The sequence below is a fragment of the Hyperolius riggenbachi genome, chromosome 10, assembly GCF_040937935.1.
Source record: "Hyperolius riggenbachi isolate aHypRig1 chromosome 10, aHypRig1.pri, whole genome shotgun sequence".
Lineage (NCBI taxonomy): Eukaryota > Metazoa > Chordata > Amphibia > Anura > Hyperoliidae > Hyperolius > Hyperolius riggenbachi.
This window is the reverse complement of record NC_090655.1, coordinates 249,607,858-249,679,946: the sequence shown is the minus strand read 5'-3', so window position 1 is coordinate 249,679,946 and position 72,089 is coordinate 249,607,858. Positions and strand designations below refer to the sequence as shown.

General features: G+C 45.9%; 3 protein-coding genes across 5 annotated transcripts in view; all 3 read right to left on the bottom strand.

Annotated features, from left to right (window-relative positions):
- The window catches only part of LOC137537086 (zinc finger protein 585A-like), a 25,538-nt gene extending 24,231 nt beyond the window's left edge, over positions 1-1,307 (bottom strand). Inside the window, exon 1 of the mRNA XM_068259228.1 lies at positions 1,266-1,307. Coding sequence (XP_068115329.1) covers positions 1,266-1,307 — 42 coding nt within the window. The remainder of the gene's footprint in view (positions 1-1,265) is intronic.
- An 11,609-nt stretch (positions 1,308-12,916) lies between these two features.
- On the bottom strand, positions 12,917-29,172 carry LOC137536525 (zinc finger protein 605-like). 3 transcript variants are annotated; one of them, XM_068258739.1, is made up of 5 exons: positions 29,114-29,172; positions 26,209-26,401; positions 25,082-25,424; positions 23,757-24,620; positions 12,917-14,617 (listed from the first exon to the last, which is right to left on the bottom strand). In XM_068258739.1, exons 2-5 carry the CDS (start codon positions 26,230-26,232, stop codon positions 13,683-13,685), a joined length of 2,166 nt encoding a protein of 721 aa, XP_068114840.1. In that variant the 5' UTR covers positions 26,233-26,401; positions 29,114-29,172; the 3' UTR covers positions 12,917-13,682. The 3 variants fall into 3 exon arrangements, with proteins under 3 accessions (XP_068114840.1, XP_068114841.1, XP_068114842.1); XM_068258740.1 differs by having other exon boundaries at positions 12,917-14,614; XM_068258741.1 differs by having other exon boundaries at positions 23,757-24,617.
- Positions 29,173-41,099: 11,927 nt separating this feature from the next.
- On the bottom strand, positions 41,100-71,829 carry LOC137535256 (zinc finger protein 605-like). Its single transcript, XM_068257073.1, has 7 exons — positions 71,572-71,829; positions 66,448-66,641; positions 66,226-66,323; positions 65,907-66,125; positions 65,492-65,759; positions 43,792-44,562; positions 41,100-42,098 (listed from the first exon to the last, which is right to left on the bottom strand). The coding sequence occupies exons 2-7, from the start codon at positions 66,548-66,550 to the stop codon at positions 41,155-41,157; spliced, it is 2,403 nt and encodes an 800-aa protein (XP_068113174.1). The 5' UTR covers positions 66,551-66,641; positions 71,572-71,829; the 3' UTR covers positions 41,100-41,154.
- Positions 71,830-72,089: the final 260 nt, after the last annotated feature.

The window sequence follows — 72,089 nt, the reverse complement described above, 5'->3', positions numbered from 1 at the left end:
ACAACGCAATTGTGATTGCAAGTGTAAAAGGGCCCTAAAACATATCAGACTCATAGGATAAATAAGGCCTGGTAATAACAACTGAGACAAATGGCGTCAATTCACCAGAGGTTACCAACCTATTTATCTCTTGGGAGGTAATTTACCTCCTGTGATATCTCCAAATAGCAATTCTCCAGAAGTATAGGGGAAAATATCGACAGAGAGAAATGCAAGAGATAAATGTGAGATAAGTATGAGATAAATAAGTGATAGTTAGTAGTTAGTTTTTCTCCAAATCACAATTCACCAGGGAAGAAAGGGGGTGTGGCCATTCGTTATTTTTTCATCTCTTTATCCCCTGAATGAACCTGGAGATATCATAGTTTTCACACAGCAGCTGCTGCTGTGGAAGATGGAGCCTTTTGAGCTTACTCTGTTAGGCCTGGTGCACACCAAAAACCGCTAGCAGATCCACAAAATGCTAGCAGATTTTGAAACGCTTTTTCTTGATTTTCTGTAGCGTTTCAGCTAGCATTTTGCGGTTTTGTGAAGCGTTTTTGGTGTAGTAGATTTCATGTATTGTTACAGTAAAGCTGTTACTGAACAGCTACTGTAACAAAAACCACCTGGCAAACCGCTCTGAAGTGCCGTTTTTCAGAGCGGTTTGCGTTTTTTCTATACTTAACATTGAGGCAGAAACGCCTCCGCAATCCAAAATCTGCAGCAGCCCGGGAGTATGCGTTTCTGCAAAACGCCTCCCGCTCTGGTGTGCACCATCCCATTGAAATACATTACCCAAGCGTATCCGCAGCCGCAAGCGGATCGCAAAACGCAGCCGAACCGCTCTGGTGTGCACTAGGCCTTAAAGCTTGCTTCTATTATGAGGAGACGAAGGCGCAGGAGGAGGGTCTGTTTAATCGCCCCTCGTATTTTTCGTGAGAGAACAGTTCTTGATAATTTTACTGAGACAGAGGTGGTGAAGAAGTTCAGACTCACTCGTGATATGATTTATGATATGATCCGGCAGTAAAAGGCAGGAATACTCTGGTCACGTAGTGGTAAAACTCCGCCTCCTACCCACAATGCTTCACTTTCAAGCTTACAGAGAGGAAAAGTATCCCATGTAAATCATTTATACCGATTACCTAACTCTCTGCTTTCTCACACTTTCCTCATGCATATCTCTCCATTATCCCCTGCTATCGAAGATTTTTCTCTCTGTCCTCTCACACTGGTGAATTGACTCCAGAGTGTTAAAATACCTCATGAGATAAACTACCTACCTTTTTTCTCTTAGTAAATCCTCTCTGGTGAATTGACGCCATTGTTTCAATAAAGTGTATGTATTTGTACTGGCTTTGCAGTGCCCACCCATGGGCCTTCGCTTTGTAGGGCCCCAGAGGCAGGCTCTCGGCTCTACACAGCTCACCAGTACTAAATATGCATTACTACAGCCCAACCTAGAGTCTGATTCAGGGGCACAGCTAGAAATCATGGAGGTCCATAGCAAAAAATCTTTATGTTTCCTCCTACCTCCACCCTTGCACAAAACAGGTTTAGGTAGTCAGAAGTGCTTCCCATAAGTATTAAATAGCCAGAGGAGGCCTCCAGTAATAGGTACCTGGGCAGTCTGTTGTAAAATATCAGTAATGTAATCAGTACCAATAGTGTGCCCAACTCACTGAGTATGACAATATGTGCGCAGCCAGAGTGGCCCCCAGCATTAGGTAGCCCTTAGTTATCCAGAAGCAAGGGTGCTCGGATACCCCTTTTCAAAATCCGGATTAGAATCGGATCCGGATACCCAGATATCCGATCCGGGTCGGATATTCGAGTTCAAAATTTTCTGATCCGAATCGGATATCCGACCACAGTATCCGGGGTATCTGGGTGGATTCGGATATCTGGATAGAAAAACCGGAAGTGGCCTTTAAATTGCTTTAACCACTTTTTCCTCCTGGACGTAGAGCTAAGTCCAGGAGGCCATGTGCGCTCCTGCGGCTGATCGCGCGTGTGCACGCGCGCACCCGGCAGCGGATCGTTAGCCCAGGAGTCAATGAATCTGGCCATGGTGCCCGATCACTGATTCCTCTTCCCCGCAGAAAAAGTGACAGCTTCTCTCGGAAGCCGTCGCTTTTTCTACCTCCTACGCCCCCCTATGTCACTCTAAGCGTACATGTTACGCTTAGAGTGACGTCATGTAAACAAACCTAAGGGTGCCATCTTGTGGCCAAAAAGTAAAACTACATCTACATTAAAAGTAAAATAAACATATATTTACATTAAAAAATTACATCCCACCCTCCCAAAAATACCTAAATAAAATGTTTAATAATAATAAAAAAAAATTACAATAAAAAACAACACATAAATATTTACCTAAGGGTCTAAACTTCTTAAATATCTATTGTAAAGATGAAATATTTCTATTTTTTTTTTTTATTATAAGCTTGTAAATAGTGATGGATGCAAAACGGAAAAAGTGCACTTTTGTTCCTAAATAAAATATTGTCGCCATACATTGTGATAGGGACATAATTTAAACGATGTAATAACCGGGACACATGGGCAAATACAATACGTGGGTTTTAATTATGGAGGCATGTATTATTTTAAAACTATAATGGCCGAAAACTGAGAAATAATGATTTTTTTCCGTTTTCTACTTATGCTTAGTTAAAATGCATTGACAGTAAGGTAGCTCTTAGCAAAATCTACCACCCAAAGAAAGCCTAATTGGTGGCGGGAAAAACAAGATGTAGATCAGTTCATTATGATAAGTAGTGATAAAGTTATAGGCGAATGAATGGGAGGTGAACATTGCTCGGATGCATAAAGTGAAAATGACTGAGGGCTGAAGTGGTTAAAAACGTTTTTTAGGGTAAATGCGGCATGTAGCATCATTATTTTTTTTAAAGGAAACACTAATTGATGATGTGGGGACTTAAAATCCCCCCCCCCCCCCCCCCAAGAAAATGGCTGTCAATTAACATCAGGACTAGGTTCCAGATCCAGACAGTGGTCGTGCAGCCGACATTGTGTCCAAAGTCCAACCGCACACCTGGGACATGGCAGTTTTCAGCCCAGACACCAAAAAATTACGCAATTGTGTTTTGGGTTAAATATAGGTGGTATCAGCACAGCAGCAGTGGCCTGTGGCACCCTGGCGGTGGGAGCAGCAAAGACAGCAGGAGCAGGGCAATGCAGCAGCAGGTGTAACGTCTGCCAGAAGCATGCCGGACGTGGCACGTGGTAGTGGCACGTGGCATGTGACACTTTGCACTTGGAACGTGGCACTTTGCAAGTGCCAAGTGCCACCTGCCACATGCAAAGGTGCCACATGCAAAGTGCCACCTGCCACGTGCAAAGTGCCACGTGCAAAGTGCCACCTGCCATGTGCAAAGTGCCACGTGCAAAGTGCCACGTGCCACGTTACACATGCCGAGTGACAGTCAGACAGCAGAGGAGAAGACACTAACTGTCACACTGGCACTGCTCAGCAGCACAGCAGTTCTGTAGTAAGCTAACACAGTAGTACAACTACTCTAACAACTACTAGCACTGACTGCAGTACTACAGTACTAACTACACAATAACACAGTAATCCTATTCCCTAATCCCTAACCTAACCTATATTGTAGCTAGCTAAGGCTAATAGCTGGCCAGCAGGCAGCAGCTGGCCTGGTCTGTGCACAGCACACACACAGACACATAACAGCTGCAGCAGGCCTGCAGCACACACTGACTGTCACACAATGAAATCAAGCTTACAATACAACAATAGTGTAGTGATAGTAGTGAAGGGGTTAATCACTGAACAGGTTTAGGTTTATCACTGTGTACAGCACTTGCTAGGCCAGCAGCACTGGAGCATGTCTCTCAGTGAGCATTCACAAGCAAGGACGATATTTCTCATCATGGCAGCCCTCCTTATTATACAGGGGGGGGGGGGGAGGGCTGGCCAGGGTTCCCTTCTGTAATTGGGTGCCAGGGCTTAGGCTGGGAGCCCTCTGATTGGCTCAATGAGGTCAGGTGGGGCTGGCCAGGGTTCCCCTCTGTGATTGGTTGCTAGGGCTTCTGCTGGGAGCCCTCTGATTGGCTCAATGATGTCCTGGACGTCATCTACTTAGTTACAGTATCTCAATAGTCGGATATCTGAGGATATCCGCATTTGCCAGCCAACTATCCGCAGATAGCTATCTGGATTTCCACAGAAATCCGGAATCTGAATCTGAATTGGATAGCTGAAAAAAGGTTGGATATCAAGGTTACCCGGAATCTGGATAAGCAGCACTGTCCAGAAGTAACACCCCTCCCAAGTATAGGTGTTCCTGGTATTAGCAGCCAGAGGTCTTCTCATAATTAGATAGACTCCTCCAGTGTGGGTAGCCAGATACTTTCCTAGGATTAGGTAGCCCCCCCCCAGTATAAGTAGCCAGAGGGTTTCCCAGGATTAGGTAACATTCTCTAGTATAGGTAGGCTAATATAAACCCCTCCTTCCCAAGTCGACTAACTCTCCTCTCCAGACACCATGGTCAATCTACCTTACTCCACAGTCAACCTTCTCTATCACTCAAGCCATCTTAATGTAACCCACTGGCGGGTCATGTGATGAGAGATGGCACTGTAGTCATGGAAATGGGTGGGGGCACCTACAAGAAAGTAGAGCGCTGATAAGTTACTTCACTCTTATGCCTGCCCTCTGCTTTGTGCCTCAGGGCCCACTGTGGGTCTCCATGAGACACGCTGCGGCCAGCCACTGACACTGGGCCCCCCTTGGCCACATAGTGGCTGCTATGGTGGTTGCTAAGCCACTTAGTAGTGGCTGGATAGTGTATTGGTTAAAAGCTGTGCCTCTGACATAGGAGACCTGGGTTATCATCCCAGCTCTTCCTGTTAAGAGTGAGTAAGTAAGCCAGCACCTATTCACTAGGAGGCCTTGGGCAGGACTCCCTAACACTGCCTATAGAGTGCCCACTAGTGGCTGCAGCACTGGTGCTTTGAGTCCGGCAGGAGAAAAGAGCAATATAAGTGTTCTGTGTATTGGTCTGATAAGTGCAAAGAGGCCTGGCCATCCACAACTTTTCCCCAGTTTATTGTAGATCATCATGGCAGTGCCCACAATAAGCTCCTGTCCCTGCCAATGCTTATGAGAGGTAACTTGTATTTACTTACATTAGATTTTAGCTGCCAAAGCATCATTACAGACCATCCTTGTGAACTAGTGTCAAGCATGGACACGCTGCAAGCTGTAGAGATTGTTCTGCTCTATAGAAAGGGGAGGGAGAATGATAACCAGCGGATAAGTGAGCATCTCCCCTGGCAGGAAAAACAGCTCTTGTTCATGTTGGGATCTGTCACGACTGATAGACAGTCCATGTGTCAGAACTTGCTGCTATCCCTACAATGTCACCAACTCTACCATACCTCCAGAATGGCTAGTTATACCTTGATGACATTTCCAGGCTATGCAGAGAACCCTTGCTTCTACAAGGACAAATGAAACAGCTTAAATGAAAGCAAGGGCTGAAAAGGCTACTGCACCATATAACTAAATAATGTATCCACTTATTACAGTACTATCAGCATGCACCATGCCAATGAATTACATAGAAAAAGGGTCCACAAACGTTGTGGGTCGGGGGCCGGGTCAACATACTTCAGACTGCTGGGGGGCCGGAGTATACATACTGTAGAAGTTTTTGCGGGCCAGTAATGCATACTAAGGTGACAACCTTCAGTCCAATTGGACAACAGTGTCACCTGATGTGGAATTTGATTGGAAACCAGTGAATTACTGCTTTCTGGCTTCATTGTATATGCAGACCACCAATATTTAAAGATGTAGCTGACCACGTCTATAATACATTTTGTGTGTGGGGGGCCGGTAAAAAAGCCTCAGGGGGCCACATTCGACCCGTGGGCCTTAGTTTGAGGACCACTGACATAGAGGAACCACAAACAAAATGATTGGTTCATGGATGCATGCTGATATACAAAAATCTGCTTAATGAAATAAATCAATAAAATCAAGTTATCAAAAATAGCAAGTCACCTTTTGTGTCCTACCTGATCATGCACCTCCATTACTGTGCACCCATGCTATGCATCTGAGTGAACTTAAATTGCCTAATCTCCATGCTCCATCCAGTGACTGACTAAGCATTACCCTATACTCATACTGTGCTGCGTGATCTGGTTTGCATGTACTCCTGTATTGTCTTATTGCTGTATGTCAACCCCAAATATTGTCTGTATCCTAAATGTCCAGCGCTGCGTAATATGTTGGTGCTTTATAAAGACAATAAATAAATATTCACAAGTATACCCCAAAACAACAACCCATAAACAAGCCCTGAGACTCTGTATACAGAGCACTGAAGATTGTCAATGATCTCTCTCAACCAGGTCACTGGTTTTTCAGTCAGCTGGAGGTATCAGTCCATATCTACCAGGACCTTGAGACACAGGAACAGCCTCAGATGTCAACTAACTGCACTTTGCTCATGCCCCCCTCCCTCAGGTCATGTCTTCTCCATCTATGTTGTAACCGACAATCATTTGCGCTGCTCACTGCACATAGTTAAGGACAATTTGTGTTTTACCGCTAAGTTTTGGTGAAGTTATGCAACCCTGCTATCTCTGTATGTGGAATGCTGTCTCTGATGTCTTACAAATGACAAATCATATCTGCACTGCTTCTCATTGTACATAAGTTACAGCAAACAGAGGCATCAAAAGGATAAAAATTAACTAAAAGGTTTAAAATGCTAAGGAGGCAGTGGTGGACTTACCACCTTGAAGCAGACACATACTGTAGATTGTCAAATGCAAGAAAGAGGAGGTGCATGATCAGGTAGGACAAAAAAGGAGAAGTACCCTCCCCGAAGGCTTACAATCTAGAGGGATACAAATACAAGCAACATTGTATTTTTGGAGTATGTCAATACATTTCCAAAATCCTGCAAGATATCTCAATGCTGCAACCCAATATTATCCAGCACCAGGGAATCGACCAGCCACCACCCTTATCCACCTGGGGGGAAATGTCAAAGCCACAACAGAGCACAATGTTTCGACTAATGCGGTCTTTATCAATTGCTTCAAGCACTTGATAAAGACCACATTGGTCGAAGCGTTGTGCTTTGCCCTGTCACTTGCAATAAATTGGCCAATCGACCCGCAATCCAGGTGGAGACCCAGTCGTTTCTGTTATGTCAATAAATTTGCCTTTCTTGAATTTGACAGTCTATGTGTCTGCTTCTAGGAGGTAAGTCCACCACTGCCTCTTTAGCATTTTAAAACTTTTAGTGAATGTTATCCTTTTGGCGCCTGTATACTATACCAGTGTCCACCTTGGGTGGAGGGGTGTTTCCTGTGTTTATGTAAAGTTATGCAACCCTGCTTTCTCTGTAAGTGAAATGCTGATGTTTTGTGTGTCCTATCCTATGCTCAAGTCCTGTATGTGCCAAGCCCATTCCCGGGTTGAGTATCTATGTGTAGTTGGGAGGAAGTTTGTTTATGGATTTTTGTTTTGGGGTATTTGTGATTATTGAGGTCTTGATATTTTTGATAACTCGGTTTTAGTGATTTAATAAAGCAGATTTTCGTATATCAGTATGCACCCAAGAGGCAATCCTTTTTTTTGTGGTTTCTCTCTCTTGGCTCTACAAGTACCCACAATCTCACACCCTCTATCCCTAAAGAGTCTGGGTGTAATGAGGGTGCCTTCAAAGAACTAGTTGATGCACCCTGATATTTATATTTTAGTGAAGGGGACTGTGTGTTACTTATACAATACATAAACTAGGGCAGCCATGTTCATCTTGCTTGATGCCACCCGAAGGCAGGAATAGCCAGAGTTTATAGCCTGGACAGGAGGGAGGGGGGGGGAGGGGAGTTATACTAGCCAGCATGGTGCTTGACAGCATGGGGCTCCACACCCTGAGTTATACCAGCATGGTCCATGACAGCATGGGGCTCCACACCCTGAGTTATACCAGCCAGTATGATCCATGACAGCACGGGGCTCCACACCCTGAGTTATATCAGCTAGAATGGTCCATGGCAGCATGGGGCTACACACCCAAAGTTATACCAGTCAGCAGGGCCAACGACAGCATGGGTCTCACCGCCATAAGTTATACCAGCTAGCATGGCCCATAACAGCATGGTGCTCCACACACCGAGTTATACCAGTCAACATGGGGCCACACACCCCGTGCATGGTCCATGGCAGCATAGGGCTCCACACCCTGAGTTATACCAGCCAGTATAGTCCATGACAGCATAGGGCTACACACCGTGACTTATACCAGTCAGCATGGTCCATGACATCATGGGGATCCACACCCTGAGTTATCCCAACCAGCATGGCCCATGACAGCATGGGGCTCGGCACCCAGAGTTATACCAGCCAGCATGGCCCACAAAAGCATGGGGTTATTCTAGGCTGCATGGTGTGGAGGTAGGCATGCATACCCAAAAAATACTTTCCAATGACAACCTTGTTCTACATATAGAGTAATGGGTGGAGCTTGTTATTGGGGCAGAGCATGTGACCATCAATCAGGGCCACCAGTGAATCTTCCTTAAAGGAATTGGTGGGATTATTCCCCAGAGGACATCGGAGCAGGGACAGAATTCAGACAACACAAAGAGAGCACGGATCACACAAAGAGAGCAGAGATCTTTTATTATTTTATCTTTTCCTACAACTGAACAAGTAAAATAAAGAACAGACAACACAAAAAAACTGTACAGCCAATAACTAAAATGCTGCATTGTTATTGAATGAATACACAACATTCAAGGGAAATTCAGTTCAATCTGCTGCCTGCAGCTGCCCTGATAATTCCTGCAGATGACCTGCTACTCCCTGCAGCTGCCCTGCTAATCCGCCAGCTGACCTGCTATTCTCCCCAGCTGACCTGCTATTCCCCGCAGGTGCCCTGTTAATCCCCCCAGCTGACCTGCTATTCCCCGTAGCTGCCCTGCTATTCCCCGTAGCTGCCCTGCTAATCCGCCAGCTGACCTGCTATTCCCCGCAAGTGCCCTGTTAATCCCCGCAGCTGCCCTGCTATTCCCCGCAGCTGCCCTGCTAATCCGCCAGTTGACCTGCTATTCCCCGCAAGTGCCCTGTTAATCCCCGCAGCTGCCCTGCTACTCCCCCCAGCTGACCTGCTATTCCCCGCAGCTGCCCTGCTATTCTCCCCAGCTGACCTGCTATTCCCCGCAGCTGCCCTGCTATTCGGCGCAGCTGCCCTGCTAATCCCCGCAGCTGCCCTTCTAATCCCCGAAGCTTCCCTGCTGATCCCCACCGCTGCCCTGCTATTTCCTGGTTTTGCTAAACACTCCAAACCAAACCTTGTACTCTATTTGCACTATGGAAACACTTTCCATTCGTGCTTGTAAAATGCATTGCCATAGTGCAAATAAACTCTTTTAATTATTGTTATCTCTGAGGTAAACCACCTCTTAATTTTCAATTTTAATTTTTCTTAAAGTGTTTTATTCTCTATGGGCACCTCAGGTTCATCTCAGATGTACTATGGGTCATGATATCCCTTGGTGCTCCAACGAGCAATCTGCCTAGTGGATCGTCACGATCGAGCGGAAACCGACTGCCTTGTTCTCCTGCTCACCCCACCCACTCAATGGTGCTCTATCCTGTACCATGTGATCAGCCCTCCTCCACCCTTCATAGCAACAGACCATATTGCTAGCCTAGTGGCTAACAACACATCTGTACAAAGTTGACCTCCAAGCTATTGCCCAAGAGATGGAGTCTTCCTACTTGTGTACGTGGCTCAGGCATAGGTGCTTAGATTACTCACTGGATTAAGCTTCCCGGCATCAATCTGCTCTACACTCTCCTAGTTCATTCCACCCTCCCAGCCTAGGAAAAAAAGCCCCTTTTAGTCCCATTCCACTTCCCCCAGACAAAATGCAAGGTAGACTACTAGGAGAGCGCTGAGCAAACCAATTCTAGAGATTGTTTGGAATGTTTAGCAGGAGCAGAGTGGAGCAGGGAAGCAGGAAGTGGCTGGAGTAGCAGAGCAGGAAATGGCTGGGAAAACATCTGAAGGTGGAGTTGGGGTGATAAGCAGGAGCAAAGTGGAGCAGGGAAGCAGTAGCAGAGCAGGCAGTGACTGGGAAAACATATGAAGGTGAAGTGTTTAGCAGGAGCAGGGAAGAAGGGGCAGAGCAGGAAGTGGTGGGGGAGACATATGAAGGTGGAGTTGGAGTGTTAGTTAGGGTGACCATATTTTGATTTCCAAAAAAAGAGGACAATCACAACAGCATGTGGGCGTGGTCATGGGAGGGGCCAAATATACAAGACCTTAGCAGTGTGCTGTCCAACTTCACGGGCATGGAGGGCCGTTTTCTTTTTCCAGACCACATGGTGGAGGGCCGGCTGACTACACAATGCAATCAGATCCGCATAAGATTTCCCCACAAAATGCAATGAGATTGGCAACAGATTTCCCCACAAATGGAATCAGATTGGCAGAATATTTCCCCACAAATGCAATCTTATTGGCAGCACATTTCCCCACAAATGCAATCTTATTGGCAGCACATTTCCCCACAAATGCAATGAGATTGGCAGCACATTTCCCCACAAATGCAATCTTATTGGCAGATTTCCCCACAAATGTATTCTTATTGGCAGATTTCCCCACAAATGCAATCTTATTGGCAGCACATTTCCCCACAAATGCAATGAGATTGGCAGCACATTTCCCCACAAATGCAATCTTATTGGCAGATTTCCCCACAAATGCAATCTTATTGGCAGATTTCCCCACAAATGTATTCTTATTGGCAGATTTCCCCACAAATGCAATCTTATTGGCAGCACATTTCCCCACAAATGCAATGAGATTGGCAGCACATTTCCCCACAAATGCAATCTTATTGGCAGATTTCCCCACAAATGTATTCTTATTGGCAGCACATTTCCCCACAAATGCAATCTTATTGGCAGCACATTTCCCCACAAATGCAATGAGATTGGCAGCACATTTCCCCACAAAATGCTCTTCCTGCCGCCCTCAGCACAGTTGCTCCCACTCATGTCTGTTCGGGGTGTGTCACTCACCGCATGGCAGCTCCAGCTACACACATACATCCTCTCCTCTCCCATCAGCCCCGGCGGCACGCACTGACTTGAGGCCCCCCTCCCCGAAATTAGTGGCACACAAAGCACACTTCGTCAAAAAATCAACACCAAAGAAAGAGCAAAGCGTGTCGCACTGAAAAATTGAGTGTGGCCAAGATGTGCTGTGGGCGCAGCCAAATACTAGCAAAATGCAGGTAGTCCCCGGTAACCATACGAGATAGCGTACACGAGGTGCCCTCAGTTTAGGTAGCGAGCTATAGGTGCTGGAGTATAGGTAGCCAAAAAAATCAAACTGATCACATGCTTCTCCGTGAGTTCCCCTAGACAGGGCCTTTTACTGACATTTAGTGACATGACTATGTACCCTGTAAAGCACCAGAGAAGACATCTGTGCTATATAAATTAATAACATTAAGGTAGTTAAAGAGAGTCTGAAGCGTACAAAATTACCTCTTTTTTTTTAGGCAGTCCTCTTCAGCATTGATGGCATAACTGGAACGCTGCTATCCTGGAGGCCGAGCTACAGCGCTAAGCTCTGCCTCCCCGGGCAGCAAAATCCACGACCTGGAAATTTGTGGAATTTTGCCCTGGTATTTGGGGTGATTAAGGCCTCGTTTTGCCGCAGGATAGCGGCGTTTCAGTTATGCCATTAGTGCTGAAGAGGACTGCCTAAAAGAAGATGTCATTTTGTAGGCTTCAGACTCTTAAGGTCAGACATTGCTGATTATACACCCTGAGGAAGGTGTATAAAACAGAGTAATAAACAGAATAGGAAGGAGATGGTAGGAAAGAGAAAGAAAAAAGAGCCAGGGAAGAGAATACAGAGTAGGGAGTGCGGGGGAAAGAGGACACATGCATAAAAGGAAGAGAAATGTGGGAAAGAGAAAAGGGGGGGGGGGGAATATAAGAAGTGGAGGCATTGCAGAGGGGATAAAGACAGTCACACACAGTATGGGACAAAAGAGGAACAGCAGGGAGATCTCACCAGGTCTGCAGCCTTCACTTGTCCCGTTTGACAGGAGCATGCTGATAAATGCAGAGGGGGAGGGGGGCTGGGAAGGGACAATGGAAGAGGAGAGATTGGAGGCAGTCGAGCTAATCTAAACTGCCCCAGTTTACACAGTGGGGCTCCCAGTACTACAGAAGTCTGCTGTCAGCATTACCTGTATCACTGGCCACTGCAACACCAGACTGCCCTGCACCATTGATCCATTGTTCTGATCAGAATAATAAATCAATAGTGCAGGGCACTCTGTGTCACAGCAGCCAGTGATACAGGCAATAATGACAGCTAACTTCTGTAAACTGCAGAGTGAAGCACTGTGCACTGCTGCTACCTCTCCGCTAGCCTGCCAGTCAGAAAGCTTACCAGAAGTCCTTTCCCTTCACTCACCGTGCTGCTGCTGCTGCGCTAATCTCCTCTGGCCCGGGGGAAATCACAACATCCATAGTGTAACCAGATTGTGTCTCAGAGACACATTGAAAGTGCCGCTGTGTGGCCGATGTAATGCCAGATATTGCAGCCCGGAAGCAGCCTTCCTCACTGAGTATCGCGCATGCTCAGTGGGAAGTTAGACATTATTTACCTGAAATATCTCCGCTTCCGCACCACGTCCACTCCCGAAATTTTCAGGGGAGGGTGGGGACCCCCAGATCTAGCTCTGTGTCAAATTGCATCCCCCGAGCCCCGCTAGTTCTCGAGATAGGTTTGCTGCAATCAGTCTCGGGAACCAGCGGGGCTCGGGAGCTGCAATTCGGCACAGAGCTAGATCTGGGGGTCCCCTCCCTCCCCTGAAAATTTTGGGAGTGTACGTGGTGCGGAAGCGGAGATATTTAGGACGTTTTACGTGGCTGCACTAGATGACATTACACCGGGACAGGAAGGGGGCGGGGCCCCACATCCAATACAGGAATAAGCAGGAGGCTGTGGACTGTTGGAGAGATCTGTGATGCTGCCTGCTCGGCTGCTGCTATCATTTCAGAGCAGGCAGCGCTCTTACAACAGCACCGAGCCTCTGGATCAGTCAGTGACATGAGTGTATGCCAGCTTGCCGCCCCTGTACCCGGACATTTAAAAAAACCGGCCGGACGCCCCGGACAGGTTGGAAAAAGTGGACCTGTCCGGGGAAAAGAGGCCGCCTGGTCACCCTAGAGTTAGTGGGAGCAGAGTGGAGCAGGGAAGCAGGAAAAGAGCAGGAAGTGGCTGGGAGGACATAAGAAGGTAGAGTTGGGGTGATTAGCAGAGTGGAGCAGGGAAGCAGTAGCGGAGCAGGAAGACATATAACCAACCCATATTTGTGGCGATTCTATAAGACAACTGTATGCAGGAGCTGGTGTGCAGGAATTTCTGAGAAGCTTAATGTATGTAAACATTGGAAGTGTCCCATCTAGTTTCAGATGCAAAGCCAATAATGTCATGTAACTGTATTATTGCTGAGGAGGGAAATGAACAATTAGGAATTATGGCAGGAAGGTAATAACACTGGTGCCTCAACACATAGAAGAGATCAGCAGGTGAGTCCATCCATCAGACCATCCAATCATAGATTTTACAAACTCTTCATCTCCTGCGTCCTATAAAATGCCACCATTAGCTACGGCATTATTGGTGTGATTTTCCTGGTGGACAATCAGATGTTCTTCCTTGGTGAAGCTCATCCCACACTCAGAACATGAAAGCAACCCATCGCCTGTGTGGATCTTCTTATGTCGAAGAAGTTCTGCTGTCCAAGTAAAGCTTTTCCCACACTCTGAACATGAAAATGGACGTTCACCTGTGTGCTTTCTCTGGTGCGCAATGAGCTTAGTTTTAGTGATAAAGCCTTTCCCACACTCTGAACATGAGAAAGGTCGCTCCCCTGTGTGGATCCTCTGATGAATCCGCAGGCCTCCTTTCTGAGTGAAACTTTTCCCACACTCTAAACACGGAAATGGACGCTCACCTGTGTGGATCCTCTGATGATCAAGGAGGCCTCCTCTCTGAGTAAACCTTTTCCCACACTCTGAACATGAAAATGGACGCTCACCTGTGTGTATTCTCTGGTGTATAACAAGCTCGCCCTTAGTAATAAAAGCTTTTTCACAATCTGAACATGAGAAAGGGAGCTCTCCTGTGTGGATCTTCTGATGTCGATGAAGGTCTCCTTTCTGGGTGAACCGTTTCCCACATACTGAACATGGTAGCTCTCCTGTGTGGCGTCTCTGGTGCCTTTGGAGTTGAGCTTTCAGAGCAAAACAGTCTCCACACTCTGTACAGAAAAATGGCTTCTCACCAGAGTGAACTTTCAAGTGGTCATCAAGGAATCTTTTCCATGCAAATGATTTCCCACACTCTGGACATGGAAAGGGCTTTTCTCCGGTGTGAACTTGCTGGTGAATTCTCTGTCCTGTGTCATGTAAATCATTGGTAATGGAGTTGCTGATAGGTGTCCGCTGTGTGGCATCATTATCTTCTGCTGGAGAGGAGATGAGATGTCCGTTTGAGGGGTTCTCAATGTTCTGCCCATCTGCTGGAAGCAAAACAAAAAAAAAATGCAAGAAAGTCATTAAATTTTTCACATGTGTGTTCTGTGCAATTAGGGACAGTTGTAACACTGACATAGGAATAGTAATTGGATCAAATTAAAGTGCCATCAACATAACAAAACTTACTATGTCATATAGGGTTAAATTAAAATGTACAGATGTGGATGACTATGGTCTAGAGAATAGATATAATGGAGGATTAAAAAGGGTCAGTCATCCGGTGTACAGTATCTCCCCCCTATTTGTTGGTGCCATGATGTTATACTGAGTAATGGAGATGGGCCTTTCATATGGTGTACAGTATCTCCTCCTCATTTGTTGGTACTATGATGTTATACTGAGGAATGGAGATGGGCCTCTCATATGGTGTACAGTATCTCCTCCTCATTTGTTGGTGCTATGATGTTATACTGAGGAATAGAGATGGCATCTCATATGGTGTACAGTATCCCCTCCTCATTTGTTGGTGCTATGATGTTATACTGAGGAATGGAGATGGGCCTTTCATATGGTGCACAGTCTCTCCTAATTTGTTGGTACTATGATGTTATACTGAGGAATGGAGATGGACCTTTCATATGGTGTACAGTATCTCCTCCTCATTTGTTGGTACTATGATGTTATACTGAGGAATGGAGATGGACCTTTCATATGGAGTACAGCATCTCCTCCTCATTTGTTAGTACTGTGATGTTATACTGAGGAATGGAGATGGGCCTTTCATATGGTGTACAGTATTTCCTCCTAATTTGTTGCCACTATGATGTTATACTGAGGAATGGAGAGAGTGAAGCAGGGCAGCAGCAGGGAGCAGAGATGCAGAAGCAGAGTGAAGCAGGGCAGCAACAGGGAGCAGAGGTGCAGAAGCAGAGTGAATCAGGGAGCAGAGATGCAGAAGCAGAGTGAAGCAGGGCAGCTGCAGGGAGCAGAGATGCAGAAGCAGAGTGGAGCAGGGCAGCAGCAGGGAGCAGAGATGCAGAAGCAGAGTGGAGCAGAGCAGCTGCAGGGAGCAGAGATGCAGAACCAGAGTGGAGCAGGGCAGCAGCAGAGAGCAGAGATGCAGAACCAGAATGGAGCAGGGCAGCAGCAGAGAGCAGAGATGCAGAACCAGAATGGAGCAGGGCAGCAGCAGGGAGCAGAGATGCAGAAGCAGAGTGAAACAGGGCCGCTGCAGGGAGCAGAGATGCAGAAGCAGAGTGGAGCAGGGCAGCAGCAGGGAGTAGATATGAAGAAGCAGAGTGGAACAGGGCCGCTGCAGGGAGCAGAGATGCAGTAGCAGAGTGGAGCAGGGCCACTACTGGGAGTAGAGATGCAGAAGGAGAATGGAGCAGGGCAGCAGTAGGGAGCAGAGATGCAGAACCAGAGTGGAGCAGGGCAGCAGCAGGGAGCAGAGATGAAGAAGCAGAGTGTAGCAGGGCAGCAGCAGGGAGCAGAGATGCAGAAGCAGAGTGGAGAAGGGCAGCTACAGGGAGCAGAGATGCAGAAGCAGAGTGGAGCAGGCAGCCACAGGGAGCAGAGATGCAGAAGCAGAGTGGAGCAGGGCAGCAGCAGGGAGCAGAGATGCAGAAGCAGAGTGGAGAAGGGCAGCTACAGGGAGCAGAGATGCAGAAGCAGAGTGGAGCAGGGCAGCCACAGGGAGCAGAGATGCAGAAGCAGAGTGGAGCAGGGCAGCCACAGGGAGCAGAGATGCAGAAGCAGAGTGGAGCAGGGCAGCAGCAGAGAGCAGAGATGTAGAACCAGAATGGAGCAGGGCAGCAGCAGAGAGCAGAGATGCAGAACCAGAATGGAGCAGGGCAGCAGCAGGGAGCAGAGATGCAGAAGCAGAGTGAAACAGGGCCGCTGCAGGGAGCAGAGATGCAGAAGCAAAGTGGAGCAGGGCCGCTGCAGGGAGCAGAGATGCAGAAGCAGAGTGGAGCAGAGCAGCAGCAGGGAGTAGATATGAAGAAGCAGAGTGGAACAGGGCCCCTGCAGGGAGCAGAGATGCAGAAGCAGAGTGGAGCAGGGCCACTACAGGGAGCAGAGATGCAGAAGCAGAATGTGGCAGGGCAGCAGCAGGGAGCAGAGATGCAGAACCAGAGTGGAGCAGGGCAGCAGCAGGGAGCAGAGATGCAGAAGCAGGGTGGAGCAGGGCAGCAGAAGGGAGCAGAGATGCAGAAGCAGAGTGGAGAAGGGCAGCTACAGGGAGCAGAGATGCAGAAGCAGAGTGGAGCAGGGCAGCAGCAGGGAGCAGAGATGCAGAAGCAGAGTGGAGCAGGGCAGCAGCAGGGAGCAGAGATGCAGAAGCAGAGTGGAGCAGGGCGGCAGCAGCAGGGAGCAGAGATGCAGAAGCAGAGTGGAGCAGGGCAGCAGCAGGGAGCAGAGATGCAGAAGCAGAGTGGAGCAGGGAAGCAGCATGGAGCAGATATGCAGAAGCAGAGTGGAGCAGGGCTCTTGCAGGGAGCAGAGATGCAGAGCCAGAGTGGAGCAGGGCCGCTACAGGGAGCAGAGATGCAGAAGCAGAGTGGAGCAGGGCCGCTGCAGGGAGCAGAGATGCAGAAGCAGAGTGGAGCAGGGCAGCAGCAGGGAGCAGAGATGCAGAAGCAGAGTGGAGCAGGGCAGCTGCAGGGAGCAGAGATGCAGAAGCAGAGTGGAGCAGGGTAGCAGCAGGGAGCAGAGATGCAGAAGCAGGGTGGAGCAGGGCAGCAGCAGGGAGCAGAGATGCAGAAGCAGAGTGGAAAAGGGCAGCTACAGGGAGCAGAGATGCAGAAGTGGAGTGGAGCAGGGCAGCCACAGGGAGCAGAGATGCAGAAGCAGAGTGGAGCAGGGCAGCCACAGGGAGCAGAGATGCAGAAGCAGAGTGGAGCAGGGCAGCAGCAGAGAGCAGAGATGTAGAACCAGAATGGAGCAGGGCAGCAGCAGGGAGCAGAGATGCAGAAGCAGAGTGGAGCAGGGCAGCAGCAGGGAGCAGAGATGCAGAAGCAGAGTGGAGCAGGGCAGCAGCAGGGAGCAGAGATGCAGAACCAGAGTGGAGCAGGGCAGCAGCAGGGAGCAGAGATGCAGAAGCAGAGTGGAGAAGGGCAGCTACAGGGAGCAGAGATGCAGAAGCAGAGTGGAGCAGGGCAGCCACAGGGAGCAGAGATGAAGAAGCAGAGTGGAGCAGGGCAGCAGCAGAGAGCAGAGATGTAGAACCAGAATGGAGCAGGGCAGCTGCAGGGAGCAGAGATGCAGAAGCAGAGTGGAGCAGGGCAGCAGCAGGGAGCAGAGATGCAGAAGCAGAGTGGAGCAGGGCAGCAGCAGGGAGCAGAGATGCAGAACCAGAGTGGAGCAGGGCAGCAGCAGGGAACAGAGATGCAGAAGCAGAGTGGAGAAGGGCAGCTACAGGGAGCAGAGATGCAGAAGCAGAGTGGAGCAGGGCCGCTGCAGGGAGCAGAGATGCAGAAGCAGAGTGGAGCAGGGCAGCTGCAGGGAGCAGAGATGCAGAAGCAGAGTGGAGCAGGGCAGCAGCAGGGAGCAGAGATGCAGAAGCAGAGTGGAGAAGGGCAGCCACAGGGAGCAGAGATGCAGAAGCAGAGTGGAGCAGGGCAGCAGCAGGGAGCAGAGATGCAGAAGCAGAGTGGAGCAGGGCAGCAGCAGGGAGCAGAGATGCAGAAGCAGAGTGGAGCAGGGCGGCAGCAGCAGGGAGCAGAGATGCAGAAGCAGAGTGGAGCAGGGCAGCAGCAGGGAGCAGAGATGCAGAAGCAGAGTGGAGCAGGGAAGCAGCATGGAGCAGATATGCAGAAGCAGAGTGGAGCAGGGCTCTTGCAGGGAGCAGAGATGCAGAGCCAGAGTGGAGCAGGGCCGCTACAGGGAGCAGAGATGCAGAAGCAGAGTGGAGCAGGGCCGCTGCAGGGAGCAGAGATGCAGAAGCAGAGTGGAGCAGGGCAGCAGCAGGGAGCAGAGATGCAGAAGCAGAGTGGAGCAGGGCAGCTGCAGGGAGCAGAGATGCAGAAGCAGAGTGGAGCAGGGTAGCAGCAGGGAGCAGAGATGCAGAAGCAGGGTGGAGCAGGGCAGCAGCAGGGAGCAGAGATGCAGAAGCAGAGTGGAAAAGGGCAGCTACAGGGAGCAGAGATGCAGAAGTGGAGTGGAGCAGGGCAGCCACAGGGAGCAGAGATGCAGAAGCAGAGTGGAGCAGGGCAGCCACAGGGAGCAGAGATGCAGAAGCAGAGTGGAGCAGGGCAGCAGCAGAGAGCAGAGATGTAGAACCAGAATGGAGCAGGGCAGCAGCAGGGAGCAGAGATGCAGAAGCAGAGTGGAGCAGGGCAGCAGCAGGGAGCAGAGATGCAGAAGCAGAGTGGAGCAGGGCAGCAGCAGGGAGCAGAGATGCAGAACCAGAGTGGAGCAGGGCAGCAGCAGGGAGCAGAGATGCAGAAGCAGAGTGGAGAAGGGCAGCTACAGGGAGCAGAGATGCAGAAGCAGAGTGGAGCAGGGCAGCCACAGGGAGCAGAGATGCAGAAGCAGAGTGGAGCAGGGCAGCAGCAGAGAGCAGAGATGTAGAACCAGAATGGAGCAGGGCAGCTGCAGGGAGCAGAGATGCAGAAGCAGAGTGGAGCAGGGCAGCAGCAGGGAGCAGAGATGCAGAAGCAGAGTGGAGCAGGGCAGCAGCAGGGAGCAGAGATGCAGAACCAGAGTGGAGCAGGGCAGCAGCAGGGAACAGAGATGCAGAAGCAGAGTGGAGAAGGGCAGCTACAGGGAGCAGAGATGCAGAAGCAGAGTGGAGCAGGGCCGCTGCAGGGAGCAGAGATGCAGAAGCAGAGTGGAGCAGGGCAGCTGCAGGGAGCAGAGATGCAGAAGCAGAGTGGAGCAGGGCAGCAGCAGGGAGCAGAGATGCAGAAGCAGAGTGGAGAAGGGCAGCCACAGGGAGCAGAGATGCAGAAGCAGAGTGGAGCAGGGCCGCTGCAGGGAGCAGAGATGCAGAAGCAGAGTGGAGCAGGGCAGCTGCAGGGAGCAGAGATGCAGAAGCAGAGTGGAGCAGGGCAGCAGCAGGGAGCAGAGATGCAGAAGCAGAGTGGAGCAGGGCAGCAGCAGGGAGCAGAGATGCAGAACCAGAGTGGAGCAGGGCAGCAGCAGGGAGCAGAGATGCAGAAGCAGAGTGGAGAAGGGCAGCTACAGGGAGCAGAGATGCAGAAGCAGAGTGGAGCAGGGCAGCCACAGAGAGCAGAGATGCAGAAGCAGAGTGGAGCAGGGCCGCTGCAGGGAGCAGAGATGCAGAAGCAGAGTGGAGCAGGGCAGCAGCAGGGAACAGAGATGCAGAAGCAGGGTGGAGCAGGGCAGCAGCAGGGAGCAGAGATGCAGAAGCAGAGTGGAGAAGGGCAGCTACAGGGAGCAGAGATGCAGAAGCAGAGTGGAGCAGGGCAGCCACAGGGAGCAGAGATGCAGAAGCAGAGTGGAGCAGGGCAGCAGCAGAGAGCAGAGATGTAGAACCAGAATGGAGCAGGGCAGCAGCAGAGAGCAGAGATGCAGAACCAGAATGGAGCAGGGCAGCAGCAGGGAGCAGAGATGCAGAAGCAGAGTGAAACAGGGCCGCTGCAGGGAGCAGAGATGCAGAAGCAGAGTGGAGCAGTGCCGCTGCAGGGAGCAGAGATGCAGAAGCAGAGTGGAGCAGGGCAGCAGCAGGGAGTAGATATGAAGAAGCAGAGTGGAACAGGGCCGCTGCAGGGAGCAGAGATGCAGAAGCAGAGTGGAGCAGGGCCACTACAGGGAGCAGAGATGCAGAAGCAGAATGTGGCAGGGCAGCAGCAGGGAGCAGAGATGCAGAACCAGAGTGGAGCAGGGCAGCAGCAGGGAGCAGAGATGCAGAAGCAGGGTGGAGCAGGGCAGCAGCAGGGAGCAGAGATGCAGAAGCAGAGTGGAGTAGGGCAGCTACAGGCAGGGCTGTGGAGTCGGAGTCGGAGTCGTGGAGTGGGGCAATTTTGGGTGCCTGGAGTCGGAGTCGGGAAAAATGCACCGACTCCGACTCCTAATGAATTTGTAACTGTAATTAAAATAGAAAATATGATAAAATGTTCTATTTCTCAGATAATAGTCATTAAAAATAATGTATATATACAGTATATATACAGTAATAGCTGTGCTTTGTCCACAAAAATGAAATAAACCAATCAAAATTAGTTACTTGTGCTGCTTCAATAAAGCAGTCCCCGTATTTTTAAGGTCAGATATACATATCTGATTGTGACTGTATATATGATGTGTACACAGGAATCTCTTATATATACTAAATAACATCTATGCTGTAAGAATAAAGCCTGATGTGTAGCCGTGTCACTAATAGAGATGGTCAACGAGATGGAAATAATTCCGCATTGATGCTGATTTATGCAAATGTATGCACTCCCTTTGCTGATGAAATCAAATAATTTGATATGTTATTAAAATTTGGTTTGGTGACTACAAATTAAAGGGTAACTGAGACGGATAAAAAGTAAAGTTTTATACATACCTGGGGCTTCCTCCAGCCCCCTTCAGGCTAATCAGTCCCTCGCTGTCCTCCACCACCCGGATCTTCTGCTAGGAGTCCTGGTAATTCAGCCAGTCAGCGCAGTCCGGCCGCATGCCGCTCCCACAGCCAGGAACATTCTGCACCTGCGCAATAGTGCTGCACAGGTGTAGTACGCTCCCGGCGGCGGAGTGTGTGCATGCGCACTACGCCCGACTGGCTCAAGTACCTGGACTCATAGCAGAAGATCCAGGTGGTGGAGGAGGACAACGAGGGACTGATTATCCTGAAGGCGGCTGGAGGAAGCCCCAGGTATGTATAAAACTTTAATTTCATCAGTCTCAGGTTTACTTTGTTACAAAGTAGTACTATACTCTACATATGCGCTCCCCACAGAGCTGCAGGTAATCCAATCCACTGAGAATGCTGTGCACATTGAACACAGAGGTGTTGTCTGTTTACAATCTCCTTATTCCCCTGCAGAGTACCTGCACATCATTCTTACATGTACCCACAGTTACATTGCCTAGGGCCTGATAGATGTTCTTTGTTCCGGTTTGTACCTTTTACAAGTACTCTTACCAAGGACTAGTTTTAGTCTAAAAAGGGAATAAATATAGTAGTCTACATATCCTTCTCACTTCAGTTGTCTTGTAAAATTCCTAAGCGTTGGCAGTTAGAGACGAATTTCATGTTACATACTTTTAATCAACAAAATTGTAATATGCAAATTAGAGGAGTCGGAGTCGTGGAGTCGGAGTCGGTGGAATCCTAAACTGAGGAGTCGGAGTCGGTGGATTTTCGGACCGACTCCAAAGCCCTGGCTACAGGGAGCAGAGATGCAGAAGCAGAGTGGAGCAGGGCAGCCACAGGGAGCAGAGATGCAGAAGCAGAGTGGAGCAGGGCCGCTGCAGGGAGCAGAGATGCAGAACCAGAGTGGAGCAGGGCAGCAGCAGGGAGCAGAGATGCAGAAGCAGAGTGGAGCAGGGCAGCAGCAGGGAGCAGAGATGCAGAAGCAGAGTGGAGCAGGGCAGCAGCAGGGAGCAGAGATGCAGAAGCAGAGTGGAGCAGGGCAGCAGCAGGGAGCAGAGATGCAGAAGCAGAGTGGAGCAAGGCAGCAGCAGGGAGCAGAGATGCAGAAGCAGAGTGGAGCAGGGAAGCAGCAGGGAGCAGATATGCAGAAGCAGAGTGGAGCAGGGCTCTTGCAGGGAGCAGAGATGCAGAGCCAGAGTGGAGCAGGGCAGCTACAGGGAGCAGAGATGCAGAAGCAGAGTGGAGCAGGGCCGCTGCAGGGAGCAGAGATGCAGAAGCAGAGTGGAGCAGGGCAGCAGCAGGGAGCAGAGATGCAGAAGCAGAGTGGAGCAGGGCAGCTGCAGGGAGCAGAGATGCAGAAGCAGAGTGGAGCAGGAAAGCAGCAGGGAGCAGAGATGCAGAAGCAGAGTGGAGCAGGGCAGCTACAGGGAGCAGAGATGCAGAAGCAGAGTGGAGCAGGGCAGCCACAGGGAGCAGAGATGCAGAAGCAGAGTGGAGCAGGGCAGCAGCAGGGAGCAGAGATGCAGAAGCAGAGTGGAGCAGGGCAGCAGCAGGGAGCAGAGATGCAGAAGCAGAGTGGAGCAGGGCAGCAGCAGGGAGCAGAGATGCAGAAGCAGAGTGGAGCAGGGCAGCAGCAGGGAGCAGAGATGCAGAAGCAGAGTGGAGCAGGGCAGCAGCAGGGAGCAGAGATGCAGAAGCAGAGTGGAGCAGGGCAGCAGCAGGGAGCAGAGATGCAGAAGCAGAGTGGAGCAGGGCAGCTACAGGGAGCAGAGATGCAGAAGCAGAGTGGAGCAGGGCCACTGCAGGGAGCAGAGATGCAGAAGCAGAGTGGAGCAGGGCCACTGCAGGGAGCAGAGATGCAGAGCCAGAGTGGAGCAGGGCAGCTACAGGGAGCAGAGATGCAGAAGCAGAGTGCAGCAGGGCCACTGCAGGGAGCAGAGAAGCAGAGCCAGAGTGGAGCAGGACAGCTACAGGGAGCAAAGATGCAGAAGCAGAGTGGATCAGGGCAGCCACAGGGAGCAGAGATGCAGAAGCAGAGTGGAGCAGGGCAGCAGCAGGGAGCAGAGATGCAGAAGACGAGTGGAGCAGGGCAGCAGCAGGGAGCAGAGATGTAGAAGACGAGTGGAGCAGGGCCGCTGCAGGGAGCACAATGACGTGATCTTTAGTGATAAAAGCTTTCCCACACTCTGGCCTAGTGCACACCGGAGCGTTTCCGCTGTGGTTTGCGATCTGCTTGCGGGTGCGGATCCGCTAGGATAATGTATTTCAATGGGCTGGTGCACACCAGAGCGGGAGGCGTTTTGCTGAAACGCATACTCCCGGGCTGCTGCAGATTTTGGATTGCGGATGCGTTTCTGCCTCAATGTTAAGTATAGGAAAAACGCAAACCGCTCTGAAAAACGGCACTTCAGAGCGGTTTGCCAGGCGTTTTTTGTTACAGTAGCTGTTCAGTAACAGCTTTACTGTAACAATACATAAAATCTACTACACCAAAACCGCTACACAAAACCGCAAAACGCTAGCTGAAACGCTGCAGAAAAATAAGAAAAAGGGTTTCAAAATCTGCTAGCATTTTGCGGATCTGCTAGCGTTTTTTGGTGTGCACCGGGCCTCTGATCATATGAAAGGTCGCTCACCTGTGTGGATCTTCTGATGTCGAAGGAGGTCTCCACTTTGAGCAAACATTTTCCCACACTCTGAACATGGAAATAAATGCTGTACTGTATGAATCTTCTCATGTCGAACAAGATGTGCCTTAATGAGGAAACTTTTCCCACAGTCTAGACATGAAAACGGACGCACACCTGTGTGGCTTCTGTGGTGAACTTTGAGTTGACCTTTTAGAGCAAAACATTTCCCACACTCTGTGCAGGAAAATGGCTTCTCGCCCGTGTGAACTTTTAAATGGCTCTTCAGTTTTCCGTATGCTGGAAAAGTTTTATCGCAGTCAGGACAGGAAAAGAGACTTTTTCCAGTGTGAACTCGCTGGTGAAGCATGAAGAATCTCTTAGTCAGAAATGATTTCCCACACTCTGCACACACAAATGGACGCTCCCTGTTGTGCTCATTCTGATGCAGAAAAAGAAGTGACTTAGTGCTGAAGCTTTTGTCACACTGTGAACATGATAAGATCTCATCACCTCCATGTCTAACGTTACCTAATTCATCAGAAGAAACTGCAGAGCTACATGGAGTCTCTGATCTCTCTTCACCGTGAGGTCTGGGAAAGATATTTGGGATAACTGCATCAGGTTTAGGAATAGTCAGATCTCCTGTCCTGTCTTTATGGAGAGAGCTTGGATGGATATTTTGGGTTCCAGCATGCAATGATTCCAAAGCTTCCTGAGAATTATAGGGACCCATAGACCTATTCATACTGCATGCTGTGTGATGTACATCATTGGTAATGGGGTTGCCTCTGGGAGTCCGATGTGTGACATATTCTGCTGGAGAGGAGATGAGATGTCCATCTGATAGGTTCCCAATGTTCTGCCCGTCTGCTGGAAGAACAAAAAAATGTAAGAAAGGCATCTCTTTTCCTATTTCTATTATGTTTGCTAATCTTGTTGGCACATATTCCACATTGCTAAACAACCTAGGCCAAACATCGCTGAGCGGAAAGGGTTACATAACAATATACAACTATATAGAGATCCTAGCAAATTAGTGCCGGTTTAGTTGTCCACAACTAAAGGTTCACACACACATACAATTGTTATAAGCCAATCACTGACCAATTCTACCACTTCCATGTAGTATGAGGGCCAATAGACTTTGAATGCTATGAATACATTGTGTAGGTAAGCTCTCATACTACTTGGAGGTGGTAACATTGGCCAATCATTGGCTAATTAAAACTGGAATTGTGTATGCACCCTATGGATATATCACAGAATAGAGAAAAAACAGAAGACAAGCAACCCAGAAATAGACCACATAAGAGACACTTGTAGCTGTTTACCTGAAATGACCAGTCCTAATTCTCCTGGGAACATGATGTCGCCGTCCTCTGCAGACTTGTTACCAGATCTCACAAATGCCTCCTCCTCTTTAATTGTCTCCATCGTTTCCCTCTCTTCCATAGACTGTCCATCGTCTCTGCCACACATCTCTTCTTCTACCTTAATTATTGTGATCATTCCAACCTCCACCATGGACTGCTCATAATTCCTCACATACACCTCTTCTCCTTCCTCTTTAATTGCTCTGTTGATTTCATCTTCCTCTGTAGACCACCGATCGTCTGTCTCATAAGTCTCCTCCTCTTCTTTAACCTCAACTTTCACATCCATCTCTTCTTCACCCTACATCCACAAAATGACCAGACTCACAATTACAAGACTTAGCACAAATACATTGTGTGTTCATAGTAGTAAAATGTGGTGAAGTCTTTAGTAACCGTGGGCAAAGTACAGCCCATGGGGCCAGATTCACAGAGACCACCTGCCTCCCTCCCACCTCTCCTCTCCTTCCTCCTCTCCTCTTTTCCTGCTGGGGGCACAGCTGGCTGCCTAAACTGCAGAGGGGGATGCTTGATACTGGGGGCACACCTGGCTAATTAAACTGGGGAGGGGGCGGCTTAATACTGGGGGCACACCTGGCTAACTAAATTGGGGAGGGGTCTGCTTAGTACTGGGGGCACACCTGGCTAATTAAACTGAGGAGGGGGCTGTGTAATACTGGGGCACAGCTGGCTACCTAAAAAGCAGAGGGGTCTACCTAATTCTGGGGACACAGCTGGCTACCTAAACTGGGGAGGGAGCTCATTGGCTACTCGATCTTGGGGTCTAAGAGTAGGGATGTATATGGTGTCCAGTACTGGAAGGGGGGGGGGGGGCAAAGTGGCGGCATGACGGGGAAGAGGGGTGATCTAGGGAAGACCCTCCCTACTGCTCCAGCCTGGCGATACACGGAAAAGTTGATTCTCTCTCTTTGTAGAGATCATTCTGTTCTTCTACATCCTGCCTCCCCTTCACGGTGGCATCCTGACACCTTATAGGAACCTGACACACACAATGATATAGTCACCATCCAGACACACCCCTTGTGGTTACTGGATAATCTCCCATAATTCCCAGCACCGCTCACCTCTCCTGTCAGCAGCTCCATCATCTTGGGGATGACCTTTAGAATCCTCTTGCTTGATCTCCAAGGTAAAGTCCAATATCCTTTCAGTCATGTGACTCCAGTCCTCATCTATGCTCACCAATCTGGTCTTGTGCGCTACACAGGAATCTCTTGCCGGTTGACAAATAGAAACTATTTTGTATACTGTGGCACTCTAGATGTTAATAAAATGAGCAAAAATCAAAATCGCTGAAGACTAAGCTTGGCACAGACTGTTATATGGAGCAATAAAATACAGCGGTTGAGTTCAACTCCCACCAGTGGTTTATCTGCTGCTGCTAATAATAATAATGATAGTGTGTGACTGTGGTGAGGACATTAGAGTGTAAGCTCCTCTGGTGCAGAGACTGATGGGAATGGATCAGTGATCTCTGTACAGCGCTGTGGAATATGTCAGAGCTACATAAATGTATACGGTAATAATATTGTGTGACTAAGGTGAGGACATTAGAGTGTGAGCTCCTCTGGTGCAGAGACTGATGGGATGGATCACTGATCTCTGTACAGCACTGTGGAATATGTCAGAGCTATATAAATGTATAATAATAATCTTGTGTGACTGTAGTGAGGACATTAGAGTGTAAGCTCGTCTGGTGCAGAGGCTGATGGGAATGGATCAGTGATCTCTGTACAGCGCTGTGGAATATGTCAGAGCTATATAAATGTATAATAATAATAATAATAGTGTGTGACTGTGATGAGGACATTAGAGTGTAAGCTCCTCTGGTGCAGAGGCTGATGGGAATGGATCACTGATCTCTGTACAGCGCTGTGGAATATGTCAGAGCTATATAAATGTATAATAATAATAATAATAGTGTGTGACTGTGATGAGGACATTGGAGTGTAAGCTCCTCTGGTGCAGAGACTGATGGGAATGGATCAGTGATCTCTGTACAGCACTGTGGAATATGTCAGAGTTATATAAATGTATAATAATAATAATAGTGTGTGACTGTGGTGAGGACATTAGAGTGTGAGCTCCTCTGGTGCAGGTAATGATGGAAATGGATCAGAGATCTCTGTATGGCACTGTGGAATATGACCGAGCTATATAAAGTACACCTGAAGTGAGAGGGAGATGGAGGCTGCCATATTTGTTTCCTTTAAAACAATACCAGTTGCATGGCTGTCCTGCTGATCTCTTCGGCTGCAGTAGTGTCTGAATATCACACCTGAAACAAGCATGGGGCTAACCCAGTCAGACTTCAGTCAGAACCACCTGATCTGTATGCTTCTTCAGGGTCTATGGCTTAAAGTATTAAAAGCAGAGGAGCAGCAGGACAGCCAGACAAGCTGAATTGTTTCAAAGGAAATACATATGTTTAGGCATCTTAACTTTTTCAGCCACTCCCCCAGTCTGGACAATCACTATAGACACAAACAACATTTGATATGAGGAGGCCATACATCTAGCCACTAATGGGCAGACTGACCAAGACACAGACCTCTGTGATCGAATCTGATCAGAGAGAGATCTGTTGGCTGCCCATACACCACAAGCCGATTCCCAAACAACTCCAGCATGAAATCTCTTGGGAATCGGCTTGTTGATGCTGCCTCTGTCCTCGCGTCATATGTCCCATGGTCAGCTGCTCTCTGCAGGCTGGCTGCAGGTGAGTTGATGCTTGATAACATTTGTAAGACAAGAAGAATGTCACCAGCACTGATTATATACAGTACTGTACAAAGAAGAATCCTGGGGAATGTAAGGACACATGCTGCAAGTCCCACCCATGGAGGTATTGGAGCCATTCGCAGGAAGCATGTAGCTGCCTCTATTCAGTGGCGGCTGCAATTTTTAAGCAGCCCTGGATACTGTACCAGCGATTTGTCCAGCCTGGCTATGTAGCCCTATGGTATACTTAACCTTGTTGGGTACCAAATGTACAAGTTCTTGTACTGCACCTCCAGTAGGAGGACAGAGTTGGTCTTTTGCAGCAAAGAATGTACCAGGGCATGCTGGGCCATTTCTAGGACAAGTTCTGATATAGTAATCCACTTTTCCTGGTCCCTTGGAGTTTACTATAAAGAGATTATACAGTATCATTCAAATATTGTTTCATGTATGAGAATCAATAGAGAAAGTCTGGGCACCATCCTCAATGTTATTATTTTTAAGCCTTTTATTGTGTCACAAAGTTAGAAGTGAACACACATTGGCCACAGCATCACCTCGTAGGAGTGAGACGGAGAAATGGAGGTGGATCTAGTTTAGGGGACTTCGCAGGAAACCTCATAGGAACAGTTCGGCGATTAAAGCACCCTCTACAGCAAAAAGTGTTGTGATTGGCCAAATAGTTTGGGCGTGGTTTACTACAAGCTGAATCTGAAACCGCTTACATTTGTTTTCGCATCCGGTATTTTTTAGCAGGGCGAGGCGAATGACGGCTCAACTGCTGTTGTTGAAATTCCGGGTTGCCGAGAATTGTTTCGCTGTGGCTAAACGGTTCTCTGCTACCATGCAGAAAAGCATTTGGCATCATTAATTCTCACATTGCGTTTTAGGCCCCCTAGGGTGACACCGTATCCATGACTGCTGCCGATTCCAGAAGCTGCAAGTAGCGTTTTCGAAAATTCGATTGACCGCGGCGCTTGAGCAATCCATGATAAATGACGCAAGAAGAATGCTCCCATTCCTTTCCATAAGCGACGTGTTGGATCCTGGCGGTAAATGATTGGGCCAATCACCGGCAGCTGCCCGTGTGAACCACCTCTTAATATGTCACCTCCAAACCACCTCAACACTTTCACTCCTATCCCCACCTCCCCTGCCATACACAGTTACTGCTGCATACAACATCTATGCTCATTCCTACTATAGGCTAATATACATATATACAGAAAGCAAATAAGACACGATCACCTCTTTTGCAGCCAGCCTCAGCAAACTCTCCTCTCTGCTTCCTCCCAAATCTAACTAACTTCCTGCTTGTGCGTTCCAACCCTCCCTCCCTTATATGTGAGTGCGTTTCACCTGTAGTGGGTGAGCTCGCCATCTTGTGGAGAATAGGGGAACTGCATCCATCAGAAGTGCTGTTCATGACATAACAGGTTAGTTACTACTGCACTGTTCCCCAGAGATTGATGAAGATATAATGGGCAAAGCAAGTAAAAACAGCCCCAGAGATTTCAATGCAGGTGGCGACGCCATAGGTTGACCGAGTCCAAACTAGTATAAAACTAGCGTAATTCAGCTGCCAGCAATAGCCGAAAGCCGAATTACGTATTTCCCCTACTGTCCATGGTGACCTGGAGGGGGAGTAGTAATTGACGACTCCGGGTCTTGTGCAGGAGCAGAGTGAGCTGTTTTTTGGCTTTACCCTGTGCCCAAATTTCCCGGCTGCTTAATTATAGGTACGCATAATGGGGCTCTAGGCGAGGAAGTCGATTTGGGCCCCCTTGTGTTCTTTTTGATAAGCTGAAGTGAAGAGAGATCAGAGAAGGTGGCTGGTGAGCCCCTTGACACTCACTAGTCCCCAGGCACCTGCCTAGGTTGCCAGGTGGATGATCCTGCACTGCTGTTCCTGGATAACTCCCCCACTAGCCATTTTTTGATCTGATTTTTGGATCACACATGACCTGCCCTTTTTTCTTCTGGCGAGAGTCGATTGTTGAATGCATGCAGCAGCATCTTTCTGTGTCTGCGATTTAGTGTGGCGATGTGATTTGCTTGCAATCTACCAATTTAAACATTTCTTTTGCTGTATTTTTGTCATTAGGCATCATAGATGCAGTCTATTGCTATTAAAGAGGCACTGTAGTGACTTATAGTCGAATGTAAAAAAATATTCAGGATACCCATATTTAGTGGCATAGGGATCATCATAACAGCCATAGCACTTGCTATGGGGTTCATAGCCGTGGGGGGCCCAAGGGCAATAGCCGGCAGGGATGTGGTCCTCAGGTGCAGAGCAATGCAAGCAGAGCAAAGGAGAGAAGTTATCTATACTGAGGGCTACCTAATAATGGGGGCCCTACGGTTACCTATACTGGGAGACTATTATTGGAAGACCCTCTGACTACCCATACAGGGGGCTACCTAATAATGGTGGACCCTATGGTTACCTATACTGGGAGACTATTATTGGAAGACCAACTGACTACCCATACAGGGGGGGGGGTACCTAATAATGGGGGCCCTACGGTTACCTATACTGGGAGACTATTATTGGAAGACCCTCTGACTACCCATACGGGGAGGGGGGTACCTAATAATGGGGGCCCTACGGTTACCTACCTAAGACCCTCTGACTACCCATATGAGGTGGCTAACTAATACTGGGGGGTTACCTTCGGCTATCTTGTGGGGAGCACTTGTTGCTACTTATAATAGGGGCTACCTCATACTGGAGTACCTCTGACTACCAATACTGGGAAGTTGCCTAATTGGGGGGGGGGGGGCGGCATCTGGCTACCTCAAAGGTGCCTTATCATTTTTGTGAGGGACCCCAACCAAAATGTTGCTATTGGGTCATTTGGTTGAATCGGAAACATTACCTATATCCATATATTGCTAAGTAGACCCGCCCTCCTAATGAGGTCACAGCCTAGGCTGTTTAGCTATGAGGGATTCTCCTCTTAGAGCATTGGAAGAGACCAGGTCACATATGCAATTAACTTTTTCTACTGAGTTTTCTCCTAGGAAATAATTTTTCAACTTATTTTTAAAATAATTTTTCACGACTGTGCAATTGAAAATATACAGAAAAGTAGATGACAAAGAACTACTACAATTATTTTGAGTATTTTCTTGCTTGCCGGTGGTTTAAAAAGCATTTTATTTGCATGGTGTGAAAATATCACCTAGAAGAAAACTTAGGAGAAAAGGTTAATTGCATATGGACCCTGGTATTATTTCTACTGGCTTTAAAGAGACACTGAAGCGAAAAAAAAAATGATGATATTATGATTTGTATGTGTAGTACAGCTAAGAAATAAAACATTAAGATCAGATACATCAGTCTAATTGTTTCCAGTACAGGAAGAGTTAAGAAACTCCAGTTGTTATCTCTATGCAAAAAAGCCATTAAGCTCTACGACTTTCAAAGTTGTGGAGAGGGCTGTCTTCTGACTTTTATTATCTCAAGTGTTTTCTTTTGTTCTGCCAGAGGAGAGGTCATTAGTTCACAGACTGCTCTGAAAGAATCATTTTGAATGCTGAATGTTGTGTAATCTGTACATAATATAGAATGATGCAATGTTAGGAAAAACACTATATACCTGAAAATAAAAAATATGAGAATATTTTCTTTGCTGCTAATCTTCTAGTAATTATTCATAGTACACAACCAATTCATTATATCATATTTTTTTTTCGCTTCAGTGTCTCTTTAACCACTTAATTGTTATAGTACAGTATATGTACTGCCTAGTGTTGGGCGAACATCTAGATGTTCGGGTTCGGGCCGAACAGGCCGAATATGGCGGCGATGTTCGGGTGTTCGAGCCGAACTCCGAACATAATGGAATGCAATGGGGACCCGAACTTTCGTGCTTTGTAAAGCCTCCTTACATGCTACATACCCCAAACATGGAGTAATGAGTGTAAGAGTAATTACAGTGCTTACAAATGACCGCAGGCATCTCATTGATGCCGCAATCATTGACTCGGGGACCTAGAACAATGAATGGGAAATGCGTTCCCATTTGTTGATCTCCGGGCTTACGGGTGGTTGCGAGAACAAACGCTGGGGTGCACACATGAGCGAACGGGAGCGCACACAGCGGCGATTGTGGTGGAGTACGAATATTTACTCCTCTGAGGCTTAAATGAAGTTTTGGGGGCAGTAGTAGTGTTGGGCGAACAGTGTTCGCCACTGTTCGGGTTCTGCAGAACATCACCCTGTTCGGGTGATGTTCGAGTTCGGCCAAACTGTTCGGCCATATGGCCGAACTAAGAGCGCATGGCCGAACGTTACCCGAACGTTCGGCTAGCGCTGTGATTGGCCGAACGGGTCACGTGTAGTGTTGGGCGAACACCTGGATGTTCGGGTTCGGGCCGAACATGGCCGCGATGTTCGGGTGTTCGAGCCGAACTCCGAACATAATGAAAGTCAATGGGGACCCGAACTTTCGTGCTTTGTAAAGCCTCCTCACATGCTACATACCCCAAATTTACAGGGTATGTGCACATTGGGAGTGGGTACAAGAGGAAAAACAATTTTAGCACAAAGAGCTTATAGTTTTTGAGAAAATCGATTTTAAAGTTTCAAAGGGAAAACTGTCTTTTAAATGCGGGAAATGTCTGTTTTCTTTGCACAGGTAACATGCTTTTTGTCGGCATGCAGTCATAAATGTAATACATATAAGAGGTTCCAGGAAAAGGGACCGGTAACGCTAACCCAGCAGCAGCACACGTGATGGAACAGAAGGAGGGTGGCGCAGGAGGAGAAGGCCACGCTTTGAGACACAACAACCCAGGCCTTGCATGAGGACAAGAAACGTGCGGATAGCAATTTGCATTTTGTCGCCATGCAGTCATAAATGTAATACAGATGAGAGGTTCAATAAACAGGGACCGGAAACGCTAACCCATCACAGATGTTCATTGTTCATGTTACTTGGTTGGGGTCCGGGAGTGTTGCGTAGTCGTTTCCAATCCAGGATTGATTCATTTTAATTTGAGTCAGACGGTCTGCATTTTCTGTGGAGAGGCGGATACGCCGATCTGTGACGATGCCTCCGGCAGCACTGAAACAGCGTTCCGACATAACGCTGGCTGCCGGGCAAGCCAGCACCTCTATTGCGTACATTGCCAGTTTGTGCCAGGTGTCTAGCTTCGATACCCAATAGTTGAAGGGTGCAGATGGATTGTTCAACACAGCTATGCCATCTGACATGTAGTCCTTGACCATCTTCTCCAGGCGATCGGTGTTGGAGGTGGATCTGCACGCTTGCTGTTCTGTGTGCTGCTGCATGGGTGTCAGAAAATGTTCCCACTCCAAGGACACTGCCGATACCATTCCCTTTTGGGCACTAGCTGCGGCTTGTGTTGTTTGCTGCCCTCCTGGTCGTCCTGGGTTTGCGGAAGTCAGTCTGTCGGCGTACAACTGGCTAGAGGAGGGGGAGGATGTCAATCTTGTCTCTAAAGTCTCCACAAGGGCCTGCTGGTATTCTTCCATTTTGACCTGTCTGACTCTTTCTTCAAGCAGTTTTGGAACATTGTGTTTGTACCGTGGATCCAGAAGGGTATAAACCCAGTAATTGGTGTTGTCCAGAATGCGCACAATGCGTGGGTCGCGTTCAATGCAGTCCTAGGCCGAAGAGGTCATAGCCTAGGGTCACAAAAACCTGTTTATTTGGGCAATTTCAATGGTAGTGATGCTGACGTCCATAAATCTCAGCCATGGCCGTTAGCAACGTCTGAATTTCACGAAATGTCTCATGCAGGTAGAAGACATATTGTTAGACTTGGATTCCAAAGATGGGGTCCCTACATCTCTGCAAACCAGAGTTACAGGGGTCCAAAATTGGTAAAAACCCCCATAGGCTTTCATTGCCTCCCTATTTCACTTTCCAAATCTCACATCTTTTCAAAGGGCAATTGCTCAGCAGTGGCAAATTTTCTAGCATTGTAGGGACCCTTAGGGGGAACATGACTGGTGAGTTGTGGGCCCCTAGGCCGAAGAGGTCATAGCCTAGGGTCACAAAAACCTGTTTATTTGGGCAATTTCAATGGTGGCCAGTCTGACGTACATAAATCGCAGCAATGGCCGTTAGCAACGTCTGAATCTCACGAAATGTCTCATGCAGGTAGAAGACATATTGTTAGACTTGGATTCCAAAGATGGGGTCTCTACATCTCTGCAAACCAGAGTTACAGGGCTCCAAAATTGGTAAAATCCCCCATAGGCTTTCATTGGGCCTACTATTTACCGTTCCAAAATCTCACACCATTTCAAAGGGCAATGGCTCAGCAGTGGCAAAACTCACCAGTCATGATCCCCGTAAGAGTCCCTACAATGCTAGAAAATTTGGTACTGCTGAGCCATTGCCCTTTGAAAAGATGTGAGATTTTGGAAAGTGAAATAGGGAGGCAATGAAAGCCTATGGGGGATTTTACCAATTTTGGACCCCTGTAACTCTGGTTTGCAGAGATGTAGGGACCCCATCTTTGGAATCCAAGTCTAACAATATGTCTTCTACCTGCATGAGACATTTCGTGAAATTCAGACGTTGCTAACGGCCATGGCTGAGATTTATGTATGTCACCATCACTACCATTGAAATTGCCCAAATAAACAGGTTTTTGTGACCCTAGGCTATGACCTCTTCGGCCTAGGGGCCCGAAACTCACCAGTCATGTTTCCCCTAAGGGTCCCTACAATGCTAGAAAATTTGCCACTGCTGAGCAATTGCCCTTTGAAAAGATGTGAGATTTTGGAAAGTGAAATAGGGAGGCAATGAAAGCCTATGGGGGATTTTACCAATTTTGGACCCCTGTAACTCTGGTTTGCAGAGATGTAGGGACCCCATCTTTGGAATCCAAGTCTAACAATATGTCTTCTACCTGCATGAGACATTTCGTGAAATTCAGACGTTGCTAACGGCCATGGCTGAGATTTATGTACATCACCATCACTACCATTGAAATAGCCCAAATAAACAGTTTTTTGTGACCCTAGGCTATGACCTCTTCGGCCTAGGGGCCCGAAACTCACCAGTCATGTTCCCCCTAAGGGTCCCTACAATGCTAGAAAATTTGCCACTGCTGAGCAATTGCCCTTTGAAAAGATGTGAGATTTTGGAAAGTGAAATAGGGAGGCAATGAAAGCCTATGGGGGATTTTACCAATTTTGGACCCCAGTAACTCTGGTTTGCAGAGATGTAGGGACCCCATCTTTGGAATCCAAGTCTAACAATATGTCTTCTACCTGCATGAGACATTTCGTGAAATTCAGACGTTGCTAACGGCCATGGCTGAGATTTATGTACGTCAGCATCACTACCATTGAAATTGCCCAAATAAACAGGTTTTTGTGACCCTAGGCTATGACCTCTTTGGCCTAGGGGCCCGAAACTCACCAGTCATGTTCCCCCTAAGGGTCCCTACAATGCTAGAAAATTTGCCACTGCTGAGCAATTGCCCTTTTGAAAAGATGTGAGATTTTGGAAAGTGAAATAGGGAGGCAATGAAAGCCTATGGAGGATTTTACCAATTTTGGACCCCTGTAACTCTGGTTTGCAGAGATGTAGGGACCCCATCTTTGGAATCCAAGTCTAACAATATGTCTTCTACCTGCATGAGACATTTCGTGAAATTCAGACGTTGCTAACGGCCATGGCTGAGATTTATGTACGTCAGCATCACTACCATTGAAATTGCCCAAATAAACAGGTTTTTGTGACCCTAGGCTATGACCTCTTCGGCCTAGGGGCCCGAAACTCACCAGTCATGTTCCCCCTAAGGGTCCCTACAATGCTAGAAAATTTGCCACTGCTGAGCAATTGCCCTTTGAAAAGATGTGAGATTTTGGAAAGTGAAATAAGGAGGCAATGAAAGCCTATGGGGGATTTTACCAATTTTGGACCCCTGTAACTCTGGTTTGCAGAGATGTAGGGACCCCATCTTTGGAATCCAAGTCTAACAATATATCTTCTACCTGCATGAGACATTTCGTGAAATTCAGACGTTGCTAACGGCCATGGCTGAGATTTATGTACGTCACCATCACTACCATTGAAATAGCCCAAATAAACAGTTTTTTGTGACCCTAGGCTATGACCTCTTCGGCCTAGGACTGCATTGAACGCGACCCACGCATTGTGCGCATTCTGGACAACACCAATTACTGGGTTTATACCCTTCTGGATCCACAGTACAAACACAATGTTCCAAAACTGCTTGAAGAAAGAGTAAGACAGGTCAAAATGGAAGAATACCAGCAGGCCCTTGTGGAGACTTTAGAGAGGAGATTGACATCCTCCCCCTCCTCTAGCCAGTTGTACGCCGACAGACTGACTTCCGCAAACCCAGGACGACCAGGAGGGCAGCAAACAACACAAGCCGCAGCTAGTGCCCAAAAGGGAATGGTATCGGCAGTGTCCTTGGAGTGGGAAAATTTTCTGACACCCATGCAGCAGCACACATAACAGCAAGCGTGCAGATCCACCTCCAACACCGATCGCCTGGAGAAGATGGTCAAGGACTACATGTCAGATGGCATAGCTGTGTTGAACAATCCATCTGCACCCTTCAACTATTGGGTATCGAAGCTAGACACCTGGCACAAACTGGCAATGTACGCAATAGAGGTGCTGGCTTGCCCGGCAGCCAGCGTTATGTCGGAACGCTGTTTCAGTGCTGCCGGAGGCATCGTCACAGATCGGCGTATCCGCCTCTCCACAGAAAATGCAGACCGTCTGACTCAAATTAAAATGAATCAATCCTGGATTGGAAACGACTACGCAACACTCCCGGACCCCAACCAAGTAACATGAACAGTGAACATCTGTGATGGGTTAGCGTTTCCGGTCCCTGTTTATTGAACCTCTCATCTGTATTACATTTATGACTGCATGGCGACAAAATGCAAATTGCTATCTGCACGCTTCTTGTCCTCATGCAAGGCCTGGGTTGTTGTGTCTCAAAGCGTGGCCTTCTCCTCCTGCGCCACCCTCGTCCTGTTCCATCACGTGTGCTGCTGCTGGGTTAGCGTTACCGGTCCCTTTTCCTGGAACCTCTTATATGTATTACATTTATGACTGCATGCCGACAAAAAGCATGTTACCTGTGCAAAGAAAACAGACATTTCCCGCATTTAAAAGACAGTTTTCCCTTTGAAACTTTAAAATCGATTTTCTCAAAAACTATAAGCTCTTTGTGCCAAATTTGTTTTTCCTCTTGTACCCACTCCCAATGTGCACATACCCTGTAAATTTGGGGTATGTAGCATGTAAGGAGGCTTTACAAAGCACGAAAGTTTGGGTCCCCATTGACTTCCATTATGTTCGGAGTTCGGCTCGAACACCCGAACATCGCGGCCATGTTCGGCCCGAACCCGAACATCTAGATGTTCGCCCAACACTACACGTGACCCGTTCAGCCAATCACAGCGCTAGCCGAACGTTTGGCCGTCGTTCAGGTGTTCGGCCGAACTCGAACATCACCCGAACAGGGTGATGTTCTGCAGAACCCGAACAGTGGCGAACACTGTTCGCCCAACACTACTACTGCCCCCAAAACTTCATTTAAGCCTCAGAGGAGTAAATATTCGTACTCCACCACAATCGCCGCTGTGTGCGCTCCCGTTCGCTCATGTGTGCACCCCAGCGTTTGTTCTCGCAACCACCCGTAAGCCCGGAGATCAACAAATGGGAACGCATTTCCCATTCATTGTTCTAGGTCCCCGAGTCAATGATTGCGGCATCAATGAGATGCCTGCGGTTATTTGTAAGCACTGTAATTACTCTTACACTCATTACTCCATGTTTGGCGTACTAAAAGCACGTGCAAGAAGCTAATGAGTGAGGACATTTTGTGGCCAAATAGTAAAATTACACCCCGTACATCCATTTATTTTAATAAAGAGACCTACACATAATTTATAATTAACCTTGCGTTGAAAGACATCCATGGCTACAATTACTAGGTAATGCCTAATGATGTTGATCCAGGGATTTTATCTGATTGCCATCTGGAGTCGGGAAGGAATTTTTCCCTTTAGGGGCTAATTGGACCGTGCCTTGTAAGGGTTTTTTCGCCTTCCTCTGGATCAACAGGGATATGTGAGGGAGCAGGCTGGTGTTGTACTTTATACTGGTTGAACTCGATGGACGTATGTCTTTTTTCAACCAAAATAACTATGTAACTATGTAACCCCTTACCTCCCACACTCTCCCATAAATAGCCACATGAAACTTTGGCATAAAAAAAATTACACAATTAAAAAAACAAACAAACAAACAAACATAAATAGTTACCTTAGGGACTGAACTTTTTTAATATGTAGGTCAAGAGGGTACATTACTGTTGTTTTTAAATTATGGGCTTGTAAATAGTGATGGACGAAAAGCTAAAAAAATGCACCTTTATTTCCAAATAAAATATTGGCGCCATACATTGTGATAGGGCCATAATTTTAACGGTGTAATAACCGGGCCAAATAAAATACATGGGTTTTAATTATGGTAGCCTGTATTATTTTAAAACTAGAATGAGAACTAATGAATTTTTTAAATTTTTTTTCGTAATATTCCCGCTGAAATGCATTTAGAAAAAAATAATTCTCAGAAAAATGTACCACCCACAGAAAGCCTAATTACCTAATATAGATCATTATGTTGTAATAAGTAGTGGTAAAGTTATTGGCGAATTAATGGGAGGAGCACTGAAATGTGAAAATTGCTCGGATGCATAAGGTGAAAATACACTGAAGGCTGAAGTGATTAAACCAGAGAATACGTTAACATTCTGCAGTGAATGCACCTGTCAGCGATAAAGATGTTTCCACCGGTGATACATTTTAGAATGTGAATCAGGGAGAGAAAAGATTTTATGATGGGCAAACACTAAATAATTTCTAAAGTAATATTGTTAAAAAATAAGCAAGTTTATTCTTCCCTGAAGGCAAACCAATAATAATAAGGTTGCCAGCAGAGATTGCAGTCACTTGAATGCCAATCGGGGCAGCGGCAGATGAGTAGTGGTGGTGACGGGGCGCATCTAGATGATGGCAATGTATTTTGCAGTGGGGTAAGGTCTTTATTACTGCAGCTTTATTTCATTTTCATACAGCGCTATGATGGGACTGGGAAACCTACCTACTCAGCATCTCGAGGAATGATGAGCAGGAGTACCGTCATCAGGTTGACAGAATTTGCCAGTGGTGTAGGGAGAATGGGCTTGTCCTCAACACTGGAAAAACCGTAGAGCTGATCGTTGACTTTAGAAGGCACGCTCCCACCCCACCTCCAATCTGCATTGATGGCACGGAAGTCGGAATTGTCCCCTGTGCACGCCTCCTAGGAACTACAATCTCCAGGGACCTGACTTGGAAAGCCAACACGACCTCAACCCAGAAAAAAGCTCAGCAGAGACTATTTTTCCTCCGCCAACTGAAGAAGTTCGGCATGGCCCATGAACTTCTGACGAGCTTCTACACCGCCACAATTGAATCTGTCCTCTGCTCCTGCATCTTGGTCTGGTACGCCGGCTCCTCCGCCATCGATAGACTCAAACTACAGAGGGTCATAAGATCAGCGGAAAGGATCATTGGCAAACCTCTTCCCTCCCTGGATCAACTTTTTATCTCCAGACTGCGCTCCAGAGCTCTGAGGATCATCAAGGACCGATCTCAACCCGGGTTCCACTTCTTCAGTCAACTTCCCTCGGGCCGGAGATTCCGGTCCATCTACACCAGGACCACAAGACACAGGAACAGCTTCTTCCCTTCAGCTGTCAACTCTTTGAACTCTATGGACTCTCCTCACACTTGATGTTTTTGTTATGCTATCTGCTGCTGTATTCTTCTTTATAAATTGTCTGTATTGTATGTCTTGTTTTTCACATTAGCCCTGTACCTGCCAAAACCAATTCCGGGTATGACCCAGTCGTGCTTGGCGAAAAATAAAAGATTCTGATCTCCCTATAAGGAATTTGCTGCGGTTTTAATCTAATTTCTTGTATTTATCTATGCATATGAATTGATTCTGCTATTTCCCTTGCCATCTATTTCTAATCATATTTATTGAGGTTTGTATTTACCCATTGGACCTTGTATTGCATGAATTATTTATAGAATGAGGACAACTAGTTTTTAAGTTTTTACTGTTTCATTGTCTGTGCTCAATGACACCTTCACTGAAGTATGCTAGAGCTCAAATCTATGAATTATTTACCCTTCCTGCTCTCAGAAGCCATTTACTTACAGGAAAGTATTTTATGGCTGTAATTACTTATCAGTGAGGGTTACGCTATAGTCTGACCCAGTCCGACCCGGTCCCAACTCAAGCAGAAGCTGTCACTTGCATACCTGATGTTTAACTTTTTCAGGCTGCGAAAGAAAAAAAAGGAACACAGCCTAGTTATTTGTGTGCTAGGCACTGTACATACACATGTCTATCTCATCATGTCACCTCGGTTGTTCTTTAATAAATGTAATTTGATAATTTTGTTATCAGGTTGTCTATTAGCATTTATTGGGATTACCTGTAGTTCTGCTACCTAACACACAATTTGCTCACTCTCAGCTAAAGCAATTTCTTACCTTTATTTGGTCAGCAGGTGCCAGTCAGCCAATCAGGTGTACCGTCATACACCCATTGCCTGCCGTACCAAATCTAGCAGGAATTGCATAAATTAGGTAGCATTCAGGTGGGAGGCTTCGGTTGGACGTAATCGTAGATTACAGCTTTTACAGGGACGCCCTGTGTAGGCACACAGGGTATCGTGTGGGAGTTGTGCCTATACGGGGCGTCCCTGTAAAACATGCAATCTACAATTACGTCCAACCGAAGCCTCCCACCTGAATACTACCTAATTTATGCAATTCCTGCCAGATTTGGTACGGCAGGCAAAGGGTGTATGACAGTACACCTGATTGGCTGACTGGCACCTGCTGACTAAATAAAGGTAGGAAATTGCATTAGCTGGGTTTGAGCAAATTGTGTGTTTTGTAGCATTCAGTTCAGAGGCAGTGGGGGTGAATTCAATGGGGGTGAGAGTTCCAGGGCCCACCCACACTTCCCTCTGGGTATCGCATGGTGGTTTGGGGACCCCAGCCAGTGAGAGAGACTGAGGCCACCGGCTGCCGTGCGAACCATTGTTTGTGAGTTCTGCTACCTCCCATAGTCTTGTGCGATAAAAATGACAACATCTGAAAAGTAAAATAATACTTTTATTCCTTTATTTTCATTAAAATACTAATATTCATCATGTTTTAGGTAATTGGTATTACGCTTATTTTAATTCAGGTCCACTTTAAGTATATCTGCGGCATCATTGGAGTGCATTTCCTGGTGGACAATCAGATGTTCCTCCTTGGTGAAGCTCATCCCACACTCAGAACATGAAAGTGAACGATCACCAGTGTGGACCTTCTTATGTCGATGAAGTTCTACTTTCCAAGTGAAGCTTTTCGCACACTCTGAACATGAAAATGGACGCTCACCTGTGTGCTTTCTCCGGTGTGCAACAAGCTTAGCTTTAGTGATAAAGCCTTTCCCACACTCTGCACAGGGGAAAGGTCGCTCTCCTGTGTGGATCTTCTGATGTGCCAAAAGGTCTCCCTTCTGAGTGAACTTTTTCCCACACTCGGAACATGGAAAGGGACGTTCACCTGTGTGGATCTTCTCATGTCGGAGAAGGCCTCCTTTCTGACTGAAACTTTTCCCACACACTGAACATGGATAGGGCCGCTCACCTGTGTGTATTCTCTGGTGTATAACAAGTTCACCTTTAGTGATAAAAGCCTTCTCACAATCTGAACACGAGAAAGGGAGCTCGCCTGTGTGGATCTTCTGGTGTATGAGAAGGCCTCCTCTCTGAGTGAACCTTTTCCCACACACTGAACATGGATATGGACGCTCACCTGTGTGGCGTTTCTGGTGCCTTCGGAATTGAGCTTTCAGAGCAAAACACTCTCCACACTCTGTACAGGAAAATGGCTTCTCACCCGTATGAACTTTCAAGTGGTCATCAAGAGTTATTTTCCATGCAAAAGATTTCCCACACTCAGGACAAGGAAACAGTTGTTTTCCAGTGTGAACACGCTGGTGATTCCTCTGTCCTTTGTGATGTTCATCATTGGTAACAAGGTTGCCTCCAGGTGTCCAGTGTGTGACATCATTAGCTTCTGCTGCAGAGGAGATAAAATGTCCCTCTGATGGGTTCCCAATGTTCTGCTCATCTGCAGGAAAGTAAAGCAAAAAAAATGTAAGCAAACCCATATGGTTTATATAGTGTACACTACAGTATCTCCTCCTTGTTTGTTGGAACTATGATGTTATACTGAGCATCGGAGATGGGCCTTTCATATGGTGCACAGTATCTCCTCCTCATTTGTTGGTACTATGATGTTATACTGAGGAATGGAGATGGACCTTTCATATGGTGTACAGTATCTCCTCCTCATTTGTTGGTACTATGATGTTATACTGAGGAATGGAGATGCCCTTTCATATGGTGTACAGTATCTCCTCCCCATTTGTTGGTACTATGATGTTATACTGAGGAATGGAGATGGACCTTTCATATGGTGTACAGTATCTCCTCCTCATTTGTTGGTGCTATGATGTTATACTGAGGAATGGAGATGGACCTTTCATATGGTGTACAGTATCTCCTCCTCATTTGTTGGTGCTATGATGTTATACTGAGGAATGGAGATGCCCTTTCATATGGTGTACAGTATCTCCTCCCCATTTGTTGGTACTATGATGTTATACTGAGGAATGGAGATGGACCTTTCATATGGTGTACAGTATCTCCTCCTCATTTGTTGGTGCTATGATGTTATACTGAGGAATGGAGATGGACCTTTCATATGGTGTACAGTATCTCCTCCTCATTTGTTGGTGCTATGATGTTATACTGAGGAATGGAGATGCCCTTTCATATGGTGTACAGTATCTCCTCCCCATTTGTTGGTACTATGATGTTATACTGAGGAATGGAGATGGGCCTTTCATATGGTGTACATTATCTCCTCCTCATTTGTTGGTACTATGATGTTATACTGAGGAATGGAGATGGGCCTTTTATATGGTGTACAGTATCTCCTCCTCATTTGTTGGTACTATGATGTTATACTGAGGAATGGAGATGGGCCTTTCATATGGAGTACAGTATTTCCTCCTCATTTGTTGGTGCTATGATGTTATACTGAGGAATGGAGATGGGCCTGTCATATGGTGTACAGTATCTCCTCCTCATTTGTTGGTACTATGATGTTATACTGAGGAATGGAGATGGGCCTTTTATATGGTGTACAGTATTTCCTCCTCATTTGTTGGTACTATGATGTTATACTGAGGAATGGAGGTGGACCTTTTATATGGTGTACAGTATCTCCTCATTTGTTGGTGCTATGATGGAGATGGACCTTTCATATGGTGAACCCACCAACCCCACCTATTCCTTTAGATTGTAAGCTCACAAGGGCAGGGGTCTCTCCCCTTTTTGTGTCTTGGAATTAATTATACATTTTATTCATCAAGTTACTTTTGACACTGTCATCACCAATTCTGTATTTTGTATCAATGAATTCTCTATTTTGTCACCAAACATGTATTTTGTATATTGATGTATTCCATGTGTCTGTATTATTACATACCCCATGTTTGTTTCTTACTTTGTACAGCTCCACAGAATATGTTGGCGCTTTATGAAGCAATAATAATAATATGGAGGAGATACTGTACGCTATCTTCTCATTTGTTGGGAACATGATGTCATCACCAGTGGGACGTTGGAGAACATTTCCTTTTTGAGCAAACTTTTTCCCCGTACAATGAACATGGAAATGGCCTCTCACCAGTGTGTTTTCTCTGGTGTTCAATAAAGTGGCCTCTTACACTCTAATCATATGGAAGGTCCCTTACCTATGTGGATCTTCTGATGTCGAAGGAGGTCTCCACTCTGGGTAAACCTTTTCCCACAGTCTAGACATGTGAAAGGACGCACACCTGTGTGGCTTCTGTGGTGTGTTTTGAGCTGACTTTTCTGAGCAAAACATTTCCCACACTCTGTACAGGAAAATGGCTTCTCGCCCGTGTGAACTTTCAGATGCATCTTGAGGTTGCTATACACTGGAAAAGTTTTATCGCACTCAGGACAAGAAAAGAGATTTTCTCCGGTGTGAACTCGCTGGTGAAGCAGGAAGAATCTCTTTGTCATAAATGATTTCCCACACTCTGCACATACAAATGGACGCTCCCTGTTGTGCTCCTTCTGATGCAGAAAAAGAAGTGACTTAGTGCTGAAGCTTTTGTCACACTGTGAACATGATAAGATCTCATCACCTCCATGTCTAACGTTACCTAATTCATCAGAAGAAACTGCAGAGTTACATGGAGTCTCTGATCCATCTTCACCGTGAGGTCTGGGAAAGATATTTGAGATAACTGCATCAGATTTAGGAATAGTCAGATCTCCTGTCCTGTCTGCCCGGTGAGAGCTTGGATGGATATTTTGGGTTACAGTATGAGGTGATTCCAAAGCTTCCTGAGAATTAGAGGGATCCATAGACCTATTCATACTGCATGCATCATTGGTAACGTGGTTGCCTCTGGGAGTCCGATGCGTGACATCATTAGCTTCTGCTGGAGAGGAGATGAGATGTCCGTCTGATAGGTTCCCAATGTTCTGCCCATCTGCCGGAGGTACAAAAAAAATGTAAGAAAGAAAATTATTTTTCGTGTGTGTGTGTTTCGTGCAATTGGCAGCAGCTCTGACACTGACATAAGAATAGGAATCTGATCACATTGAGAGTTATTGTTCACTAAAATGCAGTAAGCAGAATAACAGGCATAAAGTTAACACAAAACACAATTGCAATTGTGATTTTGCATTGCAGTGTTCAGTGAATGAGAATCACGATGCAATCGCTGGGAAAATGCTACATGTCTAATCGTTGGAAAATTGCAAATGTGCCGCAATTACTACAGTGCAAGTAATCCCACAGGAATATCTGTGCAGCAAAATGTGAATCACGGGCAAAGAGCACCCGAGTGTGAACACAGCCTTACGCATGATTAGTTGAGCTGAATGTATTGCATGTAATATATTTCATAATGCTCTACTCATCGTGCAATAAGACTTTACTTACATGATTCTGCTTACCGCAATTTAGTTAATACACCCCTCAGTAACATTAATGTAACCAAACTTACTATAGTATGTGTGACAAATAATCACTGTTTGTCCAAAGTCAGCACAAAACCCTGCGCTAGGGACAGAAGTGTTCCCCTTCAAGAGAATCTACTGTCCAATTTGTAGAATAAAAAAAAACAACAACAAAAAAAACACATACCAATCTCCTGTATCCCTCTGTGCCATTTCTGCTGCTCCCCGCCGCAATCCTGGCTTTTAATAGCCAGTTTTATTACCGTAAATACTCGAGTATAAGCCAATCCAAGTATAAGCTGACCCCCCAACTTTTACCTATAAAACAAGGGAAAAGTGACTGACCTGAATATAAGCCGGGGGTAGGAATTGCAGAAGCTATAAGTACTGTCAACCATACTCCCTGTATGCTCTATGTTGTTAAAGAAAACCGTAATCTATTAAATACTGATAAAAATCCCCCTCCCCGAGTGCCCTGCCATATGCCTTATGATTTATGCAATTCTCATTGTAAAAAAAAAAGCCATTGTAAGTCTCCAGCAAAACACCTTTTAAAAAGATACAATGCAAGAAATTTCCATTGAACGTAGAGAGAATGAATAAAAGCAGTATGTAAATATATACCTCAAAAACATCTATGTGAGCAGTGAAGGGATGCGAGACATGAGTTCCTGAGTTACCTAGAAAACCCCTCCACCGCCCTGCCCTACCCCCCCCCCCCCATAGCGGAGCATTAAAGTACATATAGGCAGCGTGTCCCCCAGCTCAGTGAAACTCGGTCAGCAGTGAAGGGATGCGTGACGTCTCCCACAGTCTCCAACCGCCCCGCAGAGCAGTAAAGTAAATAGCAGCATGTCCCCTGTCATACACAGGCTAGGCAGTGTGTGTCCCACCGGCATACACAGGCTTCGTAAGCAGAGTGTTGGCGTATGTCGGGAGCTTTCACTCACCGTTCCTTGCTGTCAGGACTCCCGTGCTTGCTTGTTGCCGTCTCACATTTATGACACTATGCAGTGGTACTTCGCGACTAGAGGGCGTCATAAATGTGAGACGGCAACAAGCAAGCACGGGAGTCCTGACAGCAAGGAACGGTGAGTGAAAGCTCTCAACGTACGCCAACACACTGCTTACGAAGCCTGTGTATGCCGGTGGGACACGCTGACGAGCCTGTGTATGCCGGGGGACATGCTGCTATTTACTTTATTGCTCCGCTCTGCGGGCGGTGGGGTAGGGAGGTTGTAGACTCTGGGAGAAGTCACGCATCCCTTCACTGCTGACCGAGTTTCGTCTAAACAATTCTGTCGGCACTCCGCGGTCCTTCCCACACTCGGCACATGGCGGGGGCACTTGGGCAAGTGTTAAGACTCGAGTATAAGCCGTCAATTTTTTTGCCCCAAAATCTCGGCTTATACTCGAGTATATACGGTGTATATATATATATATATATATATATATATATATATATATATATATATATATATATATATATATATATATATTAACATGTTACAGTATACTACAAGCTTTTATTACATAGTGGATTATCTGCATTCCAGTCTGGGATTCTCACAGTTTCTCAGCATGTGACAGGTTGCTCGCTCCCCCCTCAGCCTCACAAACTGCATCAGAAATTGAGAGCAGAGCCTGAGGAGTAAACAAAGCACACAGAGCCTGCAGGGAGCGTGCATATCTTGTATTCATTACAACAGAGGTAGCCCATTCCTCCCTGGGTCCACAAAGCTTGACAAAGAAAAGAAGATTAGATATATTACAGAGACAGTGGAACTAGGAAAGGCTGCAGTAATCCAGGCCACATTAGAACAGGTATAGGAACTTATAGGATAGAAGAAATAGGGCTGAAAATTTTGTTACAGAGTCTCTTTAAAGCTGTTGTTTTCTTTTTGTTGATATTTCAGGTCCCCTTTTCAGAGGAAGTGGCTTGTTTACTAGAGGGGTGATAAACGAATCAACTCTTCCTGGAGCAGAGCTAACTGCCCATCTACATGACTACAGCCCACAGTAACTGCCCAACTACATGACTACATGGCTCCAGCCCACACTCCTAGATATGTGTTTCAAAGGAAGTCAGATAAGCTTCTCCAGCTCACCTTCATGAATCGGTTTCCTCTGACAGTGAAGGGTGTCAAGAGCAGGATGCAAGATATCGGTCAATCACACAGGAATCGGCTAATGTTCACATGTCATTCGATCCATTTTTGCATTCAGAGCATGGAGACACAACATCGGTCAAATTGAATGTGAAGGTGAATTGCATAGGATATCATTTGTAGTGTGTGGGTTACAAATCGATCGACCTTCAATTAACTATATTAAAGTTGATTCCTTAATAAAGTCAACTGCTTTGTCGATTGAATCAGAATCGCTAGATGTATGGCTACCTTAAGGCTGCTTACACACTAAGACGTTACAGGCGCACGTTAGTGCGCCTGTAACGTTCCCCCAATGCACAGCAATGTAACACAAGTGGGCTGTTCACACAGCCCAGGTTGCGTTACATGTAACGCTGCACGTTGTTCGGAATATGCAGCATGCTACGGCGTTAGAGCGGCTATAGCCGCGTTAGACTGTTTGCACATGCGTAGTGGGGGGTGAGAGGAGGCGGGGAGATGCTGCTACAGTAGCCGCGCACATGGCTACTTAATATTCACTGCACTGGCGGCCGCTGATTGGCCGGCGGGATCACGTGGCTCCGCATCACGTGGTCCCGCTGGCCAATCAGCGCCACTCTGGGAGACCTTATACGGAGAGAGCCGCCTAACGCGGCTCACTCTACCATCCTCTCCCGCACCACCATACGTTGCATTAGGTGCACGTTATGCGACCTTAACGTAGCACCTAACGCAACGTCTTGGTGTGCAAGTAGCCTTAGAGTTACATAAACACAGTACAATTTTCCATCAGATCGAGAGGTACTCTGATAAAAAAAATTACATTGTGTGTAGACAACCAAATTGTTTCCGCTCAATTTTGCATTGATAAGTACCAAAAATCGATTGCAAAATCGTTCAGAATTCGATCAAACCGGTCAGCAATTATCTAATAGATCCGTCGATCTGATGGAAAGCTGTCGCGTGTGTACCAGCAAGCTCATGGTGAACCAGAACTCCAAGGAGTGTGTAATGCTGGGAATACCCAATTCGTTTTTTTGGCAGATTTACTGTCCAACCAATTTTCCGATGGTTTTTGCAATCAATTTCCATTCACTTCTATGAGAAAATCGAAAAATCAGAAAAATGATCAAAATCAGATCAGACCTGTGGGAAATTATCGAGCCATCTATCTGCCATAAAAACTCATTGTATCTTCCCAGCATGAAAGGCTACAAAGGGCCAAAAAGCCCTCTTACTAAAAACTTATGCATAACAAAAGTTTGCCTTTTTAAAACAGAAAGTATTTGTTATTACTCAGGATGGAGTGAGTATACAATGTCTCACACGATGCATCACTGCTGAATATGCAAATTATCCTTTGTTGTCCCTGGAAGCTAAATATACCTGACAGTAAGAAAGGAAAAGAGGACTTTAGGGTAAGTGGATTCTAGGACTCGGAGTACAGAGTTTGACTTCACACAGAAATAAATGTCCCTTTTTTATCATATTTTCATATTTCTGGTAAAAGACAGATTTGTCAGGTGTTACTTGGTTTGATGCACACATACAAATTCTCTATGAAGTGTAGTATTTCTGGTAACACCAGCTGAATGCAAGGAAGGGGGATTGTTACCTGACAAAATAGAGGTCACAATACACAACTCTGATTTATATCATAACCACAATTTGGATCTTGTCAGAAGCTTCTAAAAATAACTTTGGTTCAGAGTCTCCCAGTGGTTCAGAGTCCCTTCAATCAGTAATACTGCTTAGCCATTGATTACTCTGAACCAATGGGAGACAAGATAGGAATGGGGTGGTGACTGGACTTAAGACACTCCCAATCCCAAGTGTATTTAACCACCCTGGCGTTCAGTTTCCCCAGGATTTCCGTGCAAAAAGTGTTTCAATTAATTTCCAATAATTTGCAACCATTTGTTTTGCAACTATTTTTTTTTTTATATTGAATTCAATACAGGTTATTGTATTGAATTCAATTAAAAAAAAAAAAAGGGTTTTCTGCAAGATGTTGATGACGCTGTGTGACCCTGGTGTCATCAACGCCGATCAACGGGGGACATGTGATCGCTGAGGAAGAAGCAAAATCCGCCAAGGGACATGGAAGAAGACACTGGGGAAGCTATCAGAGGTACGCGACGAGGGATCAGCATGCCAATGGTGAGTATAAGACCCAGATGTATAGGTAGAAGATGTGCAGCCAGGTATAGTTAGCCAGATGTATAGTTAGCCATGTATAGTTAGCCAGGTGTTTAGCCAGGTATATAGTGAGTCAGGTGTGTAGCCAGGTATATAGTGAGCCAGATATTTAGCCAGGTATATAGTGAGCCAGGTGTTTAGCCAGGTATATAGTGAGCCAGGTGTTTAGCCAGGTATATAGTGAGCCAGGTGTTCAGCCAGGTATATAGTGAGCCAGATGTTTAGCCAGGTATATAGTGAGCCAGATGTTTAGCCAGGTATATAGTGAGTCAGGTGTGTAGCCAGGTATATAGTGAGCCAGATGTTTAGCCAGGTATATAGTGAGCCAGATGTTTAGCCAGGTATATAGTGAGCCAGATGTTTAGCCAGGTATATAGTGAGTCAGGTGTGTAGCCAGGTATATAGTGAGCCAGATGTTTAGCCAGGTATATAGTGAGCCAGGTGTTTAGCCAGGTATATAGTGAGCCAGATGTTTAGCCAGGTATATAGTGAGCCAGATGTTTAGCCAGGTATATAGTGAGCCAGATGTTTAGCCAGGTATATAGTGAGCCAGATGTTTAGCCAGGTATATAGTGAGTCAGGTGTGTAGCCAGGTATATAGTGAGCCAGATGTTTAGCCAGGTATATAGTGAGCCAGATGTTTAGCCAGGTATATAGTGAGCCAGGTGTTCAGCCAGGTATATAGTGAGCCAGGTGTTCAGCCAGGTATATAGTGAGCCAGATGTTTAGCCAGGTATATAGTGAGCCAGATGTTTAGCCAGGTATATAGTGAGCCAAGTGTTTAGCCAGATTTATAGGTAGCCAGATGTCCCCTTCCCGGTCCCCCCCCCCCTCCTAGCACGCTGTGGGTAGCTATCTGTGCTACCCACAGCGTGCAGAACAAGCACACCCTAGGGAATCCCTGGGCAGCCAGCGGGGCAGGGAATGTGCGGGGGTTCCCCCTTGTATGTGGAGGTTGTGCTGGCGGGGGATCCCCCTCTGTGCGGGCGGGGGGAACCCCTTTCTATGGTGGCTGTGCGGACAGGGGATCCCCCTCTGTGCGGGTGGGGGATCCCCCTTCTATTGTGGCTGTTGCGGGCAGGGGATCCCCCTCTGTGTGGGTGGGGGATCCCCCTTCTATTGTGGCTGTGCGGGCGGGGGATCCCCCTCTGTGCGGGTGGGGGGGATCCCCTTCTATTGTGGCTGTGTGGGTGGCCTATCCCCCTCCTCCCCCCCACCTCCCGATCCCCCCCTCCTCTCAGCCCGTTGAGTAAATAGATGTACTCACCCGAGGGCTTTCTCCAGCGACGGCAGCAGCACTTCCTCCTCCATCTCCGAAGCCTTGTTCTCTGTACAGTTACATTACGAGGCTTGGTGACGTCACCAAGCCTCGTAATGTAACTAACTGTACAGAGACCGGGACTTTGGAGATGGAGGAGGAAGTGCTGCTGCCGTCGCTGGAGAAAGCCCTCGGGTGAGTACATCTATTTACTCAACGGGCTTAGATGGGGGGGGGGGATCGGGAGGGAGGGGGGAGGAGGGGGATCGGCCACCCACACAGCCACAATAGAAGGGAGATCCCCCCACCCGCACAGCCACAATAAAAGGGGGATCCCCCCACCCGCACAGAGGGGGATCCCCTGCCCGCAGCAGCCACAATAGAAGAAGGCTCTCCCCACCCACACAGAGGGGGATCCCCTGCCTGCAACAGCCACAATAGAAGGGGGATCCCCCCACCCGCACAGAGGGGGATCCTCTGCCCGCAGAGCCACCATAGAAAGGGGTTCCCCCCGGCCCGCACAGAGGGGGATCCTCCGCCAGCACAACCTCCACATACAAGGGGGAACCCCCGCACATTCTCTGCCCCGCTGGCTGCCCAGGGATTCCCTAGGGTGGCTGGATGCTTGTTCTGCACGCTGTGGGTAGCACAGATCGCTATCCAAAGCGTGCAGTCAGGCATCCAGCCATCCTGGGGAATCCCTCTGATGAGAAAAAAATGCAGCCGGCGGGGCAGAGAAACAGGAAATCTCCCTGTCGGCATGGACGAGCTCAGCTCATCATTAACAATTTTTGCAAGTTTTTGCTGGACGAACTCAGCTCGTCCATACCGCCAGGGAGGCTACTACAGAGCCTCATCCAGTATCAGTTCATTGCTGTCTTTGCTAGAGAGCACAGCTCTCAATTTTGTTATTTTCCTTATGTATTTGTGATGCTGTTTCTCTTTCTACTATGCACTTTAGCACCCTAAGCACTTATATTTAGCCCTGACGATGGCTCCTTTTTCTGGAGTTGAAACATGTCGGTTTTGGTGGGGGGGTCTTTAATCCAATATGTCTAGAAAGTAAATCAGCAATAACTATTCATGATGCAGGATTGTATTCACAGGAAGTCTGGATATATAAGACATAGCAGCTTTCTTGTGACCACAAACAACTATACAATCCAACCATGTTCATTGAATAGAAGTATGAATAAAACCTGTTTTTAGAGAAATGAAATAAAAGTTACTTTTTAGAAGCTTCTGACAAGATCCAAATTGTGTTTAAAATAGAGGTCATACATAATTGTGTCATGTTCCGAAGCAGAGTTATTCATTTCTCAGATATGAAAAAAGAGATGGGCCTTTCACATGGTGTACAGTATCTCCTCCTTATTTGTTGGTACTATGATGTTATACTGAGGAATGGAGATGGACCTTTCATATGGTGTACAGTATCTCCTCCTCATTTGTTGGTACTATGATGTTATACTGAGGAATGGAGATGGGCCTTTCATATGGTGTACAGTATCTCCTCCTCATTTGTTGGTGCTATGATGTTATACTGAGGAATGGAGATGGGCCTTTCATATGGTGCACAGTATCTCCTCCTCATTTGTTAGTGCTATGATGTTATACTGAGGGATGGAGATGGGCCTTTCATATGGTGCACAGTATCTCCTCCTCATTTGTTGGTACTATGATGTTATACTGCGGAATGGAGATTGGCCTTTCATATGGTGTACAGTATCTCCTCCTCATTTGTTGGTGCTATGATGTTATACTGAGGAATGGAGATGGGCCTTTCATATGGTGTACAGTATCTCCTCCCCATTTGTTGGTACTATGATGTTATACTGAGGAATGGAGATTGGCCTTTCATATGGTGTACAGTATCTACTCCTCATTTGTTGGTGCTATGATGTTATACTGAGGAATGGAGACGGACCTTTCATATGGTGTACAGTATCTCCTCCTCATTTGTTGGTACTGTGATGTTATACTGAGGAATGGAGATGGACCTTTCATATGGCGTACAGCATCTCCTCCCCATTTGTTGGCACTATGATGTTATACTGAGGAATGGAGACGGACCTTTCATATGGTGTACAGTATCTCCTCCTCATTTGTTGGTACTATGATGTTATACTGAGGAATGGAGATGGGCCTTTCATATGGTGTACAGTATCTCCTCCTCATTTGTTGGGACTATGATGTTATACTGAGGAATGGAGATGGACCTTTAATATGGTGTACATTATCTCCTCCTCATTTGTTGGCGCTATGATGTTATACTGAGGAATGGAGATGAGGCTTTCATATGGTGTACAGTATCTCCTCCTCATTTGTTGGTACTATGATGTTATACTGAGGAATGGAGATATGCCTTTCATATGGTGTACAGTATCTCCTCCTCATTTGTTGGCGCTATTATGTTATACTGAGGAATGGAAATGGACCTTTCGTATGGTGTACAATATCTCCTCCTCATTTGTTGGTACTATGATGTTATACTGAGGAATGGAGATGTGCCTTTCATATGGTGTACAGTATCTCCTCCTCATTTGTTGGTGCTATGATGTTATACTGAGGAATGGAGACGGGTCTTTCATATGGTGTACAGTATCTCCTCATTTGTTGGTACTATAATGTTATACTGAGGAATGGAGATGGGCCTTTCATATGGTGTACAGCATCTCCTCCTTATTTGTTGGTACTATGATGTTATACTGAGGAATGGAGATGGGCCTTTCATATGCTTTACAGTATCTCCTCCTCATTTGTTGGCACTATGATGTTATACTGAGGAATGGAGATGGGCCTTTCATATGGTGTACATTATCTCCTCCTCATTTGTTGGCACTATGATGTTATACTGAGGAATGGAGAAGGGCCTTTCATATGGCGTACAGTATCTCCTCTTCATTTGTTGGTGCTATGATGTTATACTGAGGAATGGAGATGGGCCTTTCATATGGCGTACAGTATCTCCTCCCCATTTGTTGGCACTATGATGTTATACTGAGGAATGGAGACGGACCTTTCATATGGTGTACAGTATCTCCTCATTTGTTGGTGCTATGGTGTTATACTGAGGAATGGAGATGGGCCTTTCATATGGTGTACAGTATCTCCTCCTCATTTGTTGGCACTACTATGTTATACTGAGGAATGGAGATGGACCTTTCGTATGGTGTACAATATCGCCTCCTCATTTGTTGGTGCTATGATGTTATACTGAGGAATGGAGATGGGTCTTTCATATGGTGTACAGTATCTCCTCCTCATTTGTTGGTGCTATGATGTTTTACTGAGGAATGGAGATGGGCCTTTCATATGGTGTACAGTATCTCCTCATTTCTTGGTACTATGATGTTATACTGAGGAATGGAGATGAGCCTTTCATATGGCGTACAGTATCTCCTCTTCATTTGTTGGCGCTATGATGTTATACTGAGGAATGGAGACAGACCTTTCATATGGTGTACAGTATCTCCTCCTCATTTGTTGGCACTATGATGTTATACTGAGGAATGGAGATGGGCCTTTCATATGGCGTACAGTATCTCCTCTTCATTTGTTGGTGCTATGATGTTATACTGAGGAATGGAGATGGGCCTTTCATATGGCGTACAGTATCTCCTCCCCATTTGTTGGCACTATGATGTTATACTTAGGAATGGAGACGGACCTTTCATATGGTGTACAGTATCTCCTCATTTGTTGATGCTATGGTGTTATACTGAGGAATGGAGATGGGCCTTTCATATGATGTACAGTATCTCCTCCTCATTTGTTGGCACTACTATGTTATACTGAGGAATGGAGATGGACCTTTCGTATGGTGTACAGTATCGCCTCCTCATTTGTTGGTGCTATGATGTTATACTGAGGAATGGAGATGGGTCTTTCATATGGTGTACAGTATCTCCTCCTCATTTGTTGGTGCTATGATGTTATACTGAGGAATGGAGATGGGCCTTTCATATGGTGTACAGTATCTCCTCATTTCTTGGTACTATGATGTTATACTGAGGAATGGAGATGAGCCTTTCATATGGCGTACAGTATCTCCTCTTCATTTGTTGGCGCTATGATGTTATACTGAGGAATGGAGACAGACCTTTCATATGGTGTACAGTATCTCCTCCTCATTTGTTGGCACTATGATGTTATACTGAGGAATGGAGATGGGCCTTTCATATGGCGTACAGTATCTCCTCTTCATTTGTTGGTGCTATGATGTTATACTGAGGAATGGAGATGGGCCTTTCATATGGCGTACAGTATCTCCTCCCCATTTGTTGGCACTATGATGTTATACTGAGGAATGGAGACGGACCTTTCATATGGTGTACAGTATCTCCTCATTTGTTGGTGCTATGGTGTTATACTGAGGAATGGAGATGGGCCTTTCATATGGTGTACAGTATCTCCTCCTCATTTGTTGGCACTACTATGTTATACTGAGGAATGGAGATGGACCTTTCGTATGGTGTACAGTATCGCCTCCTCATTTGTTGGTGCTATGATGTTATACTGAGGAATGGAGATGGGTCTTTCATATGGTGTACAGTATCTCCTCCTCATTTGTTGGTGCTATGATGTTATACTGAGGAATGGAGATGGGCCTTTCATATGGTGTACAGTATCTCCTCATTTCTTGGTACTATGATGTTATACAGAGGAATGGAGATGAGCCTTTCATATGGCGTACAGTATCTCCTCTTCATTTGTTGGCGCTATGATGTTATACTGAGGAATGGAGACAGACCTTTCATATGGTGTACAGTATCTCCTCCTCATTTGTTGGTGCTATGATGTTATACTGAGGAATGGAGATGGGCCTTTCATATGGTGTACAGTATCTCCTCCTCATTTGTTGGGACTATGATGTTATACTGAGGAATGGAGATGGACCTTTCATATGGTGTATATTATCTCCTCCTCATTTGTTGGCGCTATGATGTTATACTGAGGAATGGAGATATGCCTTTCATATGGTGTACAGTATCTCCTTCTCATTTGTTGGTGCTATGATGTTATACTGAGGAATGGAGATGGACCTTTCATATGGTGTACAGTATCTCCTCCTCATTTGTTGGTGCTATGATGTTATACTGAGGAATGGAGATGAGTCTTTCATATGGTGTACAGTATCTCCTCCTCATTTGTTGGTACTATGATGTTATACTGAGGAATGGAGATGTGCCTTTCGTATGGTGTACAGTATCTCCTCCTCATTTGTTGGTACTATAATGTTATACTGAGGAATGGAGATGGGTCTTTCATATGGTGTACAGTATCTCCTCCTCATTTGTTGGTGCTATGTTATACTGAGGAATGGAGATGGGCCTTTCATATGGTGTACAGTATCTCCTCCTCATTTGTTGGCACTATGATGTTATACTGAGGAATGGAGATGGGCCTTTCATATGGTGTACAGTATCTCCTCCTCATTTGTTGGTGCTATGATGTTATACTGAGGAACGGAGATGGGCCTTTCATATGGCATACAGTATCTCCTCCTCATTTGTTGGGACTATGATGTTATGCTGAGGAATGGACATAGACCTTTCATATGGTGTACATTATCTCCTCCTCATTTGTTGGCGCTATGATGTTATACTGAGGAATGGAGATGGGCCTTTCATATGGTGTACAGTATCTCCTCCTCATTTGTTGGCGCTATTATGTTATACTGAGGAATGGAGATGGACCTTTCGTATGGTGTACAGTATCTCCTCCTCATTTGTTGGTGCTATGATGTTATACTGAGGGATGGAGATGGGCCTTTCATATGGTGTACAGTATCTCCTCCTCATATGTTGGTACTATGATGTTATACTGAGGAATGGACATAGACCTTTCATATGGTGTAAATTATCTCCTCCTCATTTGTTGGCGCTATGATGTTATACTGAGGAATGGAGATGGGCCTTTCATATGGTGTACAGTATCTCCTCCTCATTTGTTGGCGCTATTATGTTATACTGAGGAATGGAGATGGACCTTTCGTATGGTGTACAGTATCTCCTCCTCATTTGTTGGTGCTATGATGTTCTACTGAGGGATGGAGATGGGTCTTTCATATGGTGTACAATATAACCTCCTCATTTGTTGGCTCTATGATGTTATACTGAGGAATGGAGATGGACCTTTCATATGGTGTACAGTATCTCCTCCTCATTTGTTGGTACTATGATGTTATACTGAGGAATGGAGATGGGCCTTTCATATGGTGTACAGTATCTCCTCCTCATTTGTTGGTACTATGATGTTATACTGAGGAATGGAGATGGGCCTTTCATATGGTGTACAGTATCTCCTCCTCATTTGTTGGGACTATGATGTTATACTGAGGAATGGAGATGGACCTTTAATATGGTGTACATTATCTCCTCCTCATTTGTTGGCGCTATGATGTTATACTGAGGAATGGAGATGAGGCTTTCATATGGTGTACAGTATCTCCTCCTCATTTGTTGGTACTATGATGTTATACTGAGGAATGGAGATATGCCTTTCATATGGTGTACAGTATCTCCTCCTCATTTGTTGGCGCTATTATGTTATACTGAGGAATGGAAATGGACCTTTCGTATGGTGTACAATATCTCCTCCTCATTTGTTGGTACTATGATGTTATACTGAGGAATGGAGATGTGCCTTTCATATGGTGTACAGTATCTCCTCCTCATTTGTTGGTGCTATGATGTTATACTGAGGAATGGAGACGGGTCTTTCATATGGTGTACAGTATCTCCTCATTTGTTGGTACTATAATGTTATACTGAGGAATGGAGATGGGCCTTTCATATGGTGTACAGCATCTCCTCCTTATTTGTTGGTACTATGATGTTATACTGAGGAATGGAGATGGGCCTTTCATATGCTTTACAGTATCTCCTCCTCATTTGTTGGCACTATGATGTTATACTGAGGAATGGAGATGGGCCTTTCATATGGTGTACATTATCTCCTCCTCATTTGTTGGCACTATGATGTTATACTGAGGAATGGAGATGGGCCTTTCATATGGCGTACAGTATCTCCTCCCCATTTGTTGGCACTATGATGTTATACTGAGGAATGGAGACGGACCTTTCATATGGTGTACAGTATCTCCTCATTTGCTGGTGCTATGGTGTTATACTGAGGAATGGAGATGGGCCTTTCATATGGTGTACAGTATCTCCTCCTCATTTGTTGGCACTACTATGTTATACTGAGGAATGGAGATGGACCTTTCGTATGGTGTACAATATCGCCTCCTCATTTGTTGGTGCTATGATGTTATACTGAGGAATGGAGATGGGTCTTTCATATGGTGTACAGTATCTCCTCCTCATTTGTTGGTGCTATGATGTTTTACTGAGGAATGGAGATGGGCCTTTCATATGGTGTACAGTATCTCCTCATTTCTTGGTACTATGATGTTATACTGAGGAATGGAGATGAGCCTTTCATATGGCGTACAGTATCTCCTCTTCATTTGTTGGCGCTATGATGTTATACTGAGGAATGGAGACAGACCTTTCATATGGTGTACAGTATCTCCTCCTCATTTGTTGGCACTATGATGTTATACTGAGGAATGGAGATGGGCCTTTCATATGGCGTACAGTATCTCCTCTTCATTTGTTGGTGCTATGATGTTATACTGAGGAATGGAGATGGGCCTTTCATATGGCGTACAGTATCTCCTCCCCATTTGTTGGCACTATGATGTTATACTGAGGAATGGAGACAGACCTTTCATATGGTGTACAGTATCTCCTGATTTGTTGGTGCTATGGTGTTATACTGAGGAATGGAGATGGGCCTTTCATATGATGTACAGTATCTCCTCCTCATTTGTTGGCACTACTATGTTATACTGAGGAATGGAGATGGACCTTTCGTATGGTGTACAGTATCGCCTCCTCATTTGTTGGTGCTATGATGTTATACTGAGGAATGGAGATGGGTCTTTCATATGGTGTACAGTATCTCCTCCTCATTTGTTGGTGCTATGATGTTATACTGAGGAATGGAGATGGGCCTTTCATATGGTGTACAGTATCTCCTCATTTCTTGGTACTATGATGTTATACTGAGGAATGGAGATGAGCCTTTCATATGGCGTACAGTATCTCCTCTTCATTTGTTGGCGCTATGATGTTATACTGAGGAATGGAGACAGACCTTTCATATGGTGTACAGTATCTCCTCCTCATTTGTTGGCACTATGATGTTATACTGAGGAATGGAGATGGGCCTTTCATATGGCGTACAGTATCTCCTCTTCATTTGTTGGTGCTATGATGTTATACTGAGGAATGGAGATGGGCCTTTCATATGGCGTACAGTATCTCCTCCCCATTTGTTGGCACTATGATGTTATACTGAGGAATGGAGACGGACCTTTCATATGGTGTACAGTATCTCCTCATTTGTTGGTGCTATGGTGTTATACTGAGGAATGGAGATGGGCCTTTCATATGGTGTACAGTATCTCCTCCTCATTTGTTGGCACTACTATGTTATACTGAGGAATGGAGATGGACCTTTCGTATGGTGTACAGTATCGCCTCCTCATTTGTTGGTGCTATGATGTTATACTGAGGAATGGAGATGGGTCTTTCATATGGTGTACAGTATCTCCTCCTCATTTGTTGGTGCTATGATGTTATACTGAGGAATGGAGATGGGCCTTTCATATGGTGTACAGTATCTCCTCATTTCTTGGTACTATGATGTTATACAGAGGAATGGAGATGAGCCTTTCATATGGCGTACAGTATCTCCTCTTCATTTGTTGGCGCTATGATGTTATACTGAGGAATGGAGACAGACCTTTCATATGGTGTACAGTATCTCCTCCTCATTTGTTGGTGCTATGATGTTATACTGAGGAATGGAGATGGGCCTTTCATATGGTGTACAGTATCTCCTCCTCATTTGTTGGGACTATGATGTTATACTGAGGAATGGAGATGGACCTTTCATATGGTGTATATTATCTCCTCCTCATTTGTTGGCGCTATGATGTTATACTGAGGAATGGAGATATGCCTTTCATATGGTGTACAGTATCTCCTTCTCATTTGTTGGTGCTATGATGTTATACTGAGGAATGGAGATGGACCTTTCATATGGTGTACAGTATCTCCTCCTCATTTGTTGGTGCTATGATGTTATACTGAGGAATGGAGATGAGTCTTTCATATGGTGTACAGTATCTCCTCCTCATTTGTTGGTACTATGATGTTATACTGAGGAATGGAGATGTGCCTTTCGTATGGTGTACAGTATCTCCTCCTCATTTGTTGGTACTATAATGTTATACTGAGGAATGGAGATGGGTCTTTCATATGGTGTACAGTATCTCCTCCTCATTTGTTGGTGCTATGATGTTATACTGAGGAATGGAGACGGACCTTTCATATGGTGTACAGTATCTCCTCATTTGTTGGTGCTATGGTGTTATACTGAGGAATGGAGATGGGCCTTTCATATGGTGTACAGTATCTCCTCCTCATTTGTTGGCACTACTATGTTATACTGAGGAATGGAGATGGACCTTTCGTATGGTGTACAATATCGCCTCCTCATTTGTTGGTGCTATGATGTTATACTGAGGAATGGAGATGGGTCTTTCATATGGTGTACAGTATCTCCTCCTCATTTGTTGGTGCTATGATGTTTTACTGAGGAATGGAGATGGGCCTTTCATATGGTGTACAGTATCTCCTCATTTCTTGGTACTATGATGTTATACTGAGGAATGGAGATGAGCCTTTCATATGGCGTACAGTATCTCCTCTTCATTTGTTGGCGCTATGATGTTATACTGAGGAATGGAGACAGACCTTTCATATGGTGTACAGTATCTCCTCCTCATTTGTTGGCACTATGATGTTATACTGAGGAATGGAGATGGGCCTTTCATATGGCGTACAGTATCTCCTCTTCATTTGTTGGTGCTATGATGTTATACTGAGGAATGGAGATGGGCCTTTCATATGGCGTACAGTATCTCCTCCCCATTTGTTGGCACTATGATGTTATACTGAGGAATGGAGACGGACCTTTCATATGGTGTACAGTATCTCCTCATTTGTTGGTGCTATGGTGTTATACTGAGGAATGGAGATGGGCCTTTCATATGATGTACAGTATCTCCTCCTCATTTGTTGGCACTACTATGTTATACTGAGGAATGGAGATGGACCTTTCGTATGGTGTACAGTATCGCCTCCTCATTTGTTGGTGCTATGATGTTATACTGAGGAATGGAGATGGGTCTTTCATATGGTGTACAGTATCTCCTCCTCATTTGTTGGAGCTATGATGTTATACTGAGGAATGGAGATGGGCCTTTCATATGGTGTACAGTATCTCCTCATTTCTTGGTACTATGATGTTATACTGAGGAATGGAGATGAGCCTTTCATATGGCGTACAGTATGTCCTCTTCATTTGTTGGCGCTATGATGTTATACTGAGGAATGAAGACAGACCTTTCATATGGTGTACAGTATCTCCTCCTCATTTGTTGGCACTATGATGTTATACTGAGGAATGGAGATGGGCCTTTCATATGGCGTACAGTATCTCCTCTTCATTTGTTGGTGCTATGATGTTATACTGAGGAATGGAGATGGGCCTTTCATATGGCGTACAGTATCTCCTCCCCATTTGTTGGCACTATGATGTTATACTGAGGAATGGAGACGGACCTTTCATATGGTGTACAGTATCTCCTCATTTGTTGGTGCTATGGTGTTATACTGAGGAATGGAGATGGGCCTTTCATATGGTGTACAGTATCTCCTCCTCATTTGTTGGCACTACTATGTTATACTGAGGAATGGAGATGGACCTTTCGTATGGTGTACAGTATCGCCTCCTCATTTGTTGGTGCTATGATGTTATACTGAGGAATGGAGATGGGTCTTTCATATGGTGTACAGTATCTCCTCCTCATTTGTTGGTGCTATGATGTTATACTGAGGAATGGAGATGGGCCTTTCATATGGTGTACAGTATCTCCTCATTTCTTGGTACTATGATGTTATACAGAGGAATGGAGATGAGCCTTTCATATGGCGTACAGTATCTCCTCTTCATTTGTTGGCGCTATGATGTTATACTGAGGAATGGAGACAGACCTTTCATATGGTGTACAGTATCTCCTCCTCATTTGTTGGTGCTATGATGTTATACTGAGGAATGGAGATGGGCCTTTCATATGGTGTACAGTATCTCCTCCTCATTTGTTGGGACTATGATGTTATACTGAGGAATGGAGATGGACCTTTCATATGGTGTATATTATCTCCTCCTCATTTGTTGGCGCTATGATGTTATACTGAGGAATGGAGATATGCCTTTCATATGGTGTACAGTATCTCCTTCTCATTTGTTGGTGCTATGATGTTATACTGAGGAATGGAGATGGACCTTTCATATGGTGTACAGTATCTCCTCCTCATTTGTTGGTGCTATGATGTTATACTGAGGAATGGAGATGAGTCTTTCATATGGTGTACAGTATCTCCTCCTCATTTGTTGGTACTATGATGTTATACTGAGGAATGGAGATGTGCCTTTCGTATGGTGTACAGTATCTCCTCCTCATTTGTTGGTACTATAATGTTATACTGAGGAATGGAGATGGGTCTTTCATATGGTGTACAGTATCTCCTCATTTGTTGGTGCTATGTTATACTGAGGAATGGAGATGGGCCTTTCATATGGTGTACAGTATCTCCTCCTCATTTGTTGGCACTATGATGTTATACTGAGGAATGGAGATGGGCCTTTCATATGGTGTACAGTATCTCCTCCTCATTTGTTGGTGCTATGATGTTATACTGAGGAACGGAGATGGGCCTTTCATATGGCATACAGTATCTCCTCCTCATTTGTTGGGACTATGATGTTATGCTGAGGAATGGACATAGACCTTTCATATGGTGTAAATTATCTCCTCCTCATTTGTTGGCGCTATGATGTTATACTGAGGAATGGAGATGGGCCTTTCATATGGTGTACAGTATCTCCTCCTCATTTGTTGGCGCTATTATGTTATACTGAGGAATGGAGATGGACCTTTCGTATGGTGTACAGTATCTCCTCCTCATTTGTTGGTGCTATGATGTTATACTGAGGGATGGAGATGGGTCTTTCATATGGTGTACAATATATCCTCCTCATTTGTTGGCTCTATGATGTTATACTGAGGAATGGAGATGGACCTTTCATATGGTGTACAGTATCTCCTCCTCATTTGTTGGTACTATGATGTTATACTGAGGAATGGAGATGGGCCTTTCATATGGTGTACAGTATCTCCTCCTCATTTGTTGGTACTATGATGTTATACTGAGGAATGGAGATGGGCCTTTCATATGGTGTACAGTATCTCCTCCTCATGTGTTGGTACTGTGATGTTATACTGAGGAATGGAGATGAGCCTTTCATATGGTGTACAGTATCTCCTCCTCATTTGTTGGTGCTATGATGATATACTGAGGAATGGAGATGGGTCTTTCATATGGTGCACAGTATCTCCTCCTCATTTGTTAGTACTATGATGTTATACTGAGGAATGGAGATGGGCCTTTCATATGGTGTACAGTATCTCCTCCTCATTTGTTAGTACTATGATGTTATACTGAGGAATGGAGATGGGCCTTTCATATGGTGTACAGTATCTCCTCCTCATTTGTTAGTACTATGATGTTATACTGAGGAATGGAGATGGGCCTTTCATATGGTGTACAGTATCTCCTCCTCATTTGTTAGTACTATGATGTTATACTGATGAATGGAGATGGGCCTTTCATATGGTGTACAGTATCTCCTCCTCATTTGTTGGGACTATGATGTTATGCTGAGGAATGGACATAGACCTTTCATATGGTGTAAATTATCTCCTCCTCATTTGTTGGCGCTATGATGTTATACTGAGGAATGGAGATGGGCCTTTCATATGGTGTACAGTATCTCCTCCTCATTTGTTGGCGCTATTATGTTATACTGAGGAATGGAGATGGACCTTTCGTATGGTGTACAGTATCTCCTCCTCATTTGTTGGTGCTATGATGTTATACTGAGGGATGGAGATGGGTCTTTCATATGGTGTACAATATATCCTCCTCATTTGTTGGCTCTATGATGTTATACTGAGGAATGGAGATGGACCTTTCATATGGTGTACAGTATCTCCTCCTCATTTGTTGGTACTATGATGTTATACTGAGGAATGGAGATGGGCCTTTCATATGGTGTACAGTATCTCCTCCTCATTTGTTGGTACTATGATGTTATACTGAGGAATGGAGATGGGCCTTTCATATGGTGTACAGTATCTCCTCCTCATGTGTTGGTACTGTGATGTTATACTGAGGAATGGAGATGAGCCTTTCATATGGTGTACAGTATCTCCTCCTCATTTGTTGGTGCTATGATGATATACTGAGGAATGGAGATGGGTCTTTCATATGGTGCACAGTATCTCCTCCTCATTTGTTAGTACTATGATGTTATACTGAGGAATGGAGATGGGCCTTTCATATGGTGTACAGTATCTCCTCCTCATTTGTTAGTACTATGATGTTATACTGAGGAATGGAGATGGGCCTTTCATATGGTGTACAGTATCTCCTCCTCATTTGTTAGTACTATGATGTTATACTGAGGAATGGAGATGGGCCTTTCATATGGTGTACAGTATCTCCTCCTCATTTGTTAGTACTATGATGTTATACTGATGAATGGAGATGGGCCTTTCATATGGTGTACAGTATCTCCTCCTCATTTGTTGGTGCTATGTTATACTGAGGAATGGAGATGGGCCTTTCATATGGTGTACAGTATCTCCTCCTCATTTGTTGGTACTATGATGTTATACTGAGGACTGGAGATGGGCCCTTTCATATGGTGTACAGTATCTCCTCCTCATTTGTTGGTACTATGATGTTATACTGGGGAATGGAGATAGGCATTTCATATGGTGTACAGTATCTCCTGCTCATTTGTTAGTACTATGATGTTATACTGAGGAATGGAGATGGGTCTTTCATATGGTGTACAGTATCTCCTCCACATTTGTTAGTACTATGATGTTATACTGAGGAATGGAGATGGGTCTTTCATATGGTGTACAGTATCTCCTCCTCATTTGTTGGTACTATGATGTTATACTGAGGAATGGAGATGGGCCTTTCATATGGTGTACAGTATCTCCTCCTCATTTGTTGGTGCTATGATGTTATACTCAGGAATGGAGATGGGCCTTTCATATGGGGTACAGTATCTCCTCCTCATTTGTTGGTACTATGATGTTATACTGAGGAATGGAGATGGGCCTTTCATATGGTGTACAGTATCTCCTCCTCATTTGTTGGTGCTATGATGTTATACTCAGGAATGGAGATGGGCCTTTCATATGGTGTACAGTATCCCCTCCTCATTTGTTGGTACTATGAAGTTATACTGAGGAATGGAGATGGGCCTTTCATATGGTGTACAGTATCTCCTTCTCATTTGTTGGTACTATGATGTTATACTGAGGAATGGAGATGGCCCTTTCATATGGTGCACAGTATCTCCTCCTCATTTGTTGGTGCTATGATGTTATACTGAGGAATGGAGATGGGCCTTTCATATGGTGTACAGTATCTCCTCCTCATTTGTTGGTGCTATGTTGTTATACTGAAGAAATGAGATGGGGCTTTCATATGGAGTACAGTATCTCCTCCTCATTTACAAAATATTATACTAAGGAAGAAAAGGGTCACATGGGTACAGTGTCTTTACTTCATATTATAGAATAGAAAAAAAAGAGAAGACAGGCATCCCATAAATGGCCAACATAAGAGACACTTTTAGCTTTTTTACCTGAAATTACCAGTCCTAATTCTCCAGGGAACATGATGTCACCGTCCTCTGCAGACTTGTGACCAGCCCTCACAAATGCCTCCTCCTCTCTTTTCACTGTCTCCATCGTTTCCCTTTCTTCTATAGATTGTCCATCGTCTCTGCCACACAGCTCTTCTTCTACTTTAATTATTCTGATCATTCCAACCTCCACCATGGACTGCTGATCACTTCTCCTGAATACATTCACATTTTCATGCTGAACTTTCCTATCTGTCTGCTCTTCAACCTAAACTCACAAAGTGATTTCAAAAAATAAAAAATAAATGGAAAGAAAAAAATGTTAGCATATTAGCAATAACCCTCAGGGTCTACACATAAGGGTCTCAATCTGATTGCAGACTCACTTGGGTTGCAGATCTTCAGCTCCACTTACTTGATAATCTATAGATTGCTGATTACACCTCAAATATTTCTCCTCATTTTCTTCCTCATTTTCCTCCATAGACCGCTGATCACTCCTCAGATATTTCTCTTCTTCCTCCTCTTTAATTGCTCTGTTCATTTCATCCTCCTCTGTAGACGACTGGTCATCTGTTTTATATGTATCATCTTCTTCTTTAACCTCAACTTTCACATCTATCTCTTTTTCACCCTACAACCACAGAATGATCAAAATAGCATTTTCAAGACATTAGCACAGATACACTAAGTGCCCATAATAATAATGTGGTAAAGTCTAGAGGAACATCTACCTGATAATGGTGGGGGATGGTGGGATCTTCCTGTGGACAATCGTGGGAAACATGAGGACCTGTACATCTCTCTAGTGGGTTTATGTTACTGGATCCATCTGTAGGAAACACACACACTGACTGCATACATTGCCTCTATGTGATTATCATGTGATGGGGGGTGATCTAGATGGACCCTCCACACTGCTCTCTTCTTTACAAGAAATGATAGTCTCCACTTACCTGGTGATGTGAGGGGCAGCTGATTCTCCATCATGATGTCCTTGTAGAGGTCCTTGTGTTTGTGTGGTGTGTGTTTTATGAATAGTGATAAGAGTGATGTCATGTGACTCCCAGAATCCTCCTCACCTCTCCGATCAGCAGATCGATGATCACCAAGGTGAGGTCCAATATGCTCCCAGTTACGTGACTCTTTCCTGTCAACAAATGAAAAAGTATTTTGTGTAGTGTAGCATGCTGGATGATAACACAGTATGCACATATCCCTAGTGCTGAAGACTAAGCATGGCAGAGACTGTTATAATGAGCAATAAAATACAGTTCAATTCCCATTAGTGGTCTATTAGATTACAGTACATGGATTCCCTGATCTTGTCTGCAAGGGCTGGAGAACAAGGGCATTACCCATTAATAAGGGCCTGGGCACACTTTGGGCTTGATTCACTAAGACAAATAGCATGCCTTATCAGAGATAACACGCCTTATCAGAGTAGCATAGCAAACGTATGCCTGCTAATTGGCAATGACGAGAGCTCCACTCATCCTGCCCTGAGCCCCTGCGGGTTTGTAGCGCTCGCCATGCTACTCTGATAAGGCGTGCTAACTTTGATAAGGCATGCTAACTTTCATAAGGCATGCTATTTGTCTTAGTGATTCAAGCCCTTTACAGAGCTGGCAATGTGTGTTACAAAAATGCATAGCACCTGCGTTTCCTTTTGCAGCACAGACCTCATTCAACTAAACTGAATAGGGCAGCCCCACGTTGCTGCTCCACCATGCATGAGTGTGCTCTTCAGAGAGTGCCATCTATGCGCTGACTGATGTCCTTGCATATTGCACACTGATACACGTGTTTGAAATCTGCTCAGCAACACAAAAGGTGCTCAGACCTTTAAAGTGTAACTGTCGGGCATAAAATCAAAAATCAATTCTTTATTTTTATCTGGTAAACAAGTAATAAGGATGCTAACCAGGCAATCCAAAAGTTAAAATTTCTATTGCTTTTTTTTGTTGAGAAATTATCATTCCCCAGTTTACCTAACTCTTATTTGTTACACAAAAAGGAAGTTGAAGGGCATGCTGGGTTGTCCTTTTTTGCTTCTCTACTTCCCCTCAGACTTAAAGAGAACCCAAGGTGTGTTTAAAGAATGTTATCTGCATACAGAGGCTGGATCTGCCTATACAGCCCAGCCTCTGTTGCTATCCCAAACCCCACTAAGGTCCCCCTGCACTCTGCAATCCCTCATAAATCACAGCCGTGCTGTGAGGCTGTGTTTACATCTGTAGTGTCAGTCTCAGCTGCTCCCCCGCCTCCTGCATAGCTCCGGTCCCTGCCCCCGTCCCTTCCCTCCAATCAGCAGGGAAGGAAGGGATGCAGGCGGGGACTGGAGTTCTGCAGGAGGCGGGGAGAGCAGCAGACTGACACTATAGAGATAAACACTGCCAGCTCTGACAAGCTGTTTGTCAGCAGCGTGGCTGTGATTTATGAGGGATTGCAGAGTGCAGGGGGACCTTAGGGGGGTTTGGGATAGCAACAGAGGCTGGGCTGTATAGGCAGATCCAGCCTCTGCATGCAGATAATATTCTCAAACCCACCTCGGGTTCTCTTTAACTAGTGCAGCCTGATTGGCTGAAGCCGCTTTCCCTCCTGTTTTCCCCTCCCACCACTCTGTTTCTCTCTGACTGGCCAATATTTCTCATGCTGAGACAATGCACTTTCTATAGTGAAGGGCGGGCAAATCAGGCAGAGGATACTAAGGGAGGAAAGGACATCAGAATTGGCTTCAAAATAGCCACACTTCAAATGGGAAATGCTAAGAAGGATTTTCTCTTTTTTTTTTTACTTTAGAAAAATCACTAAAATCAAAACGTGGACAGTGCAATACATATGTTATGTAAGTAGAGCAAGTATTTATCTACATATATATGTGTTTTTTTCTGAGATAGTATGTCTGACAGCTCCTGTAAAATAATAATAAAAAATCAATAAAAGAGCCCCGTGGTGGGGGGGAGGGTATGGGACTTACTTCAGGGGGGGGGGGGCACTTACTTCAGGAGGGGGGAGCCTCTGGAACCTAAAAAGTCTCCCCCCCCCCCTTAGTAGAAGGGAACCAGCACTGGCTCCCCTGGACATAGAGCAGCAATATTTACCATTGCCACTGCACACATGCGCAGTAGCAGCTCTCTGCTTGGGCGGAAATAGCTGGGCCCGATTGGGTCCCCTCTACTGCGTAGGCACACACGGCTCATGCTTGTGCAGTAGAGAACACCCGATCGGGCTCAGCTATTTCCGCATGAGCGGAGAATCGCTACTGCGCTGACAAGGAGAGTCTTGGGGGCCCCCAGTGCTGGATCCCCTCTACTACTTTTATACAAGACTTACAGATTCTCTTTAAGTCTTGTATAAAAGACTGCTGCCTAGCAGGGATCTAGAATCATTCCTCAGGTGACTGTTCGGACTGATGCTGTAGAATGGTGAGTGCGTTCACATTATTATTATTATTTAGTATTTATACAGTGCCAACATCTTCTGCAGTGCTGTACAGAGTATATTGTCACTTAAAGCGGACGTGAACTCATAACTTCCTCTCTGCTCTAAAAGATACGCACCAGCATGAGAACCTTTAATGATAAACAAGGCCACTTTTGTCTCAATGTTTTTGCCAGGTGATAGTGAGGGGGGGGGGGGGGGAAGAGAAATCTGCTGTACACAGACTAGTCCTTAACATTCTATTTCTCAGATAATAGTCATAAATAATTTATATATACAGTAATAGCTGTGCTTAGTCCACAAAAATGAAACAAATCAAAAAATAGTTACTTGTGCTGCTTCAGTAAAGCAGTCCCTGTATTTTTGAAGTCGGATACACATATCTGATTGTGACTGTATATATGATGTGTACACAGGAATCTCTTATATATTAAATAACATCTATGCTGTAAGAACAAAGCCTGATGTGTAGCCGTGCCACTAGTAGAAATGGTCAATAAGATGGAAATAATTCTGCGTAGATGCTGGTTTATGCAAATTTATGCACTCCCTTTGCTCATGAAAACAAATAATTTGCTATGTTGTTAAAATTTGGTTTGGTGACCACGAATTAAAGGGTACCTGAGACAGATGAAAAGAAAACTTTTATACATACCTGGGGCTTCCTCCAGCCCCCTTCAGGCTAATCAGTCCCTCGCTGTCCTCCGCCATCTGGATCTTCTGCTACGAGTCACGGAAATTCAGAAAGTCAGCGCAGTCCGGGCGCGTGCCGCTCGCACAGCCATGAGCATTCTGCACCTGCGCAATAGTGCTGTGCAGGTAAAGTTCGGTTCGCCCCCATAGTGCACCATTAGGTTCAACTTTGACCCTCTACATCACAGTCAGCAGGCACATTGTAGCCAATTAGGCTACACTCTCTCCTGGAGCCAATCCCCCCCCCCCCCCCCCATAAAAGGCAGGCTCCACCGGCCATTACACTCACTCCTGTGCCTGCATTACTTAGTGAAGGGACAGCTGCTGGCAGACTCTCATAGGGAAAGCTTAGTTAGGCTCTTGTAGGCTTGTTAGCTTGCTCCTGGCTGATTGTTATTGCTAAAATAGCACCCCTCAACAGCTCATTTGAGAGCTAATGTTCTCCTGATGTGTTTTTTGTGTGTGTGTGTGTTGCCCACTGACACTGCATTATACAGCCCTATCTGTTGCAGCTGGACCTTGGTAATTGCTATTACTGTGCCAGCCAGGCCCTGCCTAACTATCTATACTGGGGTACCTACTTACCTATACGGGGACACCTACCTACCTATACTAGGGCACCTACCTACCTATACTAGGATACCTACCTATGCCTACCTACCTATACTGGGTCTCCTACCTATGCCTAGCTAACTACTGGGGCACCTACCTATGCCTATCTACCTATACTGGGACACCTACCTATGCCTACCTACCTATACTGGGGAATCTACCTATGCTTACCTACATACAAGAAGATAATAAGGTCGTTGCTTCATTGTGGACAGACTAAATTCGATCAGCTGGACACTCAGTCACTGTTGTTCTGTCATTCAGCTAACTCAGCCCGATCAAATGGGCTTGAAAATCGCCATGGCCTGCACTCTGGCCATGGTGCGTACCAGTCCAGCACGGCCGTCACTACGCAAACAGATGTTTGCGGTGCATTACACAGTGAGTTTGGTGTGTCAGTGTGAAGCAGAACTCTAATTACACTCCCTGATTGATGTATACCCATGCAAGATGTGTATACATCTTTAGGCCTGCAATTTAGCATTCAATGTGATTTCTGCCCTTAAAACGCTGCTTTGTGTCAAATCCAGATTTTTCCCGGGACTTTTGGCGTCTATCCCACTCCGCCATGCCCCCCTCCAGGTGTTAGACCCCTTGAAACATCTTTTTCATTACTTTTGTGGCCAGCATAAGTGTTTCTAATTTTCAAAGTTCGCCTCCACATTGAAGTCTATTGCCGAACCTTTCGTGGAAGTTCACGAACCAAAAATCGGAGGTTCGGACCGTCTCTACTCTAAACCCACAGCTGAACTCTGGTCCCCTACCTTTTAATGTCCCTACCTCTCCCTTTTGATTGTAAGCTTTCGGGCAGGGTCCTCCTCCTTGTGTCTCCCACCTGTTCATGCACCTCCATTACCGTATACCCATGCTATGCATTTGAGTGAACTTGACTTGCCTAATCTTGATGCTCCCATCCAGTGACTGACTAAGCATTAACTTGGACTCATAAGGTGGCCATACATTAGGAGATTATGGGCAGATTCGACCAAGAAACAGGTGACAAGACAATATACTCTGTACAGCGCTGCGGAAGATGTCAGCGCTACATAAATAATAATTATAACAAAGTAAGTTTCATCACTTCAGGTTTCCTTTTAATTAACTCCAGACCTCTTCAATACTGATCATTAATGCTTTCATTAATAATCACCACCTCTCCTCCCATATACAATTATTACTGTACACAACATCTATGCTTATTCCTACTATTACTATTCTTATACTAGCCCATACACCTGCATGCACGAATCTCTCTCTCTCACCCCCCCACCACTATCCCACAACCTGTGCCAAGCCCAACAGGTATAAAACAGATAAGAAATGATGATTACCTCCTCTGTAGCCAGCCTCAGCAATCTCTCCTCCCTACTTCCTCCACATCCAACTTCCTGCTTGTGCGTTCCACCCCTCTCCCATGTGATTCATTCCATGTGCGTTCCACCAGGAGTGGGTGAGCTCGCCATCTTGTGGAGAATAGGAAAACTGCAGCCATCAGTAGCGCTGTCCATGATGTAACAGTAAAATATAATTTTGCCTTCTTAAAACAAAAAGGTATTTGCTATAATTCAGCTTTAAGTGAGCAAGTGTGGTTTCCCATGATGCATCACTATGGCATGGATTGGCTCTATGGCATAGGGGTTGGACCAGAACTTCAGATTACTCAGACAGCTCAAAGCCGTAAAGCCCTCCTCCTACTAAAACGCCATTCTAAATATTGTTGCCATCCTAAAACACAGCGCCGGCCCGCTTATGAGGCGGGGTGAAACTTTTGCCTCAGGCGGCAAACTTCTAGGGGCGGCACCCGTCCGAGCCGGAGGGGTAGCGGGCAGGACGGGGGTATTGGGCCTAG

Excerpts from the sequence above, each read along its gene's own strand:
- LOC137536525 (XM_068258739.1), bottom strand. The coding sequence starts at position 26,232 with ATGATGGAGCTGCTGACAGGAGAG. Across the intron at positions 25,425-26,208 it reads TGGAGCTGCTGACAGGAGAG|GGTGAAGAAGAGATGGATGT; the intron begins GTGAGCGGTGCT and ends TTGTGGATGTAG. Across the intron at positions 24,621-25,081 it reads ATTAGGACTGGTCATTTCAG|CAGACGGGCAGAACATTGGG; the intron begins GTAAACAGCTAC and ends TTGTTCTTCCAG.
- LOC137535256 (XM_068257073.1), bottom strand. The coding sequence starts at position 66,550 with ATGACATCACTCTTATCACTATTCATAAAACACACACCACACAAACAC. Across the intron at positions 66,324-66,447 it reads GCTGCCCCTCACATCACCAG|ATGGATCCAGTAACATAAAC; the intron begins GTAAGTGGAGAC and ends TGTTTCCTACAG. Across the intron at positions 66,126-66,225 it reads CCATCCCCCACCATTATCAG|GGTGAAAAAGAGATAGATGT; the intron begins GTAGATGTTCCT and ends CTGTGGTTGTAG.